Consider the following 57,534-nt stretch of genomic DNA (forward strand, 5'->3'; position numbering starts at 1 on the left):
AACTACTCAACAAAACAATAAGTTTTTCCGGGATGTTAATCGGTATGTTTGGGATGATCCTTATCTTTTCAAGATTGGTGGTGACCGAATTCTTAGAATATGTGTGTCGAAAGAAGAAGGGTTAAATATTTTAAAGCATGTCCATGAAGATTTAACGGGAGGTCATCATGGAGCACATGCCACGGCTCAAAAGGTATTTGATAGTGGTTTTTATTGGCCGTCGGTTGTAAAAGATGCGGTGGAATTTGTTAAAACGTGTGATGCTTGTCAACGCACCAGAAATATTTCATTGAAAAACAAGATGCATCAAAACTCCATACAAACTCATGAAATTTTTGATGTTTGGGGTATCGATTTTATGGGACCGTTTCCCGTTTCCGGTGGTTACAAGTATATTTTAGTGGCGATAGATTATGTTTCCAAGTGGGTTGAAGCCCAAGCATTAGCCACAAATGATGCTAGAGTTGTTGTGAAATTTTTAAAGAAGTTGTTTACTCGTTTCGGAACTCCACATGCGATTATTAGTGATCGAGGTACTCATTTTTGTAATTCCGTCATGGAGAAAGCATTAGCTCGTTATGGAGTTACTCATCGCACCTCTACCGCTTACCATCCTCAAACGAATGGTCAAGTCGAGAATGCTAATAGAGGGGTGAATAGAATTTTGGAGAAGACGGTTGTGATAAGTTGGAAAGATTGGTCATAGAAGTTGGATGACGCGCTATGGGCATTTAGAACCGCATACAAGACACCGTTGGGTACTACACCGTTTATGTTAGTTTACGGTAAAGCATGTCATCTTCCCGTTGAGTTAGAGCATCGGGCGTTCTGGGCGTTGAAGACAGTTAATGTTGATCTTACTAAGGCCGCAAGGAAGAGGTATTTTCAAATTCATGAGTTAGAGGAACTTCGTGATGTGGCGTATTCTCGATCGTTAGATATCAAGGAAAAGACAAAAGTGTTGCACGATCGACGTTTAAAGGGAGGTAAAAACTTCAAGAAAGGTGATAAAGTATTATTATTTAATTCCCGTTTGAAGTTGTTTGCAGGTAAGCTTAAATCCAAGTGGACGGTCCGTATGTAGTCAAAGAGGTTTTTCCATATGGTGTGGTGGAGCTAGAGAATCCGGACAATGGAAGTTCAAGGAAGGTGAATGGGCATCGTTTGAAGCTATATTTAGGAGGGCCGGAAGGGGCTATCGAGATGGAGGAAACTCCACTCGAACCATCATCTCAAATCACCGCATAGACTCTTGAGTAAAAACTCAAGTGTAGAGTTTGTATAATCTTGTATCGTTTATCTTTATTTTTATTTTTATTTTGGAGTCTTGTCAGGTCACTAACATAGTTTTTTTTGTAGTTTTTCTTTGTTATTGTGTTTTTAAGTTTTTCAGATTTTAAGAAAGATTGAGTGAGCTAGAGAGACGATCCCCGAGGTTGAGTATAATGAAACAAATAAGTGTGGGGATGGAGTAGCAGTGGAGTCGTATACTTTATATTTATTTATTTATTTATTTGCTCCTGATTATTCATGTTTTATATATTTGTGGGTTGGTGAAAGTACTTTAATTGCTTAATATCTATCATTATGATAAGATACATTTTTCGATATGTTTGTTTTGTTTTGCCGCTTGCGTTCGTGTGAGAGAGGAGTTACTATTTGCTGAGCACGTTCGTAGTTGGAGGGCATTCATGGAAGAAGACTTTGGCATCATATTTCATGCGCAAATTACCAGCTAAGTTTTTTCCTTTATCTAACTTATTAATTTTTTTTATTTTGTTTTCCGTTTTTAATTTTTAGTTTTTAGCTTTTTGTAGTCCGACTTTATTTTAGTTGTATTTTAATTTTAAGTCGTCCTTATCCTTGCATTGAGGACAATGCAAAATTTAAGTGTGGGGATAAGATATTTGAGTCGTAGTTTAAATTGAGTTTATGTTTAAAAAATAAAAAAAATTTATTAAAAATTTAAAAATTAAAAAAGAAAAAAAATTGAAAAAATGTTTTAAAAATGTCCTTTGAATATAGTTTTTTGCATGAAAGTGAGAGATGATGATATTTGTCGGAATTTGGTTTTTTAAACTACTAATAATATGAGATAAATAAAAGAAAGCGCACTTAACTTGGGATGTGTCGGTAGGCTCAGCCTTGAAAATGAAAGGACAATTTGATAAAATGGGTCGAAAATCTCTTGTGGGTAAAGCGTTTTGTTCGTAGAAAATAAGTAATGAAAGGTCGGGTCATACTCAAGCCTCAATTCTTGGTATGAAAAATGGAAATATTATAAAGTTTGAAAAGTTTAAAAAATTGAATACGTTATCATATGATGCTTGGGTAGGTTTAACATTAGAGTATGCCGTGTAGCCTGTGATATAAATCTTAAACTGCTAGCTTTAGTGTTTTACACATCATTAGCGTATGGTTTTATAACCTAAAATCTTGTATTGATGGGATGCCCCGGGTCCGGAGACCATGGGTCTGTATGTCGATTATTCATCTGGGTATTCACAATTCCAAATGGGGTTGTGAATATTTAAAATAAAGCTAAAAAAGAGCAAACCCGCAGATTTCTGCTACATAAGTCTTTAAACATGATCACAAAAAGTACAAAAGTACAAATGCATTACAGACTTGATCATTCACGCTGTTAGCCATGTGGGGTCCCCTTGCTCGCTTCTCATTACCATTAAGAAACGGACCACAAGGGACACGCCACATGTAAGCCCTACAGATGAAATTTTGCATACTCACCTATGGTAATGGTTCGGTGTATTGCTTGATAACGGGGGTATGTCATGTTGTGGGGAACACTAGCTATTAATTAATTATACATTAATCGTATCTAATGGCTGCTTGGTAGACTTTGATGCTTAAACTTAGGTGGATAAACAATACCCTTGATCGTCTTAACTATTTATAAAAAAAATAGAGCAACAAAAGTTTTAAATCTGCTAATTTTGCGGTTTAAGTCAAGTTGGGGTGGTCTGGTACGGTAAAAGCTGAAAATAAGCGGGTCTTAATTGTGTCAACCACTGAGTACTATTATTGTCGGATCATATTTGATCCAGTAAAGATTAAGGCATGGCTTTAAGTGGACAACAATATCGGTGATCGCAGTTTTTGTGTTTTTCTAAGCTTTAAAAATTAACCTATATGTTTTAAGACTATACTTTCCGATTCTGATTCTATTGCATTAGACTTTTTCAGGGACGAAAAAAGAGTAACTGTGGGGATATTTGATGTGGTCTAAAATATATATATTATTATATGAATATTTCCTATAATTTTTGATACTTTGAGCTAAGTTTTTATTGAAAATTACTTTAGTGGCTCATATTTATATTTGAAAGGTTTTAAGAGTTAATGAGCTAAAACAAAGTATATTTATTAAAATTTTAACAAATAATTGAACCTCAAATAGTTTCGGTGTAATTTTTATCATCAATTTTCTTTTAATATTAGTTCTACGAAAGTTATAACTTCATTTATGTGATGATATTTAATAAAAATAAATAATAATACAAAGAAACAATAAACTCACCATGTATAATAATATAAATCAAAGTTGGTGAGTAAGAAACTGTGGCACGTGCATTTTATCAAATCAAACTAATGTGAATTTTGTTATAGGTCCGGTCAACATCTCTTGGGCTTATGTGGAACGAATTAATAAAAGAAAATAAAGGGTTCAAAGAATTGGAGTAAAAAGAAAAGTCAGACCCACTATACCTCATGAGATCCAACTTGTTACAAAAGAAAAGGAATTCAGAATATAGATATATATTATTGAGAGGTCGGCTGATGGACATATAACCCTACGAAAGAAGCCCCTCACAATTGGACAGCAGATTATTATTATTATTGGGGTTCGACCAAGAGGCAACATATTGGTGTGAGAGAAGAAGGCCTTTGGTTCAAGTGGAGATCGTTTTGGTTCAACGTCTACTCAACCAAGCATCATCATAGTTCGGTTTGAATTTATTATTTTAATTATGAGCTTGGTTGTTGAACTTAATTATTTTAGTTTCTTTTATTTTAAGATGTTAGGCTAAACTTATTAGACTGCTTAGGTCATGATGAACCATTGTTCGGTTTGATTTTGTTTGGTTTTCGTTTCGTTATGGATTTTATGTTTTAAGTAAACTGCTGAGTTTGATTTAATTGATGCGTATGATTGCTTGGTTTTATTTATTTAGATTTATTGTTTCACATTAACCTTGTTGATTGTTTCATAGGATAGGGTTTTGTTAGGTCATTTACTGTATGTTCTTGACTAGTTTATGATTGATATCGATTAAGATCATAGAAACAATAAAACTAATTAAATAGATAAAAGTGAACTGCCAGCCTAGAAAGTTGTAAGGTGATAGGCTATTGATAGATCTTTGTTGGTCAGGATTGCTAGATTAAGTTCTTCGTAAGGAGTCCGTCTAGGTTTGATTGTCAGCTTAGTCTATTAAGTTAATTGAGTCTGCTTTGCTATCTTTGAATTACGCGCTGTAAGGTAGGTTTTCGTCATAAAGATACTTAAACATAAATTATTAAATAACCGTAAGGAAGTTTAATCCATAAAACTGGTGAGTCTTAAAACTTATTAGAAACTCATAGGTGTCTTCTTGAAGGGTCAGGGGTCCTGTTCGGGTTTTCTTTTAAGTGTCTATTTTACGATCCCAGTTCCATAACTATTATTTTCCAACTATTTGATAACTGAAACTTTGTGGGATTCTAGCCTAGGTGGTTTTTCATCATCATCTTATTTAAATCAATTAAAAGTGTCTCTTGTTTATTTTACTTATTATTTTTAATTAGTTAATTTATTAGTTTAATATTTAATTACTTTTTAAACCCCCATTTAATAATAATAAATAAATAGTCGTGTCAGTTTGTTGAGTCTAACTAGTTAATATACGTAATTTAAAGAGTCTCGTGGGTTCGATATCCGGACTTACTTAGTTGTACTAGAGTCGACCGGTTCACTTTCCGGTTAGTAGTTTTAGTTAAGTTTAAGAGTCTAGAATTTATTACTTAGTGTTTAGATTAGCGTGTTTTATATAACTACTTTTAACGCATCATTTGCCTTTCCTCACTGGCCTCCATTCAACCTTCTTGCTTTCCATTTCAGTAATGTTGTGTTTGGTGTGAATGGAATAGTGAGTTTATGCATGTATTATATAGAGACTTGAAAGTTGAACACGGCCTCGTGCTGCTAGGGGAATAAATGTTTCTGAGTCAGAGAATTGTACAGAGTCAGCGCGTATCATGCTGAAGATTCTAGGGTGACCACGGCCTCGTGCTTTTGGAAGCACGCCCCGTGTTTTTTGTTTTAATATATTTTTTTTAAACATGTATTTACAAGGCCTAGTTTTGTGAAGGTCTTGGCCAAACCTTGTTTCCTTAATTTCCTATTCAGTGAGTTGGAGGGTTACTACCTCCAAAATTTCTTCAAATGGTCCATCGATATATTGTTTTAATTGATGCCCGTTTACTTTGAATTTTTGGCCATTTGAATTTGAAATCCCGACTGTCCCATAATCAAAGACTGATTCAACTATGTATGGGCCTGTCCATCGTGATTTCAATTTTCTTGGAAAAAGACGTAAAAGTGTGTTGTATAACAGTACGCGATTGCCAGCTTGGAATTTCTTGTTTCCTTTTAAATGGGTGTCGTGCAGGCGTTTAGTCTTTTCTTTGTAAGACCACGAATTTTCACAGGCTAATGTTCTTAGTTCCTCGACCTCGTGAATTTGATCTTCCCGGTTTATGCCGGCGGACGTTAGATCAGAGTTTACTATTCTGAGAGCCCAATAGGCTTTGTGTTTTAATTCTACCGGTAGATGACATGCTTTCCCGAAAACGAGCTTGAAGGGTGTCGTTCCTATGAGGGTTTTGTAAGCCGTTCTGAGGGCCCACAAAGCGTCATCTAACTTATATGCCCAATTTTTGCGATTCATCCATATGGTTCTTTCTAAGATCCTTTTGATTCCTCGATTTGAGACCTCTACCTGCCCACTAGTCTGAGGGTGATATGGTGTTGCCAGTCGGTGGTGAACTCCATATCGTGCTAAAACTTTGTCCATTAAAGCATTACAGAAGTGGGTACCTCTGTCGCTAATTAGGGCTTTTGGAGTGCCGAATCGTGAAAATAACTTTTTCAGAAATCATACAACTACTCGAGCATCGTTAGTAGGAAGAGCTTGTGCTTCTACCCATTTAGATACGTAGTCGACTATTACAAGGATGTATTTATTTCCGAATGAGTTAGGAAATGGGCCCATGAAATCTATTACTCATACATCAAAGACTTCACAAATTTGAATGTCTTTTTGAGCCATCTCATTTTTAAATGAGATGTTCCCGGCTCTTTGACAAGCATCGCATGCTTGGATCAAAGTATGTGGATCTTTGTATATGGTGGGCCAGAAGAATCCTGCATCAAACACTTTTCTGACCGTAGTGGCGGTACCGTGATGCCCACCAGTTGGTCCTTCATGGCAGTGTTTGAGAATATCTAGGGCTTCCTTTCCTGCTACACACCTACGCACAACCTGATCAGCACCTATCCTAAACAAGTATGGATCTTCCCAGAAGTAGAACTTAAGGTCGGAGAAGAATTCCTTCCGTTGTTGATGAGTAAGTCCTTTTCTTAAGATTTTACAAGCTAGGTAGTTTGCGAAGTCGGCATACCAAGGAATTTCTTTCTCCTCTATGACCGCTTGGATACACATGAGAATTTCATATGGGAAATTATCATTGATAATTTTCTTGTGAAGTTCTTCTAAAGCTGGGCATTCTAAACGTGAGAGGTGGTCTGCGGCGACATTCTCTGCTCCCTTTTTGTCTTTGACTTCTATGTCGAATTCTTGGAGTAGTAGGATCCATCGGATAAGTCTGGGTTTGGCATCTTGCTTATTGAAGAGGTTACGTATTGCGGCATGATCGGTGTAAACTATGGTTTTGGAAAAAACGAGGTATGATCTAAATTTTTCAAAGGCAAAAACTACTGCTAGTAACTCTTTTTCTGTTGTGGTGTAATTTTCTTGTGCATCGTTAAAAGTTTTACTGGCATAGTAGATTTGGTGAAAGTGTTTTTCCTTGCATTGTCCGAGTACGGCTCCAACTGCAAAGTCACTTGCATCGCACATGATTTTGATTGGAAGGGTCCAATCAGGTGTAGTCATGATTGGTGCGTTGACAAGTTTGTCCTTTAATATGTTGAATGATTCAACACATTCTTCAGAGAAGACGAATAGTGCGTCTTTCTCCAGAAGTTTGGTCATAGGTCTAGCAACTTTGGAGAAGTCTTTTATGAAGCGGCTGTAGAAGCCTGCGTGACCTAGAAAACTTCTAATGGCTCTGACTAAAGTTGGTGGTGGAAGTTTAGAGATCGTTTCTGTTTTGGCCCTATCAACTTCTAGTCCGTCTTGGGATATCTTGTGACTGAGAACAATGCCTTCTTTGACCATAAAGTTGCATTTTTCCCAGTTGAGTACTAGATTTACTTCCTCACACCTGGTTAACATTTTGTCAAGGTTTTTTAAACAACGATCGAAGGAATCTTCAAAGACTAAGAAGTCGTCCATGAATACTTCCATAGGGTGTTCGATCATTTCGTGAAAGATAGCCACCATGCAACGTTGGAAGGTGGCTGGAGCATTACATAATCCAAATGGCATTCTTCGGTAGGCGAAGGTTTCGTATGGACATGTAAAAGTGGTTTTCTCCTGATCTTCAGGAGCAATGGGAATTTGGAAATATCTGGAAAATCCGTCAAGAAAACAATAGAACATTTTTCCAGATAATCGTTCAAGCATTTGATCGATGAAAGGAAGTGGAAAATGATCTTTTCTTGTGGCTTCATTAAGCTTCCGGTAGTCAATGCAAAATCGCCAGCCTGTGATGGTTCTCATCGGTATCAGCTCGTCCTTCTCGTTCATTACAACCATCATTCCTCCCTTCTTGGGTACTACTTGAACGGGACTAACCCAAGGTGAATCTGAGATTGGGTAGATTAATCTGGCATCAAGTAGTTTGATTACTTCCTTCTTCACCACATCTTGCATGTTTGGATTGAAACGTCTTTGATGTTGGACCACAGGTTTGTATTCTTCCTCCATGAGGATTTTGTGAGTACAAAAAGAAGGACTGATTCCCTTGATATCCATGATCTTTCATGCTCTAGCCTTCTTATGACTCTTAAGAACCTTAAGAACTTCGTCTTTCTCTTCTTTAGAAAGGTGAGATGAAATAATTACCGGGAGTTGAGAGTCTTTTTCTAGAAAGGTGTATTCGAGATGGTTTGGTAGTTCTTTTAACTCTAAGGCTGGTGGTTCTTCGATTGATGATTTTGATTTTCATTACATTCAGTGATCTCATATACTACTTCTGAGGCTTCCTGATAGTTATTCACAGTATTGAGATTATTGTTTCTAAAATGGGTTTGGTAATAGTGTCAGTTAAGATTTGTGTTTCTAATGAGGTATTAAGGGAAGATTTCCGCACATTGCAACTCACAATAGAATCGATGATGTCAACACAATATAATGTGTCATCGTGATGTTGCGGATATTGCATAGATTTTCCTATGTCAAAAGTGATTGCCTCGTCATTGACCCTGAGAGTGAGTTTGTCGGTGCAAACATCAATAATAGCCTTTGCGGTGGCTGAAAAGGGTCTTCCTAAAATCAGAGGTACACTTTTGTCTTCCTCCATGTCTAGAATCACAAAATCTACTGGGAAAACAAACTTGTCAATTTTGACAAGCATGTTTTCAACAATGCCCCAAGGATATTTAACAGATTGGTCAGCTAATTGAATGCTCATGCGGGTGGGCTTTGGTTCTCCTATCCCTAGTTTTGCAAAAACCGCATAAGGCATTAAATTAATACTAGCACCTAGATCAGCCAGGGCATTGCTAACAGACAAATTTCCTATGAGACAAGAGATAGTAAAGCTCCCTGGATCGGAGGGACTGCTGAACATTCTTCACTTAGGGTGACATGTGAGAGTTCCTCCAGCTTCCTTTTGTTTGTTAACACTTCTTTGAGAAACTTGGCATATTTTGGCATTTGAGCGATGGCTTCGACAAAAGAGATGTTGATATGGAGTTGTTTGAAGAGTTCTAAAAACTTCCCGTACTGAGCTTCCAATCATCGTCGCTTCATCCTTCCAGGGTATGGAATAGGTGGAACATAAGTTCAGACTGGATCCTTGGGTTGTACGGTGCCTGTTGGGGTCGGTCCTTCCTGCGTTTCATCAGGAGACTCCTTTTCCGTAACTGGTCTTGAAGTTGGTGAGGCAATAGTGGTTGTATCGCTTCTGAGTGTAACAGCGTTAGCTGTCGCATTCAGGTTGGTGATTGTGTTGATTGGAAGAGTGTCGGGTGGTCTTTCGAATAATTGTCGGGCAATTTGTCCGATTTGAGTTTCTAGATTCCGTGGTGATGCTTGTTGACTTTTGAGGTCAGCTTCATGTTTTAATAATACTCCGCTGATATCAACAGCTCTTGAGTCGGCCTTCTTTTCTGCTTCATTTGTTTTGGTCATGAGTTGGATTAGCATTTCTTCGATTTTTGAGTAGCTAGGGTTTTGATGGCTACTAGAACTTAAATCTTGGAATTGAGGCTTAGGTTGGAAGGATTGATTCATCGGTCTTTTCTCGAATCCGGGTAAGGGTTGAGTGTTACCTTCGTCTTTCCAGCTGAAATTCGGGTGGTTTCTCCATCCTGGATTGTAGTTGTTGCTGAAAGCGTTGTTCTGTCGAGCGATGAAATCGACTTCTTCCATTGCCATGATGACTTGTTTACATTCACTCGTCTTATGACTTCCTCCACAAGTGTCACATGTGAGTCTGGTTTTTGATAGCTCGGCTTGAAGTTGTTCGAATTTTTTAAAAAGGGCCTCAAGATGTGCAGTGAAAAGACTCTTGGAATCAACGTGGTGTATTCCTTTATGGGTTGGTGTAGATCTTGGTGGGTTGTAAGCGAAACTCTTCTTTGCGGCCTTCTCCAGGACTTCAAATGCTTCGTTAGGTGATTTGGATCCCAGGTCTCCACCAGCGATTTGGTCGATGGCCTGTTTGTTTTGACTGGATTGTGCGTCAAAGAAAGTTTGTACTTGTAACCATACGCTCAATCTATTATGTGGGCATCTTCTCAGAAGACTTTTGTATCTTTCCCATGCTGCGTGTAACGATTCATCATCATCGGTCCGGAATCCGATAATGCTGGCTCGGTATTTGGTAATTTTATCAAGCGGAAAATATTTGAGGAGAAACTTTTCAACCATCTGGTACCAAGTGGTGATGGAACCAGAGGAAATAGATTCTATCCACTCTAGGGCTTGGCCCCTTAGAGAGAAAGGAAAGAGTTTAAGCTTGATTTGATCGTCTGAACAGTTTTGGATTTTAAAGGTTCCGCAGATTCGTAGGTATCGAGATATGTGAGAAAGAGGGTCTTCATCGAGGATACCATGAAATTGAACTGAATTTTCCACCATATGAATGGTGCTTGATTTGATTTCGAAATTTTCGGTGATTTCGGGTGGAGCCACTCCATTGCCGTAGCCTTCGAGAGTTGGCTTGGCATACTGGCTCATGTCCGGCTCATTGTTCCAAGCCACCATCATTTCTTCGGTTTGATTTTCTCCTGATGTGGTGGCGTCTACTGATTCGTCTTTGATTGCTTCGGCGGTTTCTGCAGTCCGTTTACATGCTCGTCGACGAAAGAGTCGTTCCGGTTCAGAAATTGGAGAAACAAGCTCAGGCTCAAAAGGAGAGGACATACATGGGACTAAATCAAAGTGAAAACTAAAGTAAAAGTTAACTAAAGTTAAACTAATGGTTAGTCTAAGTTAAACTATGAGTTAGGCTAAGCTATTTTAAACTAAACTAAGGTCTAAATTAATTAAGCTAAAGTAAAGATTAGGTAAATAAAGGTTAAAATTAGGCTAGCCGTAAAATTATATAATTAGTAGTTAGTAAAAAAATAAAGTAAAATAAAATTTAAAATTTTGTACAATTATAGACAATGATTAAATTAAAACTTGCATCGTTCTTAGAAACGTACCGTGTCCCCGGCAACGGCGCCAAAAACTTGATGCGTGTGTACGAGTGGCTTGAATAATTATGAGAAGTTGATAATTTGCTTTTGCACAAGATTGTGTTTTAAATTTAATAAAGTGATTTCTACAAAGACTAAACACACACAAAATAAGCAAGTGTACCTATCGTATATGTAGAATAGTATTGGTAAGAACCAAGTATCAATTCGGGGACACAAATGTTTCTAATGATAAATCGTTGTTTTACTTTAATCGGAGGTTTTAATCATTTTGGGGTTAATTTTTGAACTTTTTATAAAATATAAATACTTATATATAATATATAGGTGACCAAGACGAGATATTCTAAACGAGTACTTCAATTACGTGAAGGTTACCATCTAAGATCAAGAATCCACTCCATTTAGCATTGATAATTAATATTCAAACATGTGGTAAACTTGCCGTAGCAATATATGATTGATAGCTCCCTAAGCCTTAAGTGAGCATCTTTGGCATTAAGGAGGTAACATGCTCATTTTAAAGTCCATCCTTTCCTAATGTCATGCCACCTCAATGATGTCAATTTAAGTTGGCAAGTAGTTTCGTAAAGTAGAAAGATTATGATTGACTTCGATTTCTCAAATACCAATTATAACAACTTCGGGTGGTTGTACTTTAGTCACACAACCTCCCATTGGTTGATTTATGTAGATTATAATTACACATTCCGTTAACATATGATTTTCTTAACTAGCATGATATCCTAAGCAAAGCCATTTTCGGATTACCAAGACTTAGAAAAATACATCATAACTTATATCTCATCATTTCTAAGTACAATACAAGGATCCATGTTTCGATAATGTATCAAAGTATTTCTATCTTTCAAGAACATGAATTGATCATGAACGATTGCCAATATAATTGACAATCACCAACTTTGAATTAGTAATTTAAGATGGTGAAACATTTATCATCAAAAGATAACTGTAAGATAACCATGTACTTTACTAGACTACACCACATGCTTTAAATAATCATCAAGTAAAACAAAGCTTCTTCATAGATTTTAGATGGTAAATGGATTTTAGCTCATAATGAGCATGGTGATTAACATTAGGATGGATGATGATAACAAACACATGATTAAACTAGAACAATCTAACCAAATGTAGATGAATCTTCCTTCTTAATGATGGTAATGATGGTTGATGATAATGGTTTATGGTAATGACCTCCAAGCCTTCAAACTCTTCACTAGATCTTCAATATGAGTGTTAGTGTGTGTTTTTATCAGAGAAAACCGGATAGAACTCTTTTCAAGGTACACCAAATGAGTGCAACATGAGCCACTATTTATAGGCAATCTGGAGTGAGAGGCACGGCCCCGTGCTTACATAGGCACGCCCCCGTGCATTTTTATAACATGTGCCAAATTCATTTTGTCTTTTCTGGTAAACGTCCACGGCCCCGTGGTTGAGAGGCACGTCCCCGTGCTTTTGTTCCCAGTTTTTGTCTTTTCTTCTAGATTTTGTCTTTTCTGGTGTTCAGAAGCAGGGGGGCGTGTTTCTTGTTTTTCTTCGTCTTTTCGCTTGTTTCTTCGTTTAGGGCTTGGTTTCACCTGAAATTACATTTTATTATGATAAGTAGCCTTTTGTGCTATGTTATTTAATAGAAATTGCAGTTTTTAGAGATTATTTAATGTCGAAAAGATGTATAATTTTATGTACATCATCAATCTACTATCATTTCCCACTTTGGTTGGATCACATTTCCACTTAAAACCACTTAAGCTTCTTCAAAGCTTCAACTGAATAATTATTCCATGTATCCTTTTGCATTTACCAAGAGATTATGCTTTTCAATCAAACTTTGTGACACTTTTCAAATTTGTTTTGGATTTTTCTTCTAAACATTAAAATGAAAGGACTCAATTTTGAAAGCAAAGTCGTTTTGTAATTTTCTTAATTTAAGCAAACATATGCATAAATACTTATAAAATGCACACAAGATAGACAAAGATAGTATGAAGCACATAAGCACACTTCATCAACTAGACTTCATCAGAGCTAATTATTCGAAAGGCCTTTAATAGAAAGTTGAATCTAGTTTTGTCCAGTGGCTTAGTGAACAGGTTAGCTAAGTTGTCACTAGACTCAACCCTCTTCATTTTTATCAAACTTTTTTCACTACAACCTCTTATAAATTGATGTCTATTCTCTATATGCTTAGTCTTAGAGTGTTGCACGGGATTTTTCACGATGAACATAGCAGAAATATTATCAATAATAAGAGGGGTATGTAGGAAATTCAAACCATAGTCCATCATCTGATTTTGGATCCATAGTGTGATGCCCGGTAAAATAAAAGGTATTATTACATTCCATAAACGAGATTAAGACATGTTTAGACTGAGTTAATTAAGAATTAAGACCCTTAAGTTGAATATATTATTTATTCTAAGAATGAAGGAAATATATATTTTTAAACACGCGATAAGTAAGACGGAATAAAGAAATTTTGGTGATAAGTTAAGAAGAGGCGAGTGTTTTCGGTTAAACGTGTGAATATTAAACCCGACATTCAAGAAAATTTCCATGGTTAAATCCATTTGAATATTGTAGAAGGATTGATAATGGAGAACACCGGCGAAAACGTGACTCAATTCCGAGTTAAAACGAAGCAGGAAAATGCAAATTACTATTTCGAACACGGTAGTTAAAGCACATGCACCGATAAGCTTGTAAAATTTGATACTATCGCCGTAATTGAGATTTATTATTTGGATAAACAAAATAAAATAATCATAAGTTTGGATGAGTGGTTTTTGGGAAAAACAATTACACTGGTTTTATTAAGTTTGGTGCAACATGGACCCGACACCGGGTAACGATCGTCAATAATTTATTAGCGGATGTTATAAGCTAATGAGACAATTTTAAGTCAAGAAATAAATAAATATTTTAATGAAATATGTTTGGAAAATACAACGTCATTTTGAAGTTACGGATTCATTGAAGCGAGAGACAGAAAAGAGATAGCAAAACGTGTTTAAAACCACGCTATATATAAAGTGGGATACCCCACAATTATTCATTTCTCAACTTTCAGCTGAAAACTTAGAGAGAGAGAGAGAGAGAGAGAGATTTGAGAGACGTTAGAGGATTCCGGCTAGGTGGTCGGCGGTCGTATTAGTACTTATACGTCGTATAATATATACGTTGTATAAGTTCAAGCTTTCCTATAAATAGGGGTATTGACATATGCATTCATCATACCTTTTGGGTCCAGTGAGTACACATTATGTAATTTTTCATATTCCTTTGTACTTCATTTCTATTGAGTAATGAAAAGAATATTAAAGAGATTTCTTTGTGTTTATGGATTCCACACATAGCATTCGAGAGTAGATATCACTATACACGTTCATACGCGTCTATCCTACGGTCCTTCATGTTCCTACAAGTTGTATCATATCAATGAGAGTAGATATCTTTCTATTGCTTAGGTCTTGTAGTGATCCTAACGTTTATTAACGTTATTTCAGTTGGTATTAGAGCTTTAGTTTCGGTATCTACTTGGAAAACCACAAGTTTATCTCTTTTCTACCTATTTTCAAATAATTCCATAAGGTTTAACCGTTCAAAACTTACCAAAAGTTCACAAACTGTCATATCTTTAGTTCTGAACAGCTTTCTAAAGTGTCGAATCATTTCATATACATTCTCTCACAAAAATTTGCAAAAACATGCATGTTTTAGCTTATACGGCGCATATCTTTGGAGTGTATAAGCATATACGCCGTATAACATCATCCGTATAACCTCCTATATGTATAAACCTCAACGTATATCATCATCGTATATGTTGTTACGTGTCGTATAACCTTGTTTCAATACAAACTTATACGGGTATATACCTTATACGCAGTATACATCTTACATGTTGGAAATTGAACTTATATGATGTGTCACTTATACGATGTTGAATTAAAATTGGATTATGGAGAGAAGACTTGGGATAAGATTGACGTGGGGATCCCTTGTGGTTGGTTATTGAGAAGATTATGAATAAAGCACAGCAAACATCAACGTATCAGGTGTGCTATGTGATCCATTTTGGAAGATTGTGAGAGAATATATGGAATATGTTAGCAGTAAAAAGAACTTTGAGTATTGATTCATTAATGGTGGAAGACTAGATCTTACATCGATAGAGAAGTTTAAATGTCAAAATTGTTTGAAGAGTTTTGGAAGGCATGACGTTAAAGGGTCCCTACTTTAGCCTTAACGAATGAGATTTGGATACCAAGATCAAGCAACATCCAAGGGGGAGATTGTTAGTGCATAATGTCTATTGCTTTAGTCTTGTGTTGTAGGTCTTGATAGTTGTGGTTTGGAATGTTCGTAATGTGTTGATATCATATGAGTTATACGCCGTCTAACTTACACAGTGTATAACATGTGCACCGTATAAGCTTATACGGTGTATAAGTCCCAAATTCACCTATGAATAGGTTACTTAGCATATGTGTTCTTTGACTTTTGGTTCAACTTGTATGTGTTATTATATTTGTCCTATCATGTTGTACTTCACTGCTATCAAGTAATAGAAAGATAGTTGAAGAGATCTCATTGTGTTTTTCACTTTAATTATGGATTCCGCACATATCATTGAGAGTGGATATATTTCTATTGCTTAGGTCTTGTTGTGATCCTACGTTTCTTAACGTTCTTTCAATAATTAGATTGAATTTCTATCTGTAATTAGTGAGTACTTTTGCAGGAGCATAACTGTCTTTTCGCATTAGTATCCGTGTCTGTGTATGCGTATATGTGTTTGTGCATGTGTTTGTGTATGTATGTATATGTATATGTGTATCTGTGTGTGTATGTGTGTATGCTTATATATATATATATAGAGAGAGAGAGAGCTATGTTATAATAAGAAGTAGATTTTTCCTAAGAAGTGTAGAAAATGTGTTTTCGCCATTAAATTTAATAAAACACACCGCACAATAAATACAACACAACTAAAATAAAACACACCGCACAATAAACACATTTTCCATATTCACTGTCAGATCAACATATATAATGCACCAAATTATTTCTTACACTTCTTAAACAGACTCCACTTCTTATTATAACCCTACCTTATATATATATATATATATATATATATATGTGTGTGTGTGTGTGTGTGTGTGTGTGTGAATATATGTGTATGTGTGTATATGTATGTATGTTTGTGTGTGTATATATGTTTATGTGTATATGTGTCTATGTATATGTATCTGTATGTATGAGTGTAGATGTATGTATGTATGTTTGTATGAATGTATGTATGTATGTATGTATGTGTGTGTGTGTTTGTGTATATATATGTATGTATGCACTTGAGTGTAATAAGCCGTTGTATTTGTACAAAGTTTAAGTTTGACTTAGGAAAGTTAAACATAAACCAAACAAAGTCACAGTTTGACTTAGGAAAGTTAAACAAAAACTCAAACATTGTGTTTTAGTTGGTTAATCTTGTACAAAGTCACAGTGTGACTTTGGAACGTCAAAAATTGTATTTCTTTGTGTGTGAATTGGTTAATCATTTAACTAGTATACATTTAAATAATCAAGATTAGTTTTATTTATGTTAGCTTGAGTGTAATAAGCAGCTTCAATTGAAATTCAGCGGGTCAAACAAGGAAAGTCAAATGTTAGTTGGTGTTAGATTTGAAAGGAAAAAAATATATTGACATAGGGTCCAAGTTGAAAATATTAACAAACCGCGGGATTGTAAATTGCAGGGTATTAACGTCTTTTCACACGAAAACTAACTTTAGAACTAATGGTTGGTTCCGATTGTAAAAAGGTGACCACCACATACGTCATACCTTGCAAAAAATCCACCACGGGGTTGAATCCTACATTTTAGGTTTCACCATAGGGTCAAAAGTGCAATTAAGTCTATCAAATATATGTAAGCGTAGGGAACATGGAGTGAGATGGTAATCACTAAGACCTCTCGAGCTAGTAGTAGACAGCTCGATCACTTCAGTTGAACGCTTCAGCAGCTTAGGAGCTGCATCAGAAATAAGCGTAGAGAGAGGAGAGTATTTCTAGAGAGAGAGGTGTCTTATGGCAGAATTCGGAATGCCAAAGATGAACATTGGTCCTCCTTTTATAGTAGAGAGATATTGTTCAAGCTTAGTTGTAAGACAGGTGGATCGCTTGAACATGAAGGTCTTATCAACTCTTTCTCTATTGCAGGTGGAATCTTTCCTTTTTAGTGAAATGGAGTATCATAACCATGTATTATCCGGTGAATATAAGATGATCAATCTCTTATCAGATAAAGAGAGTTGACATCTATGAGAGCAATGTTCACGTCACATCATAGGATGACGAACCGATCGAGACCGAAGCGCTCAAGCAAAAGTGTTTGCTGTTGCTTAAGCTTTGGTTATCGGTTTACCATCGTCATCACAATTGTTTATTAAAGAGTGGTTGTATCATGTATGGCATGGTGTGCTTGTAACTAGTGTCTCAATATTGATACACATTTTTCTTCATGATTCTGGAAGAAATTTCCTGAGGAGATGGGGCGAGATTATCGATTTGCACCACGTATTATCCTCTCATTGATGGACATGGCAAGAAGACGTTTCAACTATAGAGGATATAATGCATGCGTGTTATTAATTAATTTTGGGGTAAGTTGGAAAAATCACTTGCCTGTAGTAGAGTTCTATAATACATCTGCCTTTAGTCGACGTGCAAAAATCATTTTTTTTTATAAAAAAATGTCGATGTGTTTGCGTATAACATGCGTAATTATTTATAAGTTGCGTAAGTACCATATAAATTATCTAATTAGTTTTTATAAATTACCTAATAATAAATTTATTATGGCATCTTGTTTTGAAAATTGAAAATACGATAAACTTCATAATTTAGAAAGTCCAAAACAAAATCAGAACTAAACGATACAATTATTTTGTATCCGTCGTTTATTGTTCTTGACATGTGGATTAATGTCATATACAATCTTAAGACTTCACCTGATATTTATCGAGCCATCCTTGTATAATGTTGATCTCGGTGTCTCGTTGAGCAACTAACAAAATCCGGGTCTGAATCCAATGGAGTGTTGATGTCCAAGCAATGGTGGCCTGATTAAATACATAAGTAAAATTATAAGTTAACCCATAATTAAACAGACACAATTATCTAAATAAAAATTCTAAAATCTACAAGCTAGAACTTGAAAAGCGAAAACTTAAAATCTAGTTTCATAAAGTTCGAAACCACGGTTCCAATGCCGCTAATTTGAGTTCAATTGGGGTCTGTCTAATACCCTTCCTTTAACATCCTATTTTTGAAAGACTATGTATTTGAACCCAACCTTAAAAATTAGCTCTTCAAACTGTTTTTCCTAAATAAAAAAAAACATTGGTTTATTTTTATCGTATTAACCTCACGTAACAAACTAAATAGTTTAGCTACAAAGAATTATCATGTTACATGATTTCATCTTCATGGTTTTTTATTGTAACGCAACATCAATTGCTGGAAAAAAGTCGTATTACGTGTAACATTTTAAATAAAAAAAATTTAAATATGCTAGAACTTGGTTCTGGACTATAAGTCGATATTTATATGTTCGTTTACTATCGGATATGATAATAAAAATTGTTTCTATAATAACAATTATATTTCATGGGACATATGTGATTTCACAGTGGTTCCACAAAGTTGTGCGGAATGCCTACCTTCTTGGGTGTATACAGCAACAACAGTATCTGATATATTTTGTAGAACTCTGCTAGTAATTAACATAACCCGCATTAGTTTTCAACAAAGTATGACACATTTATATGATCATGTGTAACATAACTTACCCTCCAGAACTATATGGATCGTGTAGCCCGTTGGAGAAGATAATGTTGCTTGCAAACTTTTCAAGCACCATTTTAATACCCTTGTAACATTGTATATTCGTATGTTAGTGCTACTTTACTAATACACTTATACATATCATATAAAAGGAATGATGAAGTATATATTATTGAAGGATATGACATACATAGCCACCAAATTCAACTGGGATCCAATAGGGTCTTGGGGTGACACCAAATACTTGTAGGCATTCCTTGGTGTATTCATCCAAATCAAAAGGTTTTGCTTGAAACATCGTATCATTTTCTCCACGTCCCATTGGCATTACCATTTCGGTGCATGGCTAATTAAAAGAATTAGTTAGACCACATGACTAGCCATACGAGGTTCTACATGTTGATGTTGGTGTCTTTTAGCGACAAAAAAGAGGGTGTTTGTTGTGAGATAAAATAGTCTCATTTATGTATTTGCGACAATATTTCCAGGCGTTGCAAAGGTAACTTTTTTAGTGCTGATTTTCCCCTAGCAGGGCCGGCACGTATGTAGAAGAAACCCAAGCTAAGACTTTGGGCATCCAAGTTTTTGAGCCTCCAATTTATAATATATATATATATATATATATATATATATATATATCATACTCAGTATATCCTATCAATAGCAAAGCTATAGTATATATATACCGTTACTATAAAACTATAATTTGAAGTAGACATTAAATTGGGAAACTCTAGTGTAGTGGTAAAATGCATACTTGTATTGTGGAGAACGTGGTATCGAATCCCATCTCCACTAAATTGTTTTTCTTTTTCTTTTCTTTTTTTTTTTTTATTTTACCCCGAGAGATGGAAAAAGTAGTGCCTACAATCCAAAATTAAAGAGAAATCCAATATTTTCTTGTATTCCGACTGCAATTGTTTTTTTTTTTCAAAATAAAGGATTATATAGAACTTCAAGTCATTTTTCATAGCGGTTGTTATAATAACTTAACATACATAATAGTTTTCAATTGTAGTAAAAAATTATTTTGACTCTGGAAGACTAAAATGCAATGTTTATTTCTCTCAAAACTAAGATTATATATGAGCATTATAATTGTAAATGCTTATGTTAAAAATGTCCAATGTGTATGGTGTTGTGAACAAGATGCTTTTGAATATCGTCCAATCAAGTTACCTTAATGTCGTGTTTAAATATATTTATGTTTTCGTTGGTTTCTTTTTAAATGAAAATGAATTCGTTTTTATATGTAACTTATTTATTTTATTAAATTTGAAGCAAATTGAATAACAAAAATGAAAATTACAAAACCATTTCTTTTTTTTTAAAAAAAATGCCCCAATTTTTTTATTCGCTTTGGGATGACACTGTCTCCACGTGGGAAAAAAACGTTGTACTGGATAAATGCTATAGTTAAGTCTTGAGTCATAGCTGCTACTACGTACTTTTCTAACTTAATAGGAATCTACTATGAAATTTTGGGTATGAGTCAACCCATGAATATGTTCAGCTAAGCGGGTCGGGTTCAAGTCAATCTAACTGGCTCGTAGTAGATTAGTTTATTTATATTTTCTTTTAAATGTGTTTTACATCATGATTGGTGTACCTGGTATCGTAAATGCATTTAGTTAGATTAGAAAGTATTAATTTAAGCCTATTGGTTTGTTGATAAAAGGAACATTGTAAGAGACTGAGACACGCAAATACATTTTTCTTATATATTGTTATGATGTGTATATTTTGTCTTTACGTTTTTATAAAAATTTTAATTAAACGGATCTGCCACAATGCGTGTGTTTTTACCACTAGTTTATTTATAGCTTAGAATTGGGGAGTATTAAAAAGTAAAAAAGAAACAAGAAAATAATAAAAGTCGGGTTAAACGGGTTGTGCATGTTCATGTCATTCACAAATATTCATTTTGTGTTTGGCTTTGTTTGTCTATGCAGTTTTGGGGGTCGTATCGAGTTTGTGTTGACCCATAAACATGTCCCTTTAAAAAATAATAAAATACCTGCCAATCCCATCCGAAATCCTTGTGGCGGCTAGTATCATATATGGTGAAGCACCCGCTTCCTTGAACCGCAACCCATGCGGCTATGATCTTGTCAAGGATGTAAGTTTTCTCTCCCGGTTCATCTATTGCACTACAAAAAAGTTGTAAGATGTTCATTGTAGGGTTATCATACTGAGCCATACCATCGTATCCCATCTCCAAGCTATCCTTTAGAACTTTACTTGTATTCAACGGCCTTTAAAACCCGATTATAGTTAAGTTTTAGAAAACAAATAAGCAAAAGTTAAATACGACACATTTAGTTTAAAGGAGGATATATGCAATTGTTCCTTTTCTGAATTATTACATGCATGTGTTAAACATCAGACGCCCTGCTTGCGGTGCACGCATATAATGTATATATGTGTGAACCCTCAGGTGGGCAAAAGCGAAATTGCACTAATTTTGACGTTATTTTACCAATATCGTGAAAATAACGTTAAAAGTGGCGGAAGGTTAATCAGGCATCATGTGGTGGCGTTGATAGCCGAAAGACAAGGGTACATGCACCAATCGGTCGGTGTCCCGATGGTTGAGTGTTATGTGTCTTATGTCCAAGGCTTGATGCAAAACTACTATCGAGCCGAGGGTCTCACCGGAAGCAGCCTCTCTATCCCTATGGGGTAGAGGTAAGGCTGTCTACATCTTACCCTCCTCAGACCCTACTATAGCTTTGCTATTGGTGGGATATACTGAGTACGATGATGATGATGATGATGATGATGATGATGATGTGTTAAACATCAGGGAAAGGTTCATTGGGTTGAGCAGCAACTCGATCGATTTCAAACCAAGATTCTCTTATGGTGTTGTAGCAACTCGCACCTGTACTCTGTGCGTAATATGGTCATGTTTGTTACATTTCTAACGAACAAGAATGTTAACAAACAGAAAACCAAAAAAATTATTTGTTTTTGCTTACATTGAAATCTTTTGAAACAACGGAATCATATCCGGTTTCAGGAGTTAGCCCCAAAAAGTATAGGATTGGAGCTGAGGACGCATATGCACCGTATGCCATGTGAGGATATTTTAATCGAAACCACGAGGCTAGCACTAAACGAGTATCAAGAAACATAAATTAATCGCCTATCTGTTGCTTGGTAATCAATCTATCAACGAAAATAAAGATGATAAAACTAAGAAATATGTCCAATTTATGACATTTATCTTTTAAGAATTCAGTAAGCTGTAAAGATTAACTTTAAAAAGATAATATCATGTAAGCGATATTTCTTCTTTTAGAAAAAAACCAAGAAAAGAAATGTCACATGTTCAAATAGTTACGTGATATTCGTTTATATAACGTGGTTACAATATAAAATCTTGTTTTAAACATCTAAAAATCTTTTTGAGTAGCGATGGCTCAAAGGAAGTGAAGTAAAGCAACGGTTTTAAGTCCGTACTTTCATAAAGGCCTTAAATTCTAAAAAGTTTTAAATTGTGTGTATGCAATCTTTATTTTGGGATTGTTTGACAATAAAGTTTGTGGTGTTTTATTATATAATAATAGGAGTCATATAATCGAAAACTATAAATTTTTTATGAGGTGGACTCCAATTTTATTATATATTTTGGGGCTTCAAAAAGATTGAGATGACTTTGTTAATGGGATGTCATTTAGGTGATTTAACAAAATTAAAACTTACTTCCACCATATGATGCTCCAATAGTTATGACGGGGCAGTTCTCAGCTGACATGTTCTTCTTAACATCGACTAGTATTTGAGCGTAATCCGCTAATGCTTGCTCGGAGCTAAAGAATCCAAGAGTGCTACTGTTCTTATACGCCTCCTCGGCAGATCCAAATGGCATTGAAGTCCCGTAATACCGATGCTTTGAACATAAAACTCATCAATTCATGAAAAAAGAAAAAAGGCAAAGTTGAATGTCCAAAATAGTGAATTATTCAATATGCATACATACCTCAACATACACCAAGAGAGCATTAAATCGCAAAGCAAGTGCCCAGGGAAACCCCAGATATTCAACATCTTCAATGACATCATCCTCTTCGCCGGTATAAAGAAAGATAGGGGAGCTGTTCGTCGGCCCACCCCAATATTTACGTATAATGACGTAGCGTTGTTGGAAGGTCGTGTAACTTTCTGCCTTGAAGTTGAAATGATCTAATGTTTGTGTGTAATTATAAACCTCATACCAAAGAGTTCTTATTAGAACCTTCAGCGTTAACTTTTGTTGGGTTTAATCGATTTATGGCACCAAACTTATGTGTTCGGAAATTCTTTCCAGACACGCAATATGTTAGTACTACTAGCATGAACGCCTTCAAGAGAAGAAAACGTATTCTGGCCATTGTTTATACATATGTGATTAGAGAAGGTGGAGAATTTTAACGGCTTTCATAAACAATAATCGTTAAGGTCGAGGTTTTGACTTATATAACTGCCCACATTTAAACAATATGTGTGTGTAATTTCTAATAGTGTCATTTGCAAAGAACAAATCTTAACCCACTTCTTCGATCACTTCCATAAGCCAGGAATATTGTAGGTATCGACGTTAAAAATGAATAATGCAATGTGCATAACTTGACTTAAGAATTAATTAATCCAATCATATATTATCAAAGTTTTATTTTTTTTAACTCGTAGTGGTATTAAAGTTTATTTAGCAAGAAAAGCTAGTTCATAGCATTGGATGGCACGACTCATGCATGGATCTCAAATGGAGTTATTATAATAGGTGTTGAGGACAAGTATTCTCTGTATTTCACTGAATTTTTCTGATAATGTTTTCAGTAAGGTAACATCTCTCAATTCTGTGTTATATATTTTTCCTTCACCAAATTGTAAATTTTGTGTCAGTACGTCTTACAAAAATTTCGAATTTCAATCGCAGGCCCCCTCGTCCAGCGAGTGATGAAGCCGGAATTTTTTATATGGGTGAACTATTTTATGGTTCTTGGATTCTAACATGTAATGAACGAAACTCTGGAAAAGCCACCTGGCTAGCTGGTAAGGTAGTTTAATTTATTTAATTTTCCACCAAATGTTCATTGGTTCAACCCAAAATCCCGCATACATCGCAAAAATCACGACTCCATCCTCCAATACATAGCTTTGCCCTTACGTTTGGCGAGTATTAAGTTCCCTCTAGGCTATACCTACATAAAAGCACGACCTATATTGTGGTTCGTCGACTGTGTTTTGCATTTTGTTTTATGGGGCATTTACATATTTCCTCTTTCTAACATCCTTAATTACATATTTCCCCAAAACTAAAAAAATAATTACATATTTCCCCTTCCTAACACATATAAAAAGGGGAAATATGTAATTGATTTTTGGGGTTGGGGATATATGTAATTAAGGGTATTTAGCAAGGGGAAATGTGTAAAAATTCCTTGTTTTATCTTCAAGCAAAGGCCTTCGCCTTCATGGAGAAAGCCCGACTGCTTTTCCGCAACCGACCTTTTAAGTAATTGGTTTATATAAAGCTCGTGAGTCAAAGTTATCTTAGGTTATATAAAGTAATTGGTTTTAGAATAGAGCTGTGAATGAGACAAGTTTGTAATCTTAAGTTAAGCAAGTCGTGTTCATACTTAAACAAAATCGATGTCACGGCACACCTAAATTTAACTCACATGGCATGAAATCTAACAACATTTTGGGCTGTATTTAAAGACTCAAGGTATCGCATAAGTCTCTCAAACTTCCCATGCAAATCTGGCCCAAGGAAAGGTATGGATATCTCGTAATGAATATTCAAAAAAAAAAGAAGAAGAAGAAGAAGAAGAAGAAGAAGAAGAAAGTTGTTAGCAGTGTGTAGTGGGATTCACTAGATCCATGTGCATAGAGGTGCACCATGCACAAATCGGGTTCAGGCCCTAAATAGGTTTGGGTTAGATATGTTCACGTTGTGGTCAATAAAATCAAACCGGGTCAACAAGGAATTGGTTCGGAACCAGATTTGGGTCGGTTTTGACCGGTTCGTTGTCAAAGCCGGTTTGGAAACCAGCTTGTTAAAAATACTTATTTAAACTAACATATGGGGGAAGCATGGTAAAAATAGTTTGCGATGACTATATAGTTGTTTTCAAATTTCAACGATTACTTTCTTGAAATTCGAATCAAACCGGTTTTTAGAATCATTACCCAACCCGGAACAGTTCCAACCCGATTTTCGTATGTGGATACCCAATATAATTCCAAGCCATCATATCCTAACTGATTTCAATGTTTACCAATTATACCGGTCTTAGACCATTTTTCGTTTCAACTGTGTGCAAATCTACATGTGTAACGTTTTGGATCATTCTAAATATGTATAATCTAGATCTTTGAAAACTTGTAAAATAATGCCCTCATTGTTGCAAGACGTCCCAATAGATCACTCAGATACCAGAACACTTGCAAGCCCGTCTTGTAAAGCTTCCTTCATAAAGGTCTCTTATTATCTAAGCAGTTAATACGAAAAAATATCGGATATCGGTCAAGAACAGATATCTGAGATATGGGTTATCGCAGTGAGATATCGGTGGGATATCGGTAATTTTAATATCATGTAAAATTCATATATATAACAATTTAACACTAATAATTCAGTATAGTCTTCTACCATTAACAAAGTAACTTTTTGCAAATTGCAAAAACACTAACAATCGTAGCAAGTAAGAATTGATTAAGACATAAAATACTAACGTTGAACACTAAAAGTTGATTATTAAGACTTAAAACAATGATATCGGGATTATCGGTGATATTTCTGCCAAATATTAGTCCTATATTGGTCAAATATTGGTCAATATCGTTGATATTATCGGTACCGATATTCCGAACTGATATTCTGATTTATATATCGCCAAGGGACCGATAACCGATATATCACTGATATCAACTGCATAGCTTATTATTAATATAGCTTTACCTGGTTACCTATCTTGCGTTCTACATCTCGTCGTTAAAAATCATCGTCGCCATTGGGCAAAATGTTAATCTTAGAACACTTTCAAGAGTTGCATAGTAAGTTCAGAAGTTAACTATCTGACAATCGGTATCGTAGGGATATGGCGTTTTGAGTCATGCATTAAGTTAGCCACGAACATTGAAAAGTCCCTGATTCGCTGCATAATGGGGATATTGTAGGTTGATTTAGATAGTTTGTCTTCCTAATCACAATAGTGATGGCCCTCCATTAAATGGATCCAGATTTCAAAAAACTGTAGCAAATATTCAATTCATTCTTATATGTCCTAGCTCCCACAAGTGTTGAGTTCCATAACCAATCATATAAAGTTTCAACATTGATTTTTGCCGGAACAAGTTAGCAAAACTTGCACAAACAGAATTCCAGTAACGAAAAAAAGAAAAGTTGATAACGACACATAGGTTGTTAATCAGAGACTTGGTTGGTCAATGTGTCCTTCAAGAACAAGATTTAGGTAACAAGAAACGAGTCGGAGCTCCACAGACCACAGTAGGTGGATTTGGGCCTGTGCGATTCACATGCAGTTCAAAACCAACGCCCGCATTTCAATTTCATATTACTTGATCTTTTATCTAGTTCTTTTGTCCGTTTTATGCTTTCATTTATTTATGATTTTTAAAAGGTGTTTGTATTCGTTTTATACAAGGTTTTATTTTAAATAATCCTAACTATTAGTAACTATTAGTTTTTGGCACGACCGGCCACAACTAAACAAAGATAGTCTCACCTTTTAACAACAATAAAATGCTTACAATGACATCAACACATGCAATATAATAATATCGGTATAAATAATTTGTTTTTATACACACATAATGTAATATAATAATATCGGTAGAAATATTTTACTTTTAAAAGATTTAAACACCAAGGTTTTATTTGCAGCTTAAAATTAATAATACATAATATATATATCAAAAACTTATTAAAAAGTCATACATAAATTATTATATGAAATAACTGAATTTACATATAACATATAATACTTTTTTACCTTAATAGAGATTTTCGACCGTATGTAATACAAGCTCTAACCTAGTAAAATAGTAAATCAGATGACAAAAACTCACAACAATATACACTTAATGCACCAGTTGCAGGACCAACCTTTTAATAAAAAGTTACATCCTCAGTTTCAAGAAACATATGAGACGCTCTGTACAACCAAACAAACTTCATCTATCTTTTCATGACCAAAAAAATCTTTTTTTTAAACATCAACAGCCCCTAACACTGATTTCGACACACTTCCAGTTTTTAAAACCAAGACTCTCTTTATCAAACAACCTGTTAATAACATTTTACTAATGTTGTAAATTATTGCAGCCAAGATATTCTATGAAACTACTACTAAACAAGACACACCACATGCCAAGGTTTATGTGTAATCATCTGTCACAAAAGATTTCAATCAACAGCAAATTGACCTTCCACTGTCTCATAAAAGGTAAATATTTTGTCTCATAAAAGGTAAATATTTTACTCTGATTCTGTTAGTATTTTGACTGCAGGAAACAAGACTTGTTTCTGTATGTTTAAAACACCAATTACATTGTAGATGCTATGCTACCAGCCCCCAGAAAGAGTTGAAGAACTATGTGCCTATTCAAATCTATATAGACCAAACAAAACAGAGCACTCTCAGCAACCTAAGAAACATAAACTAAAAGGTAACAAACAAATTTACTACCAAAATGAAAACAAAAACACATACTGCTCCAAACTTTTCAGAAGTAACAAGGCAAATAGCACTGAATATAAGGCTAACTAATAAAAGTTTCTAAGGCAACCTAATTTTAGGATTTCATATTGCAACAGGGTGTTGTTAAAGATGATTGTTTTAACCACCCAGACAACAGCTGGTGTTGGCAAGAAATCTAACGAAACCAAATAAGTATTCAACAAAACCATCATCACATAATCCGTAGCATAAAGTAACTTATTTCTACAGCATACTACCATTGTTGATAACAAGAAACATATAGAAATAAATCAAAAGCAAAGTCTTGTCAATCAGTAAGCATTAACTCTCATTCTCACCCAAACCATAAATAAAATTTACTTGAACTCAAACGTGGGTGGCATGGGCGAATCAAAACTCTCCAACACCTCCTCCGTCTTGGGCTCCTCCTTCTTCCCCCCAAACCAAGACAAAAACCCCGTGGGAGAATCCTCGGGCATATTATTTTGCTGAGGGGGCATATTTGCATCTTCAATGATAACAGGCATAGGCTGCTGAGCGGAAAGAAACTTGTTAAGCATGATCCCGGCGCCCTCAATCAAGGCCAGCAAGACGCCACCGAAGGCAGCAGACCTTGTGGCCGGGCCCAGGCCCTGGCGCATCTGGAGAAAGCCTCCGGTGGCGGCCCCGGCGATGATGGAGTTCCAGGGGTCCTCCTTCTGGCGGAGGTAGACCAAGGAGCAGTCGAAGGTGGAGAAGAGGCCGCCCCACACGGCGAAGCTGCCTCCCACACGCGGTGCGTTCATGCGGACGGCGTCGACGCCGCCGTGGAAGCGGTGGCCGATGGGGGAGTGGTAGGTGCCTTTGAGGAAGTGGAAGGCGGACCCACCCACCGCGCCCATGCCGAAGGCGCCGCCGATGTCGTCCAGGATGCGGTCAGGGCACGGCTCTCGGGAGGTTTCAGGCGTACCCATTATCAATCAATTAGGGTTTACGAGGGTTTTCTGTCTGGAGTCTTCCCCAATCTATTTTCCTTAAATTACAAAAAGGATGCCTAACATACAATCATATTATATTAGGAAGCTTCACGATTTTTATTTTTATCATAATAATAACAATATTGACACACTTCCGCCATGTTTTGAGTTTTTTAACCAAGGAAAGAAAAGGAAAGGAGAGAGAATGATAAGAAAGGAAAGGAAAGGAAAGGGAAGGAAAGTGAGTGAAATTTTTTTTAATTGAGTGTGTTCTTGAGTTGGAAGGAAATTAGAAGAAAGGAAAGGATAACTATGTTCTTAAGTTAGATGGAAAGAAAAGAAAAATAACACTTTTACAATTTTGCCCCTCATCCTACTAAGCAATCGTATCCAAAAACAAACACACATTTTAATAAGCAATGTCTCCATAAAATAACCAACTACTTTTAACAAGAAATGCAACCAACTAGTTCCAAAAAAGTTCAACTCGGTTACTAAAAAAAACATGTTTAATCAAAAGTTTCAAATCTCATTCTCATGCTCCCATCATTCTACGTAACATATTCACCCGCTTGTTAAGAGGACAACCAAAAAGAGCCCGTTCTTTTTTCGGACGCTCAACCAAAAAAAGATACGCATCGAAGATTTCCTCCTCCAACACTATGCCCATAATCTCCAACTCTTTGTAGATTTCCTCCTCTGAGTAAACGCGTGCACGAGAACCTTCCATTACCTTGCATAGATCCTAAAATAGTAACAAACAATATGCATTAGGTAACTCTTTGTAGATTTCCTCCTCTGATGCTTTTTTATTAATGATTTGCAGTTATGCTCCTTTTGTTCATATTGCAATCAATTATGAAACTTCGATTCACAAGCTTAGGTTTATATCGGTCATCATAATAACACCAGTATATATGCATGAATTAAAAGAAGAAAAACACAGTTGCAAATCACACATAAACCGAAAGAAGGCCGCATATGAAAGAGATTGAACAATTAGGTTAAACTGATCGTGAAAGAGGCAGCAGATTGAACGAACAAATCACAAATTGAACGAACAATTAGGTTAAATTGACTTACCGAGGTACAAATTGCAGATGAAAGAGGCCGCCAGTTGAAAGAGATCATTACTGTTCTGCGAATGAAGAAGATGAAGAAGCCATAGATGAAAAAAAGACCAATCGTGTTTTTATGGGTAATATTGTAAATAGATAGTGTTCCTTAGTAATCAGCCCAAAAATGGGAGGATAATTTATTAGAAAAATACTTTGATTTTATCCCTCCTAACCCCTCCTACCCCTTCCATTTCTCTCCTTAAAAAAACTCAAGAACACTCATTTTTTAATTATCCTTGGTTTTCCTTTCCTTTCCCTCCTTAAAAAAAACTCAAGAACAGGGCGTTAGGAGGGGAGGGGAAGGAAGTAGGGGTGTTCAAAATAATCTGAACCGAATCCGTATCTGAATTATCCAAAATTCGTATCCGAACTATCCGAATGTTAAATTTAATAATTTTTATATATTTTTTATTTATAAGCATATAAGAGAGAAACTCTAATTTCATTTTAACAATTTACATAAGCTGCTCTCCCCCTTCAGCCTCCACTCCTTCACGAGACCAAACCCTCCAACCCAATCTTCCACCGTCATCTCCGCCGGCCGGCGGCCGTGTCTAGCATCTCCGGCCACTAATCTATAGTCTTCGCGTCTAGCATCTACACTTCTGAAAATCGGATGTCTGGATATTTTGGTTATTTGTATCCGTGAATCTGCCATGTATATATGGATTTTGTATTGAGTTCTTTGATTATTTTTATATTTGAATTTGCCATGAATGGTTCATATATAACTTAATTGTATAATAACAGATGTTGAGCACCACGGATGTGGTTTATCATAAGATTCATCTTTCTCTTTTGACATATTTCTCTTTAAAAAACACTTTATTGATACATGATTGGAATATGGTTGAATATATGGTTGGATTAATATCAGATCCTAATTTTATGTTGCAAACTTTTATAAAATAAAAATTAAAAATAAAAAATGCAAAATTCGGATATCCGTTTCACTATCCGAACGGATATCCGAAATTTCGGATACGGATTCGGATAGTGAATTCATTATCTGAAATGTTCGGATATCCGAAGTTCGGATATCCGAAACTCCGGATATCCGGTTTTGAACACCCCTAGAAGGAATGGGAATTAGAGCAGAAAAGAAAGCTAGGGGAAAGAAAATATGTGATTTTATTTTGTGTTCTTGAGTTTAATGAAAAGAAAGGAAATTAGCATTTTAGGTGTTCTCGAGTTAAGAGTAAAAGAAAAAAATATACAAATTTTCAATTATACCCTTTAAGTAAACTATAATAGAAAGTTAGATATGAGGGTAATTTAGTAATTGATAAGAATTAAAATATTTTCTCCTAATCTCTCCAATTTGAGAGGATGTGTATATGCTCTTATTTTCTATCATTTTCCCTCCTTTCCCACCCCATCCCTTTCTTAAAAAATCTCAGGAACATGGTTTTTTAATCTTTTTCTCTCTTTTCATTCCCCTCCCTCAGTCAAATGAGACTCGGGAAGACAGTGTAACACATGATTACTTAACATTTTCTTTGTTTTATATATTTTTACAAAAGATGACATAGAAATAAGGGATGACATAAAATAGGAGACATGACATAATAAATTGTTTTAAAAATGACATAAAAATAAAGGATTACGTAATATTTTTATATAATTTTCAAACACATCGGATTACCGCTAATACAAGCAGCCAAGAGTAGATTGTAAGGTCAAACTGGTAGCGACAAATTAGCTGGTAACAAACCACGCGTAGTAGATGCGTATACCGGAAAAACCAGTCGTTGACCAAGATCTACTCGTATTGAATAGTTGAGCTTGCAAACTAACCGGTCTAGTTTGTCTTTTGTAAAACTACCCGGGCGATAAGTTTCGTGAGCCAAATGATGAGGCCAAATTACTCGTCACAATGAAAACATTTATGCAGTAGTCGGGCGTTGTTTCTGAGGCATGCATCTTCTTTATTCGTGACGACTAAACGAGTATTGAACGTGCTCTTCTCGATTGGTTTATGGTCATATGGCATATTTTAAGTGGTTCTGTAAACTACTCGTTTGATAACACATACCACTCATCCCAACTAATTTTTAATACATATTTATAGAATTCAATGTAAATGATATTGTAAAGCTAGAAATTTGTTTATAGAAATATATATTTTGAGAATTTCTTCCTTTTCAAATGCATTTTGTCCGTTACATGTTTTTTTTTCTTGCAAAGCTAATGGTGTCTTTTTTAATTGATAAACGAAAGGGAAAAAATAAGCTTTCTTGATTCCACTATTAGTCTAAACACACCGGCAATACCATTTAAGTTGACACTCCATTGGGTACATTTTTGTATGAACACCATCAACGCTCATGTCACGTTGGCGCGCAATAGTGCTCTTTCCCGTTAAAACTTTCATAATCTCATTAACTTTGATGGATCAAACCTAGAAAACTAGTCAAACTGATCCAATCATGTCATGTGTTCGATTTTAGAGTCCAATATGATAAATATGTTTCAGTTCATATTTATGTTAAACAAAAAGTAAATATTTATTTTTCCTTAAAAGTGTGAAATATAAGTTTTTTTCTAAAAGTTTTAATGACAAATAAATATTCATATACTAACTAGTAAGGAAAGTAACAAAACGACATGACAATGTTTTAAAGCCTCTAATTCCGTGTCAGGCTTTAAAGCGGGACTGGTAAATGGGCCGGCTGCAATGTGTTGTCAGGCGTGAAAGGGGATAGGGGTGAGCCTAGAGATGTTCAAAACGGTTCCGGACTAGGAACCGGAACCGGTTCCTAACCGGTTCCAATATTCAAAACCACCTTTTAAACCGGTTCCAGGCTCGAACCGGTTAGGGAACCGAACCGGTTCTCCCACCCTCGGACCCCTAACCTATCTAACCGGTTCTTACCGGTTCCTAACCCGGTTCCTGTACCGTAACCGGTCAAAAAACGGCTATTTTTGACCCCAACGGTCAAAAAACGGCCAAGAAAACGGTTAGGAACCGGTTCCGGTTCCAGAACCGGTTCCGGTTCCTACCCGCCCCCACTCAGAAATGCAAGAACCGGTCACGGATCATCGGGTTGAATCAGATAGGGTCCGGTTCCTACAAAAAACGGGTAGGAACCGGTTCGGTTCCGGTTCGGTTCCACCGGTTCGGTTCCAGGAACCGGTTTTTTTGATCATCTCTAGGTGAGCCCATCTCATTAAGGGAATTGAGCTTTATAACTTCTTATGTGGCAGTAACATGACATTTTAATCGGGACTTCAAACCCTTCCATAAAACTTGCTTATTTTGCTTTATTGATAAGTTAAAATTCATAAGTAATTTTTTTTATTATATATCTTATTAGGTTATTAACCCGTGGGCGTCACAGGTGGAAAAATAAAAATCATGTAACATCCACACATTTCTATCATCAACTGATATATAAATCATGTAAAAACATAACATTCAACTAAAATAACATCCATTTTACAATTATAAATTAATAAATAGTTCCTTATAAATCACATTTGTAGTTTTATTTTTAACTTTACATTCTTTGTCTAATATAAGCATTTCAACACCGTCCTACTCTTCACTGGTGATAAAGTCACATATAGTTGACCATGTGTATACATCGGTTCTCGCAGGTATATACCAACTCTTGATATTGATTGGCCTTGACTTTTATTAATGGTCATCGCTGTAACATCCTAAATATTATAATACTAAATAAATAAAAGTTATGTTTTGTGAAGCGTGTGTTCATATTTAATTAAGATTAAATATAATAAGGAGTATGGACTTGTAATGAAAGATGGATTAAAGGGTTGGGAATGGGTCTTAGGTCCATGGGATTAAGTGTCACACTTCGATTTACGGCCTAAGCGTGTGACTAACAGTTGGTACCGGTTTTGTAAATGTATCAGAGTTTAGCGGAAGTCTTTTAAAAGTATTAATATATTGAAATATTAAGTTACTTATAAAGCTTTATTTATTTATAATAAAATATTAATATTTCTTTTAAAACATTTTATTAATAAATCTTTATTCTGTAATAATATTTAATTTATTTGAAAAACTTTTCGGATAATAAATATCCGAGCGCTTTATTTATAAGCCTCGTTTGATTTTTACGAATCATATTGTTTTTAATCTTTTAAATAATTAAAACAATGAGCCATCTCTACCTTGCGAACATCAACTTTATGAATGGCTCCAATTCTTGATACTTTAATCACCTGAAATGTTAGAAAATACGTCAGCGATGTGCAGGTGAATACACTGACGCTAAAATATTTTCTTTTACCTTATTACCCCCCTCGAGACTACGCCTGCCTCGGCCCATCGTGGCTTTATGAATAACAAAGTTAAATAACACATTTATAAATTCGAGCCTCTACACTAGGTCACCTCAGCAAACACCGCATCGTTCGACTTAGTTAAGTACCCGTAAATATACACAACGGTCGTACTCCATGCAGGAGAGCGTCTTACGACCAAGGGTGGTGCGATGTGCCCATTCATCGCATAGTACCACCTATGTAAGGATCCAGACATACGTATACCACAGCCTGAGAGCTAGGTTCATACTTTTATTTATAACGGTTTTAGGAACACAAAGTTCCTTGTAAACAATTTTTACATAACATATTTGACTCGTTTGAAAACAAGTTTATAAAAGTAACAAATTTAGTTGAAGAACTATGTGCCTATTCAAATCTATATAGACCAAATCAATACAGAGCACTCTCAGCAACCTAAGAAACATAAACTAAAAAGTAACAAATTTAGTGCCAAAATGAAAGCAAAATCACATACTGCTCCAAACTTTTCAGAAGTAACAAGGCAAAATAGCAGTGAATATAAGTCTTAACTAATAACACTTTTTAACCTATACTATTTTAACCTTTCACAAATCCTTCATCCTTTAGATTGTTTCATATAACATATAAGAGTTTCTGAGGCAATCTAATTTCATATTGCAACAGGGTGTTGTTAAAGATGATTGTTTTAACCACCCAGACAACAGCTGGTGTTGGCAAGAAATCTAACGAAACCAAATAAGTATTCAACAAAACCATCATCACATAATCCGTAGCATCAAAGAACAAGAGCATAAAGTAACTTATTTCTACAGCATACTACCATTGTTGATAACAAGAAACATATAGAAATAAATCAAAAGCATAGTCTTATCCATCAGTAAATAAGATTTACTTAACTCAAACGTCAGCGGCATGGGCGAATCAAAACCCTCCAACACCTCCTCCGTCTTGGGCTTCTCCTCCTTCTTACCCCCAAACCAAGACAAAAACCCCGAGGGAGAATCCTCGGGCATATTATTTTGGTGAGGGGGCATATTTGCATCTTCAATGATAACAGGCATAGGCTACTGGGCGGAGAGAAACTTGTTAAGCATGATCCCGGCGCCCTCGATCAAGGCGAGCAGGACGCCACCGAAGGCAGCAGACCTGGTGGCCGGGCCCAGGCCCTGGCGCATTTGGAGGAAGCCTCCGATGGTGGCCCCGGCGATGATGGAGTTCCAGGGGTCCTCCTTCCGGCGGAGGTAGACCATGGAGCAGTCGAAGGTAGAGAAGAGGTCGCCCCAGACGGCGAAGCTGCCTCCGACACGCGGTGCGTTCATGCAGACGGCGGCGTCACGCCGCCGTGGAAGCGGTGGCCGATGGGGGAGTGGTAGGTGCCTTTGAGGAAGTGGAAGGCGGACCCACCCACCGCGCCCATACCAAAGGCGCCGCCAATGTCGTCCAGGATGCGGTCAAGTTTATAAAAGTTTGGGGGCGTATTCACCTTTTCGCTTTGGGATCGCCTTCAACACCGTCCGAGGGTCTTTCCCTTGCTATCTCGCACCTATAGTACGAGTATAGCCGTCTCTTTTGGATCAGCTTCAATACACTGTCCGAGGGTCTTTCCCTCTTCTTTGTTATCTCACACCTATAGTACGAGTATAACTTTTTGTTAGTCGGATATACAATCCGGCTTAAGACCTCTAGTCTCTTTTGTAAAATCTTTACCTCGATTTTAATTTCTTTATGAACCTTTAGTTCAAAACATCTTTTTATTATTTTAAACCTTTAGTTTAAAATATTATTTATTTCCTTCCTTATTCAAGTTAAAACTCATTCTTTTTAACTTATTTCTTTCACAAGATAAACCTTTAGTTTAACTTGTTTTCTTTAAACTATATGTTTCTTCTTTATTAAGAAATGTATCATTTTCTTTTCTTATTACTTAAGAATAATAACTTAAATAATATCATTAACCGTAACTATTTTCTACTTTATCTTTTCTTTTTATTTTATAATATGTTTGAACCTATAGTCCAAATTATATATCTCTTATTCTCATATTCGGACCTTTAATCCGTCTACGTTTCCAAAACGTATACTCATATATATATATATATATATATATATATATATATATATATATATATTATTCATTAATTATTTAAATTATCTTTAAATAATACTTTTATCTTTATTTAATAATAAAGATTCTTTTCATTTATTACTTTATTCTTTTTTTTATTATTATTTAAAATCTTTTAAATAATAATTTTGCTTTATCGATAACCAATAGCTATATTTATATATTTCTCTTTATATAATTTCTTTCCTTTATTTTATTTTGTATATTTTCGAGTTATAGACTATACCCTTGACCAGGGTCTAAGCCTTTATTATTTTATTAATATTTTATTCAGGCATTATGCATACCTTGTTCGGCTTATTATTTTCTAAACTCACGGGCAGCACTTCAACGCTTGCACGTATATCGAGAATCTTGATCAACACCTCCTTGGCATGCAAATCGAGGCACGCCGGTCTACAAATCTCGTCGGCACGCATTTCGGAGCAGATTGTCGGGTTATCTCGGGTCGGCATGTACTTCGAGGCGGGTCCTCGGTTCGTTTCGGGTCGGCACGCACTTCGAGGCGGGTCGTCGGTTCGTCTCGGGTCGGTCACGTACTTCGAGGTGGGTCGTCGGTTCGTCTCGGTTCGGCACACGTTTATCGAGGTATTTTAGAGAGATGTTAGAGAGAGAAAGAGTGTGTGAAAATTGTGTGATTAGTGAATGGCCAAAGCATGCTATTTATAGACTTTTCCCGGGACCGCGATGGTCCCTTAATTATGCCATCGCGTACCGCGATGTAGGCATGATGAGTCACGGGTAGGTTTGCCACGTGGCGGACGCGGTGCCACGTGATGACACGTGGCGAGCTTTATGCCACATTGTGACACGTGGCAGGACACGTGTCACAGTGTCATGGCTTTATGCCACATTGTGACACGTGGCAGGACACGTGTCATAGTGTCATGGCTTTATGCCACATTGTGACACGTGGCAGGACACATGTCACATTGTCATGGCTTTATGCCATGTGGTGACACGTGTCAGCTGGTGTGCCACGTGTTGACACGTGGCATGACACGTGTCTGGTTGTCAGACATCGCCATCGCGATACGCGATGGCGTTGCGCCCAAGTACGTCGCGTATCGCGATCAGCCGCGAATTCTGATATTTTCATTTTTGATCCTTTGACTTTTTGAACTTTGATATTTTTGACCCGATATTTTCGTGATGTTACACCCTCCCCACCTTAAAATAAATCTCGTCCTCGAGATTGCTTTTTTCTTGAACGAGTGGGGGTATTTCTTTTTCATTTCGGATTCGAGTTTCCAAGTATACTCGGGGCCTCTCCGTGAGTCCCACTTTACTTTCGAAATCTTAAATTTTCGTCCTTTTACTTTCTTTGTTTTCGAATCTTTGATTTCGAATTGGTCGTTCTAAATATTAAATTTTCATTTATTTCTATATCTTAAAAAAATATCGATAAAGATTCATGGTCTAGACGTTTATGCAGATTTAGAGATGTGGAATACATCGTGTATCCATTTCCTTTATTTGATTAATTGGAAATGGTGTGCAATAGTACCGATTTGCTCGAGTATCTCAAGTGAGCTAAGTTTTCTTTTCTTACGGAAGCGAATAATATCCTTCTAAGTTAAACTTTAATTAACATCTTATCGCATATATTATATTCTAATGGTTTATGATGGACGTAAAATTCTTTCGGCGATCTTACGCCACCTTAAGTAGTTCACAAGTTTGTAATACTTTATTCCTTGTATCGTGGATTAGTTCGGGTCCAAATATTTGGTTATTCCTCTTTTTGGTGATCTCACGCCACCTTTATTTGTTCACATATTTGTAATACTTTATTCGTCGTTTTCGTGGACTACTTCGGATCTAGACATTTGGTTATTTCTTGTTTCAGACCAATACACGGATGTTTGACATTTGTTCATATAACGTCTCATAAGGTGTGGCTTGAATGTTTGTATGGAAAATAATTATCCAACTTCTTCTTAAATCTTTTATACTTGCGTGGTGCATAAACTCGTACGTTTAGATTATTCGTTTCATTTTTCCCATTTATTTGGGGATGATAAACAATGCTAAAGTTTAATCGAGTTCTTAATGTTTATTGGAAAATATCTCATAAATGGGATGTAATTCGATTGTCTTGATTGAAAATTATGAATAGTGATATACCGTGTAGAAATATGATTGTTGTTCACATAATTTCATGCTAATTAAAAAAAAAGGGTAAACTTTGTTAGTCTATCAACAATAACCTATCTTGTATTGTATTGGCATGGATTCTTGGGAGGTTTCGTAATACAGTTCATAGTTGTCTTTAATCCTTTCTACATGGGAGTTTGGGTTGTTTAAAGTAATTCAAAGGTTTCTTGTGCTTGGTTTTGATTTGTAAATGAATTTGATCTTTCATTATATATACGAAGTGATATCTTGTTCATGTTCTTTTATTAATAATTCGATCTAAGGTTTGTGGTATGTTTTATAACATTTTTGAGTGCATCTTGTACTTATGTGCTTTGTTCATTATCGTCTCGTATAGCTTTCCATTATTGGTATCAAATTTTTGGTTTTCGAGTATAAAGACTTCGTCATCTCTCTTAACTTCCAATTTAATTGTGCCATAATCTTTCGCTTTGGGAATTTGATTTTTGTTGATTACTTACTCTTGCGTTTTTCTTAGTTTTGTTTTGTCTATGTTTATTTAGAGTTTTAAACTTTTAAAACTCTAATATTCTAATTCTCCATATCCTCTTATTTTTCCGTTTTTGGTAATAAAATTTTCAGACTTATCTTTAGCAACTATTTGGATCTACTATCTTAAGTAGATGTTCTAATTCTATATCATCTTGTTTTACATTTATTCTTTTATGCAATCTTCTTTTTAAATGCATTTCCGCGATTTGAATAGATAACTTCCTTCTATAGTTAACTTGTTTGGCTTTTTACTAATAATTCCGAGTGTTGTAGTTTATCTCTTTTGTTAATTCTATTCCTTTGGATGATATAGTAAGTTTATAATTTAGAATGCCGTAAGCAATTGTAAATCGTTTAAACACATTGGCCAATTGTGTTTAATTATTTACCTTACTCTCAGTATTCTAAATATCAACTAGATTTTTCTCGGATTCAATCTATCGAATCTCATTCTATCCTTTTTAACTTACTTATTCTTTGATAGCTTTCAAGATTTTCATACGTGTTTTACGTAATCCGTTGCTTCATGAATTTGACGGATTCTTTCCGTTTACTTCCCTTAAAGTTTGGATAATTGATTTTCTTTGAATAGACATGCTTTGTTTAATTCATCATTCATTTGAGTTCATCTTTCTATAGATGATGACATACTTTCTTGTATTTTGAAAATTTTACTATCTCTTTTCCTTTGCATATAAGCATTCTTGTGTATATACACGATTTATATGCCTATTTTTTTCTTTATACATATTAGATAGTTAATTATCCATTCATTGTAAAATAAATCTCTTGTTTGAGTTTTCAAACCGGGTTACAAGAGTTAACTTAGACTAATAGTTATTTACAAAAGTTAACATTCCTTTGATCTATTCTTGTTTTTGTTTGATTATTTTTGACATTTCTTCATATATTTGTCATAAGTGTTTCCAACATCGATCTCTTCATATTTGCTCTTACTTGTTTTATTTTCCGAACATTCATTCTTGAAATGCCCCCTTTCTCTTATAAAAGGTACACATTACTATGTTGATTAGCTTTTTGCATTTTCTTAGATGCTTTTTTTCCACAGTTTTCACAAATGGGTCTTGTGAATTTAGACGATCCTTTTTCATCCTTACTTTTCTTCACTTCCTTTGTTTTATTAATCTTTTTTTTCTTTTTATTACACATTTGGCTACCATCCTAGCTTCAGAGGTTTGTTTGTACTTTTACTATTCTTATTGTTTCTTTGGGTAGCATAGATATGCATTTCATCATTTTGTTAAACGCTAAATTATCTAATTTGTGGAGTTACTTGACAATATTGCATTGCATTCCTTGAAATTTTTTTAACGACCTTCTGGTCCGATGGCAAGATTTGGTCTTGTTTCGTTTTACAAAAATTTCTATAAGAATAAGGTCTCTAAATTCTTCCCAGCTTAAATCGTGCATTACTTTATTTCCTTTAACTTGAATTAATATACTCTACCACTTGAGAGTTTTTATCTTTGAACATTTTCGAAGAACACCAAATGGTTTGTTCACTTGTGCAGGTAATATTATTCAAGATTGATTCTTGCTCCTTGAGCCAATTCAAGGTGGATATGATATTTTCGTTTCCACGGAATTTCTTAAGCTCATAGGCTTTATAATTCTTAGAAACATTTTCCGGTTGAAGTTTAGGTTTCTTCTTATCCTTAATTCGTTCTCATGACAAAATTGGTTACAAATTTTTTTTGAAGAATTAGGTTCACTTTGAGTTTTTTTCTTGATTCTAATTGTCTAGGATCATTAAGCATCTATACTATTGGAGCCATAACTTCATTAATCATCTCTTGAACTTTGTTTCTAATTCAGTCATTCTTTATTTCTAACGTTCTTCTCGCTTCTATCTTTTTGGAAGACTTTATCTTTTCTTCTTTTGACATACTATAATAATCCATATATATGTTTAATTATTCATGAGAATCAAAACATATTTTATATTACGCAAGACTTTCTGTTATGAAATTATTTATTGCTACCAATTAGACGAATTTGTCGTCTTATTTCATATATCATTTATAATTCATGTTCACTCATTCATCATGTATGAGGATCTTCATTTATATCTTTTTAGGGTATTTTTTCTTAATAAATTTTCTACTAATTGGTTTACTTGATCATGTTTCAAGTATTTTTCTTTTGTATATGCTTGCTATTTTTCAAACATCTTCTCTTTGCTTTGCTTTAACCCTTTTACTATTCATATAGTAAATTTTGGGGTTAAGCTAAATTCATATTTTTCTTCTTCCTTTTCTATCAGAAGGTGCCTTGTTTCTCTTAGTCGGACCATAGTCGACTTATTTCCACATTTATAAGTTAGATGTACTAATGTTTCTTTTCCTATCCGTACTTATCATATCTTATCCCTAACTCTTTATATATATATATTAAATTTTGATATTATTTAAACCTTTACTAAACTTATAAAATTTTGTAATAAAAATTTCTATTTATCACTTGATCAAAGCCTAGGTATAACTGAATATCTAATTCGCTGATCGATGGCTCTGATACCAACCTGTCACACCTCGACTTATGGTCTAGGCGTGTGACCAACAGTTGGTACCGGTTTTTAAATGTATCAGAGTTTAGCGAAAGTCTTTTAAAAGTATTAATATTTTGAAATATTAAGTTACTTATAAAGCTTTATTTATTTATAATAAAATATTAATATTTCTTTTGAAACATTTTATTAATAAATCTTTATTTTGTAATAATATTTAATTTTTTTGAAAAGCTTTTCGGATAATAAATATCCGAACGTTTTATTTATAAGCCTCGTTTGATTTTTACGAATCATATTGTTTTTAATCTTTTAAATAATTAAAACAATGAGCCATCTCTACCTTGCGAACATCCACTTTATGAATGGCTCCAATTCTTGATACTTAATCACCTGAAATGTTAGAAAATACGTCAGCGATGTGCAGGTGAATACGCTGACGCTAAAATATTTTCTTTTACTTTATTACCCCCCTCGAGAGTACGCCTGCCTCGGCCCATCGTGGCTTAGGAATAACAAAGTTAAATAACACATTTATAAATTCGTGCCTCTATACTAGTTCACCTCAGCAAACACCGCAGCGTTCGACTTAGTTAAGTACCCATAAATATACACAACGGTCGTACTCCATGCAGGAGAGCGTCTTACGATCAAGGATGGTGCGATGTGCCCATTCATCGCATAGTACCACCTATGTAAGGATCCAGACATACGTATACCACAGCCTGAGGGCTAGGTTCATACTTTTATTTATAACGGTTTTAGGAACACAAAGTTCATTGTAAACAATTTTCACATAACATGTTTGACTCGTTTGAAAACAAGTTTATAAAAGTTTGGAGGCGTATTCACCTTTTCGCTTTGGGATCGGCTTCAACACCGTCCAAGGGTCTTTCCCTTGCCATCTCGCACCTATAGTACGAGTATAGCCGTCTCTTTTGGATAAGCTTCAATACACTGTCCGAGGGTCTTTCCCTCTTCTTTGTTATCTCGCACCTATAGTACGAGTATAACTTTTTGTTAGTCGGATATACAATCCGGCATAAGACCTCTAGTCTCTTTTGTAAAATCTTTACCTCGATTTTGTTTTCTTTATGAACCTTTAGTTCAAAACATCTTTTTATTATTTTAAACCTTTAGTTTAAAATATTATTTCTTTCCTTCCTTATATAAGTTAAAACTCTTTCTTTTTAACTTATTTCTTTCACAAGATAAATCTCTAGTTTAACTTGTTTTCTTTAAACTCAATGTTTCTTCTTTATTAAGAAACGTATAATTTTCTTTTCTTATTAGTTAAGAATAATAACTTAAATAATATCATTAACCGTAACTATTTTCTACTTTATCTTTTCCTTTTATTTTATAATATGTTTGAACCTATAGTCCAAATTATATATATCTTATTCTCATATTCGGACCTTTAATCCGTCTACGTTTTCAAACGTATACTTATATATATATATATATAGGATTATGTTCATTTCAGAAGTGATTTTATAAAGAGAAGTACGAGAAGTGATCTCAACCATTAGATTATGAATCAATGGTTGAAAATTTATTGCATTTATTATAATTAATGAAACTTGAAAGACTTTGAAAGTAATTATAATAGGGTAGTTTAGGTAGAATAAAATAAATCATCATTTAATTAATTTCATATATCCCTAAATAAAAGCTCAAGAATTTATAATCTGTAAGTTACAATTTATTTATTTTATTATATGTTAGTGTAAGATTTGTTTTTGCTCTTTTTTCACCAATAAAAAGTTTTTAATTTATAACATTTAAGCAAAATAGTATTTTCATCATTGATTGCTATTTTGAAAAAAAAATTAATAATCTGAAGATGTGTAAGACAGAAAAAAAATGTGTACTAATAAACTGGAAATGTGTAGGAAAAGAAATAAGATGTGTATTAGAAAAATAAAGATGTCTAGGAAAAAAAAATAAGTTACGTATGGGAAAATTAGAAATGTGTAGGAAAAAAATGAAGATGTGTATGAGAAAATTAAAAATGTTTACAAAAAGTTCGAATATGCGTGGGAGTAAATTAAATACGCGTAGGAAAAATTAAAGATGTATATGACAAAAGAAAAACGTGTTCGGCGAAATTGTAGATGTGTAGGAAAAAAATATGTTGTGTATAAGAAAATTAAAGATGTGTAGGATAAAAAGTAAGATATGTATGAGAAAATTAAATACGTGTAGGAAGAAATTAAATATGCGTAACGAACATTTGAAGATGTGTAGGACGAAAAACATGCGTACGAAGAAATTGAAAATGTGTAGGAAACATATTTAGATGTGTACGAAAAAATTAAAGATATGTAGAAAAAAAATTGTAGAGGTGTAGGAAAATATTATAGTTGTGTAGGGTGAATTCAAGATATAGGGTAAAAAGTTATAAAGATTAATTTATTGTTTTATATTAATTATATTAGTTAGAAATGTAACTTATATTGGTTTAATTATATATATTAATTGGAGAGAGAATACATTTATATTCCTTTAATAACCTTTTTTATATATTTTAATGATTCATGATTAAAAATTAAATGAGTGTTCCAGATTAACTTCTCGCACTTCTTGCTGTAACTTTACTTTTCGCATGAACCATCCCCTATATATATATATATATATATATATATATATCTCAACTAGTTTATATTCATAATACAAACAATGTATATATATATTTATTCATTACTTATTTAAATTATCTTTAAATAAAACTTTATCTTTATTTAATAATAAAGATTCTTTTCATTTATTACTTTATTCTTTTTCTTTTTATTATTATTTAAAATCTTTTAAATAATAATTTTGCTTTATCTATAACCAATAGTTATATTTATATATTTCTCTTTATATAATTTCTTTCCTTTATTTTCTGTTGTATATTTTCGAGGTATAGACTATACCCTTTACTAGGGTCTAAACCTTTATTATTTTATTAATATTTTATTCGGGCATTATGCATACATTGTTCGGCTTATTATTTTCTAAACTCACGGGCTGCACTTCGACGCTTGCACGTATATCGAGAATCTTGATCAACACCTCCTTGGCACGCATATCGAGGCACGTCGGTCTTCAAATCTCGTCGGCAAGCATTTCGGAGCAGATCATCGGGTTATCTCGGGTCCGCACGTACTTCGAGGCGGGTCGTCGGTTCGTTTCGGTTCGGCACGCACTTCGAGGCCAGTCGTCGGTTCGTTTTGGGTCGGTCACGTACTTCGAGGCGGGTCGTCGGTTCGGCACACGTTAATCGAGGTATTTTTAGAGAGATGTTAGAGAGAGAAAGAATATGTGAAAATTGTGTGAGAAGTGAATGGCCAAAGCATGCTATTTATAGACTTTTCCCGGGACCCAACGTGATGGTCCCTTAATCATGCCATCGCATACCGCGATGTAGGCATGATGAGTCACGGGTAGGTTTGCCACGTGGCGGACGCGGTGCCACGTGATGACACGTGCCGAGCTTTATGCCACATTATGACACTTGGCAGGACACGTGTCACAGTGTCATGGCTTTATGCCACATTGTGACACGTGGCAGGACACGTGTCACAGTGTCATGGCTTTATGCCATATTGTGACACGTGGCAGGACACGTGTTACAATGTCATGGCTTTATGCCACGTGGTGACACGTGTCAGCTGGTGTGTCACGTGTTGACACGTGGCATGACACGTGTCTGGTTGTCAGACATCGCCATCGCGATACGCGATGGCGTTGCGAACAAGTACGTCGCGTATCGCGATCAGCCGCGAATTCTGAATTTTTCATTTTTGATCCTTTGACTTTTTGAACTTTGATATTTTTGACCCGATATTTTCGTGATGTTACATTAAGAGTGTATAAATACTCCCTTAAACCACCCATAAAACCCTAAAACCCTCATTTCTCTCCATCTTATTCTCTACACACTCAAAACACACACATACACCAACACCCTTCACGACCGCAAGTGGAAGAAAGGAGATTCAAGGCTAAACCAAGATATACCTTGTTAGATCTTGGATATTTAAGTAAGATACAAGATTAAAGTTCATAACCAAGCTAAGCGTGACCTAAAGAGCACATAAAGGTATATTCTTTATCCTTAAAGGTTGCGTTTTTATGAACGATTTTTTATGAAACTTAACCCTAGAGTAGATCGGGTCTAGATAAAACATAAAGTTGCACTTGAAGATTAAATTGGACTTAACGAACTTATGGTTATGAAAGGCTCGTTTCAACAAACCCTAGATCTAGTTTTGAACGTTTTGGACCATAAAGGTCCAAGCTATATGGCCACTCGGGTCAATTTTTGGCCAGAATCGGTTAAGGAAACATTTATGGGTTAATACCAAACCTTAATAAAGTATTAAGGTCATGAAATGTAACGATAAAGGTGATAAAAAGGACCAACTGTTACAGCCCCGTTCGCATAGAATCCAAGAACTCGATTACATGCTCTATGGTCGATTACATGGGGATGGTTCAATTACACTACCCATATTCGTATACAAAGGGGTAACTCGATTACATAGTGTAAAGTCGCTTACATGCGTATGGTTCGATTACAATGAGATAATCGATTATGTTATGGAAGTCGATTACAATGGGATGATCTATTACATTCATACAACTCGAATACATTTCATAAATCGATTACAACTAAAGGATTCGATTATATAAGTGAACCCAATTACATGGAGCATTTCAACTACATGGATCGCATACATGTTGGGTTCGAATACATAGATCACATACATGTAAGACTCGAATACAACTACATGGATCGCATACATGTTGGGTTCGAGTACATGGATCGCATACATGTAAGACTCGAATACAAGTACATGGATCGCATACATTAATTAAGTTCGATTACATGGGATGCCAGTTCGATTACATTATGATTTGAATTCCATGCATGATTCGATTTCATTATGACTCACATACATGGAACCCGCATACAATATGCATATTAGCATGCATGAACTAATTCAAATATAATGTGCACAGTTGAATACCTGGATGATTTGCATACAAGCTTGTACTCTAATTTGAATACAAAAGAAAGAAAGAAAGAGAGAAACATTAAAGTAACTGAAAACCCTATATTCAAATACATTAGGGTTAAGGATTAAATAATCTAAGTAAAATGTATTCTAACATAAAACCATTAGATTAGACCAGACTTAGCCATTTTGGCTGAAATATAAAATGAATAGGACATATATTGATACGTATAATTAATGTACAGTCAGCCGAGCTCAGTTAATAAGGGAATAACAATAAACGGAGAACGAAACAGGATCCAGGTGAGTTTCTAGCCCCATTCCTTGTTATGTTTTCGGGGTTGTGTACATACTCGATGTGATTAGTTAATACACTTACATTAAGTGTTAAGTGTATGCCTTGTATGATTTATGTATGAATGAATGCTTGACGGTGTGTGAATGATCTTCGGATATTACATGTACCGTCAAGTGGTAGTTTAAAGATATGATTGTTATTTATGAAGTATGTATGTATGTATATATGTATGTATGTATGAAAGTTATGATTATGAATATATAGACATGTATGGTATAGTTGTATGGAAGAAAGGGAACCGAGCCCTAATAGTACTCGAGGCAGAAAGGGAACCGAGCCCTAATAATTCTCGAGGCAGAAAGGGAACCGAGCCCTAATTATACTCGAGGCAAAAAGGGAACCGAGCCCTAATAATACTCGAGGTAGAAAAGGAACCGAGCCCTAATAATACTCGAGGCAAAAAGGGAACCAGACCCTAATAATACTCTAGGTAGTAGGGCGTAATTCTCTTTAAAACTCAGAATTATGTAAAGTAAGATTAAATACAAAAGTATGAAAGAAAGGAAAGAAAGAAAGAAAGAAAGTATATAATTATGTATGTATGAAAGAAAAGGTAAGCATGTTATATTATATGTATCTTCGTATGCGTAAGTATGTGAATGTGTTGTATGTTGCCTGATTAACAAGAACTCACTCAGCGTAGCTGACTTTTAGTATGCACGCATGTAAATAGATTGAAGCAGCTGGCTTGAGGAAGAGACACATGACATGATTTGAAGGGACTAGCATCCAATGAAGATTTGTCATAAGCTACTTTATGTTATGTTTTAAAGACAAGTTTTTAATGTTTGTAATGAATGGTTGACTTTTATGTAACACCCCGTAACCGCAGCGGAAACGTACACGGGATGCAACAGACACATCTGATATCAACAGCATTGCTTATAAAGAAAATACCACTACATTAATTTATAACATATTACATTGTTGCGAGTTGCGTTACTGTCTAGGTGTCACACACATATATTACCAATAAGACATTAATATATATTCATTACAAAACATAGAGCAGCAAGCTTCCAGCAGGTAGCACAGATAGTTAAGCACATATCAATCATTCCAACTTGGGCATACCTAGAAAACATGTAAAGAAAACGGGTCAACTACGAATAGTTGGTGAGTTTCACTAATTTAAATAAACACTGACGAATCGTTTTAATAATCATTTATTACAATATAATCATGCTGGGAACTATGTTACCCCAGGACATTTCCATTAACTTTCTGGGAACTATGTTACCCCAGAACAATAATAACCCCTGGGAACTATGTTACCCCAGAACAATAATAACCCCTGGGAACTATGTTACCCCAGAACAATAATAACCCCTGGGAACTATGTTACCCCAGAACAATAATAACCCCTGGGAACTATGTTACCCCAGAACAATAATAACCCCTGGGAACTATGTTACCCCAAGACAATAATAACCCCTGGGAACTATGTTACCCCAGGACAATAATAACCCCTGGGAACTATGTTACCCCAGAACAATAATAACCCCTGGGAACTATGTTACCCCAGAACAATAATGACCCCTGGGAACTATGTTACCCCAGAACAATAATAACCCCTGGGAACTATGTTACCCCAGAACAATAATAACCCCTGGGAACTATGTTACCCCAGAACAATAACACATGATAAACATTTTATATATTCTGTGCATCAGACCATATATATATAAATGTACAAGTATTTCCATACGATCGGTATGTACTTAAATACTTTAAATAAGACATGTTTTCCGCCCCGGGAAAATATAATTAAAACAATTCATTAAAAGGGGCTCGTGAAAACTCACCTTTTTGTGAGTCGGTGAATAATATAAGGAACAGCTACGTGCTTGGATCTGTAATATAATATCTAGTCGTTACTATATAATTCCCATAACTTAAATACGTATCAATCGGTACATCTGGGAACATTGTTAACCCAGTACTGTACTCGATTCGGGGACAATGTTAACCCCGTGACACTTCTAAGGACTCAGATTGTGACATTGCTTAGAGTTTGACAGTCAATTTAGTTAAAGTGATGAAATTATAGCTCGGTTTGACACCCCGTTTGGCCGTGGGGCCCGTTTCCGTCATTTCGGTGCCGGAAACGGTAAAATCGGGTAAAATTACCCAAATCATCCGAATTATTTTCGGATGATTTATTTTTACTTAATTTACTTAGATTTATGAAATAGTCCATTTTTAGAGTTTTCATGTACCAGTCAGCTCGCTTATGCGAACTTTGCCGGTTTACACGTTTTAAGCTTTAAAAACTTGTTTTTATGTTCTTTTTAGCACAAATAATTACCCGATTAGTCTCGGGTCTTGAAATTTTGCACAAGACTTAATTTGACAGTAAGGAATTTTTGTAAAAATTTTCCAGATTTATTTTCTTATATTTACATTTATTTATCTATTTTTAAATCTCATTAAAATACTAAATATATCAAAAATACCAAAACACTTTAGAAAAATCCCAAATTTTTCTGGGATGATATCTATCATCCTCATAACTTTCTGGAATTTTTCCAGATTTATTTTCCTATATTTACATTTATTTATCTATTTTTAAATCTCATTAAAATACTAAATATATCAAAAATACCAAAACACTTTAGAAAAATCCCAAATTTTTCTGGGATGATCTCTATCATCCTCATAACTTTCTGGAATTTTCCCAGATTTATTTTCCTATATTTACATTTATTTATCTATTTTTTAGATCTTATTAAAACACTAAATATATCAAAAATACCAAAACACTTTAGAAAAATCCCAAATTTTTCTGGGATGATCTCTATCATCCTCATAACTTCCTGGAATTTTTCCAGAATTTAAAACTTATTTTTCAAGCCATTTTCACCCAAAACCGAGCTAGAAAGCCCTAGAACTCGTTTCACCGAAAAGCCTACTTAGACTTTTCCAACCGAGCTCAAATTTTGTGGGTGACTTTTATATGTTATAAAAAGCTTATCTTAAATTTTCCGGAATTTTTCATCATGTTTTGCTATTTTTCACTATTTTTGGCCAAAACCGAGCATTAAATTCACCAAATATTCATCTTTTATCCAAAAATTACCAAAAATTCACAGATCTCATATTTTCATATGTAGATCATCTCTGTGAAATTTCGTGACCCGACTCTAAGCACACGAAAATCTGTCCAAATCTCATATACACACGAAAACCGAACTATCTTGTGTTTTCTAGCTTTAGATCGCAAGGATCTCGGTTTCTAGCCTTTGCTAGCCGCTAGATACAACACTTACAAGCACATCAACACCACACCAAGCAAGTTATACCCACAATCAAGCCATTTCTTTCCTAGTGTCGGTTAAAACATCAAAACAACGATTTTAACCGTAAAAATCCGTTCTCGACTCTTTTTACTCACTTCTTGGACCAAGATCCCTTGTATAACTTGTATACATCTCTTGGTCATGCAAGAGTCGGTTTCATCTCGGATTTTCACCCGTTTTTCACATGGAAAATTCATTTGACAAGATTTCAACCGTAAAAATTCATTCTAAACACTTTTAACTAATTACTTGGATCAAGATCCTTTGTATAACTTGTATACATCCCTTGATCATACGAGAACCGGTTCCATCTCGGGTTTTCACCCATATTTCACTTGGAACCTTTTGTTCTTGCAAAAACAACTCAAACTAAGTAATTAACACCAAAGATTATGTATTGTAATATGCTTATACCTTCAAAATCTTGGTTAAAATGTGATGATCTTGGAAGAAAACTTGAAAGAGTTAGAGATTTGAGAGAGTTTGAGAGAGTTTTGAGAGAGTTTGTGAAGTAAAAAAAGAAAATGTAATGTGTAAAAGGGTGTGGGGAGGGTGGCCGGCCTAATGAGGTGGTGTGGGGGGCCCCACAAGTTCAAACCATAGCCACATGTTTGGATTACACAATCCGGATAATGTTGTGGATAATCTGGTTCAGTTCGTTTCTCGTTTAAACTCGTAATTCGGCTTAAAACGGGCCTAAAATGGTTGTTTTTCGGGTTAACATAAAATTTATATAAAACTGATTTAAAAACTTTAAAAACTTAACCCATGACATTAAAACATCATATTATTAATAATTACGCATCTTTTTCGGCTTGATTGATCGTCTCTTGCTTGGTTTGGTGTTAAAGGTTTCGTTTAGCGTACCGACGTACCATTAAATCGAAATCCTTTTTCTGTGCTATAATTTACTTATCCCGAAGCATTAATACTTCGTAAATATCACTAAACATTATATACTTCGTCTATAATGTAATTCCCGATTCGTTCGGGTTTCAATAATCGTTCATTGGTTAATTGTAATTCCAATACGATTCACTATATAATCGAGTATGATTCGTACTATGAATCATATATACTCGTATATACGTACTATAACTCATATAATCAATATTTAAATGACACGTAAATAGTATATACCGGCTAGGGTATACCTGGATTTGCCGGAATCGTTACATTCTCCCCCCGTTATAAAAATTTCGTCCTCGAAATTTTACGCGTCCACTACTTCCTTTTGAGGAAATAGGTGGGGGTATTTCTTCCGAAATTCATCCTTTCGTTCCCAAGTAAATTCTGGGCCTCGTTGCGAATTCCATCTAACTTTGACCAACGAGATCTTATTGTGTCTAAGTTGCTTGATTTTACCGTCCACTATTTCGACGGGCTCCTCTACGAAGTTGAGCCTATCACTTATTTGAACACCCTCTAAGGGTAACACCGATGTCTCATCCGCCAGACATCTTTTCAAATTCGACACATGAAACACGTTATGAACTGCACTTAGTTCCTCAGGCAGTTCTAGTCGGTAAGCTACCGGACCGATCTTTGCAGTAATAATGAATGGTCCAATATATCTAGGGGCCAACTTCCCCGCCTTTCCAAATCTGACCACTCCTTTCCAGGGTGATACTTTCAAATATACCTTTTCACCCTTCTCAAATGACAACGGTTTTCGACGGGTATCGGCATAACTCTTCTGCCGATCCCGCGCGGCTTTCAGGTTGTTCTTAATTTCAAGAATCTTGCTGGTCGTCTCCTGGACCAGATCCGATCTAATGACCTGCGGGTCACCCACTTCAGACCAGCAAAGTGGTGATCGGCACTTCCGCCCATACAATGCTTCATAAGGTGCTGCCTTTATACTGCTGTGATAACTGTTATTATAGGAAAATTCAACGAGTGGGAGATGTTGATCCCAATTTCCCTTAAAGTCCAGTACGCAGGCACGAAGCAAATCCTCCAAAGTTTGAATGGTCCTCTCAGACTGGCCATCGGTCTGAGGGTGGTAAGCTGTGCTTAGGTCAATACGTGTTCCCAATGCTTCTTGGACAGCTTGCCAAAGTTTGGAGGTGAAATGGCTATCCCTATCGGAGATGATCGAGATGGGGATGCCATGACGAGACACTATTTCATTTATATAAATTTGCGCAAGTCTCTCAGTGTTATAATTATTCCTAATTGGAATAAAATGTGCCGATTTGGTTAATCGATCCACGATTACCCAAATCGCATCATGACCTCGGGGTGTCTTGGGGAGATGTGTCACAAAATCCATTGTGATCTGCTCCCACTTCCATTCGGGAATTTCCGGCTGTTGTAGCATTCCCGAGGGTTTCTGGTGTTCCGCCTTAACTCTCGCACACGTCGTACACTTGCCGACGTATGTGGCTATATCCTTTTTCATACCTGGCCACCAGTAAAATTCTTTCACATCCTTGTACATTTTATCTGATCCCGGATGTATGGAATATTTCGATTTATGTGCTTCATCCATGATCAAATCACGAAGGTCATGGAGGGTCGGGATCCAAATCCGATTTTTGAAATAAAGAATTTCGTCCACACGCTGTTCGAAATTCTTCTCATTCCCGTAAAGTCCTTCTTTATCCAATTGGCCCTCTTTCAACGCCTCGCGTTGAGCGACTCGAATCAAATCCGAAAGGCTCGACTGGACTATCATCCCCAACGCTCGCACGCGTAGTGGCTTGACTCGATCCTTTCTACTCAAGGCATCGGCTACAACGTTAGCCTTGCCGGGGTGATATCGTATGTCACAGTCATAGTCACTCAGCAACTCGACCCATCTTCGTTGCCTCATATTCAGTTCTTTCTGATCGAATATGTGTTGCAAACTTTTATGATCAGTGAATATGGTGCACTTTGTACCGTAGAGATAGTGTCTCCAGATTTTAAGTGCAAAGATGACTGCTCCCAGTTCCAAGTCATGAGTAGTGTAGTTTTTCTCATGAACTTTTAACTGTCGAGACGCATAGGCTATGACCTTTTTATTTTGCATTAACACGCATCCTAACCCTTTACGGGATGCGTCACAATATACAACAAATCCATCGTCTCCGTCGGGGAGACTTAAGATTGGCGCTTGGCACAATCTTTGTTTTAGCGTTTGAAACGCCGTTTCCTGCTCTTCACCCCATTCATATTTCCGATCCTTTTGAGTCAGGAGGGTTAAAGGTTGGGCGATGCTGGAAAAGTTCTCTATAAATCGACGATAGTATCCAGCTAAGCCTAAGAATTGGCGGATTTCCTTTGGAGATTTAGGCGCTTGCCAATCCTTAATTGCTTCAACTTTACTCGGATCAACGTGTATTCCTTGGTGGTTTATAACGTGACCGAGGAATTGCACCTCTTGTAACCAGAAGTTACACTTGGAGAATTTTGCATACAACTTCTCCTGATCCAAGAGCTCCAAAACTAACCTCATATGTCGCTCATGTTCTTCTTTACTTTTTGAATAAATCAAAATATCGTCAATAAATACAATGACGAATTTGTCGAGATAGGGTTTACAGACTCGGTTCATGAGATCCATGAACACCGCTGGCGCATTTGTTAGCCCAAAAGGCATAACTAGAAATTCGTAGTGGCCGTAGCGAGTCCGAAACGCGGTTTTTGGGATATCCTCCTCTTGAATTCTAACTTGGTGGTATCCCGATCTAAGATCAATTTTTGAGAAATAGCTCGCACCTTGAAGTTGGTCGAACAAATCATCGATTCGGGGAAGAGGATATCTATTTTTGATGGTTAATTTGTTCAATTCCCTGTAGTCAATGCACATTCGAAGGCTTCCGTCCTTCTTTTTCACAAATAGTACAGGTGCACCCCACGGGGAATAACTGGGACGTATAAACCCCTTATCCAACAATTCCTGCAACTGGTTGGATAGTTCTTGCATCTCGGACGGTGCAAGTCTGTAAGGGGCCTTAGCAACAGGGCCGGCTTGAGGTAATAAGTCGATTCTGAATTCGACTTGTCGGGTTGGCGGTAATCCAGGAAGTTCCTCTGGAAAAACTTGTGGAAATTCGCGTACCACGTGAATATCGTCCACCCGTCTTTCCTCAGAATCAGCGGCCGTCAGGCTCGCTAGATACGCCACACATCCCTGACGTATATATTTCAACACCTTGAGGTGGGATATAAATGGTATCATGGTGCCGGATTTTTCTCCCTGCACTAATACCTCCTCGTCATCCGACACCCGGATCTTGACGGTTTTCTTTTCACAGTTTATTTCTACCCTATTACGTGCCAACCAATCCATTCCCACTATCACGTCAAAACTACCCAATTCTACCGGTAACAAGTCAATCAGGAAGGATTGTTTGCTTAGAATAAAAGGGCAATTCCGAACAATCCGATTAACTATCATGGTTTTACCGTTAGCGACCTCTACTGTGTAGGGTTCTATGGTTTCACCAATAGGAAGGTTTGCTATCGAAAGGAATCTAACGGAGACAAAACTTCTATCGGCGCCTGTATCAAATAATACAGAAGCGTAATGATCAGAGACGAGGAAGGTACCTGTCACTACGCTGGGGTCCTGGCGCGCCTCGTTCGCTCCCATCACGAATGCCCGGCCTCGCGCCGGATTGGACGCCGATGGCTGACCCGCGAGTTGTCTCCCGTTTCCTCCCTGATTCAGTTTCGGGCAGTTCCTTTTGTAGTGATCCGTGCTGCCGCATTCGTAGCAAGCACGGCTAGTGGTCACCATCTGGTTTCCTTGCGGGTTCTGCTGTCGGGCTGGTTGAGTTCTAAATGGTTGCGCACGAATAGGTTGCGGTTGACGGTTCAGGTTGTTCAGATTTGTCTTACAATTTGGTGCGTAGTGTCCAACCCGGCCACACCGGTGGCACACCACCTCCTTGCACACGCCACTATGGTGGTAACCACATTTCCCACATTTAGGAAACGTTCCCCTCTGCGGTTCTTGCCTTCCGCCCGAACTAGTCATGGCATAGCTCTGGGCAGCGGGCCTAGCTCGTTTACCTTGCTGTTTCTCTCGGATCCTATTGTCATACGTACCTCGCTTTCCCCCAGCCGACTCTCCCGTCGCCTTTATCGATCCGCTCCTTAAGAAATCATACGTGACAATACCAGCCTGTGTCACTGCACCCTCATACGTCTGGTGCCCTCCCGCGTTAACTATACTCCTCACTACTGGAGTAAGTCCCCAAATATAACGTTCCACCCTCTTTGACTCTGGGGTGACCAACCACGGCACTAATCGTGACAGTTCATTAAACCGGTTGGTATATCCCAAGTGGTCCGCCCCATGCATCTCTAGGTTCCACAACTCATGTTCCAGTTTCTGCAATTCATTCTTTGGGCAGAAATGTTTCAAAACAAGATCCTTAAGCTCTGCCCAGGTCATGCGGTTTGTCGCCGCCTGACCTCGAGTCTGTACTATGGTGTTCCACCATGTCAAGGCATGGTCTGTGAACGTACAGGTGGCGTACTTAACGATACAGTCCTCGGGACAGTTGCTAATATTCACCACTGATTCGATTTTCTCTATCCATTTAACTAACCCATTCGGTCCTTCCGACCCGCTAAATTCTAATGGCTTGCACAACATGAAATCCTTGATCGAACATCCCCTGGATGCACGAATTGGTTCCGTACGGTTTGTCTCTACCGTAGGTATAGGGCCATTGCTGTCAGTAACGACCACCCTAGGCGGTGCGTCATTACTCGGAATAGTGTTATCATTCCTTGGAGGATTAGCATTTTGTTCCCCGTCATTATTTATGGGCGTTTGATTGCTCGGAGGGGTTGGATTGGTCGAGTTATTAATACTGGCGGCGATGCGCGATACTATATCTGGTATCGCCGCCTCCAACTGTTGAGCAATCAAACGGCTCACATCTACTTCCGATATTTTCGTTGATCGTTTCGGTGCCATTCTACACAACATCAAGGAAACACATATAATCAATACCATCTCAAAATATAAAACACAATACATATTTCATTCATTAGTAAACATTGATTCATATTACACAAACATCAATTTACATACTTTCAGTCAACATTACATAACTAGTTTCATTACAAGGGCCCTATGTCGGTATCATCTCGACATAACCCGTAAAGGGGTCAGTGCTTGAATGATACCCAAAAGTATCTATAGTGATATGCCCTACAAGAGACCCACCCTAGGGGCCAGTGGTTGTACTATAACTAAACAAGATTCACTCCGTGTTAGTATCACCACTAACTACTTACACGGAGTATCAAAAAGCGGTTCAAGATTCTACCATCTAACACATCTACACATGGTGGTAAACCAACCCCACCAACACCGCCACCAGCACCACCAACACCGCCACCATAACCCGCATTCGGGTTTCCATCTGGTCGATCAACCAGTGGGAGTATGAGCACTCCCTCTTTAACTGGTTAATAGCATACTGGTGGTCCTGTATGCTGTCCCCGAGGTACGCTCGCCTCTGTACCCCCACGACCAGGGCGGCAGAGTGCTCGTTCACCTGTTCGGTGAGAACACGTAGCCAAGCCGCCAAGTCCCGTTCCTGCCTCGGAAGACCCCACACAGGTAGGGTCGCAGGCTCGGGTTGGGGGCGGGAAGACTCGCCCCGGTGGTATGTGGATCTGGGTGGGGTAACGGTGGGCGGAACATACGGGGCACTGATCCGCGCCGTGAGGCGGGGACCGTGTCTGGGGGGAATCGGGGCGGTCTGTGGTGCGGGCGGGGTAGGAGACCTGGTAACCCTAGCAGGGGAGGGTAAACTAGCACTCCTAGCTGGGGTGGTCTGTCTAGAAGTACTATGACTAGCCTCCGAAGGCTCGGAGCTGGGTGCTACACTTGGGCTTCCAGAGGCCCCGGAACTGACCTCTTCCGGGTCCTCTTCCGTCGACACACTAGGTGTTCTTGCCATTTTTACCTGCACACAAGTTAACAAACATATAGTCCCTTTCCATAGTGTAATTCATAATTAAATTAATCATGCACTTACTTATACAATTTTGCCACATAATAATATTATTATACATTTACACATATGTTGCCAATTTTACCTATTTAAGTCCCCCGTGACTTCCCCTGAATTCCCTCGTGCAGACAAGCCTGTTATTATGTTCCGGACCATAATAACCCACTTGTCCATCCAAGTTCATCCCGATCTCGTCACAATATATTATTAGTTGATATCAGATCCTATAATACTTGAGCTACTGGTTATATTTTAGGTATCTCTTTCAGACATCCTAATTCTTTATAACCAATGGCTCTGATACCAAGTTCTGTAACACCCCGTAACCGCAGCGGAAACGTACACGGGATGCAACAGACACATCTGATATCAACAGCATTGCTTATAAAGAAAATACCACTACATTAATTTATAACATATTACATTGTTGCGAGTTGCGTTACTGTCTAGGTGTCACACACATATATTACCAATAAGACATTAATATATATTCATTACAAAACATAGAGCAGCAAGCTTCCAACAGGTAGCACAGATAGTTAAGCACATATCAATCATTCCAACTTGGGCATACCTAGAAAACATGTAAAGAAAACGGGTCAACTACG

At 36.3% G+C, this 57,534-nt stretch overlaps 3 pseudogenes across 1 annotated transcript; all 3 read right to left on the minus strand.

Annotated features, from left to right (window-relative positions):
* Positions 1–18,013: 18,013 nt before the first annotated feature.
* On the minus strand, positions 18,014–23,304 carry LOC143595190 (uncharacterized; annotated as a pseudogene). Its single transcript, XR_013146480.1, has 10 exons — positions 22,914–23,304; positions 22,637–22,823; positions 21,910–22,043; positions 21,744–21,819; positions 21,295–21,316; positions 20,946–21,183; positions 19,119–19,274; positions 18,934–19,013; positions 18,805–18,854; positions 18,014–18,204 (listed from the first exon to the last, which is right to left on the minus strand). The product of XR_013146480.1 is annotated as an uncharacterized LOC143595190 (transcript).
* Positions 23,305–27,812: 4,508 nt separating this feature from the next.
* Positions 27,813–28,634, minus strand: LOC143595191 (mitochondrial import inner membrane translocase subunit TIM17-2 pseudogene; annotated as a pseudogene).
* A 6,163-nt stretch (positions 28,635–34,797) lies between these two features.
* Positions 34,798–36,845, minus strand: LOC143595189 (mitochondrial import inner membrane translocase subunit TIM17-3 pseudogene; annotated as a pseudogene).
* Positions 36,846–57,534: the final 20,689 nt, after the last annotated feature.

The sequence above is a fragment of the Bidens hawaiensis genome, unplaced genomic scaffold (genome assembly GCF_021521415.1).
Source record: "Bidens hawaiensis isolate Kalapana, Puna unplaced genomic scaffold, B.hawaiensis_p1.1 tig00044783_1, whole genome shotgun sequence".
In the NCBI taxonomy this organism is placed as follows: Eukaryota; Viridiplantae; Streptophyta; class Magnoliopsida; order Asterales; family Asteraceae; genus Bidens; species Bidens hawaiensis.